This window comes from Rhipicephalus microplus, chromosome 6, assembly GCF_043290135.1.
Source record: "Rhipicephalus microplus isolate Deutch F79 chromosome 6, USDA_Rmic, whole genome shotgun sequence".
NCBI lineage: Eukaryota > Metazoa > Arthropoda > Arachnida > Ixodida > Ixodidae > Rhipicephalus > Rhipicephalus microplus.
Genome location: NC_134705.1, coordinates 70,934,938 through 71,006,527, shown reverse-complemented (window position 1 = coordinate 71,006,527; position 71,590 = coordinate 70,934,938). Strand labels below are relative to the sequence as shown.

At 55.0% G+C, this 71,590-nt stretch overlaps 1 non-coding gene and 3 pseudogenes across 1 annotated transcript; all 4 read left to right on the top strand.

Moving 5' to 3' along the window:
* The first annotated feature begins 25,628 nt into the window (after positions 1–25,628).
* LOC119168811 (U2 spliceosomal RNA) lies at positions 25,629–25,822 on the top strand. Its single transcript, XR_005109494.2, has one exon. It is a non-coding gene; the product is annotated as a U2 spliceosomal RNA (small nuclear RNA).
* Positions 25,823–34,908: 9,086 nt separating this feature from the next.
* Positions 34,909–35,083, top strand: LOC142766516 (U2 spliceosomal RNA; annotated as a pseudogene).
* Positions 35,084–42,603: 7,520 nt separating this feature from the next.
* Positions 42,604–42,783, top strand: LOC119184261 (U2 spliceosomal RNA; annotated as a pseudogene).
* Positions 42,784–55,942: 13,159 nt separating this feature from the next.
* LOC142766529 (U2 spliceosomal RNA) lies at positions 55,943–56,110 on the top strand (annotated as a pseudogene).
* Positions 56,111–71,590: the final 15,480 nt, after the last annotated feature.

The window sequence follows — 71,590 nt, the reverse complement described above, 5'->3', positions numbered from 1 at the left end:
TCACCCTCTGCTGTCCCGCTCACCTGGCTGGGCCCCTTCCACTCTTTAGTGCAGCACTCTTCTCGCCCCCCTTCGCCCGCGCTCCACCAACACCGACTAAATTTAGTCGGTGTTGGCTCCACTGATGCCCAACTCTCCTATTTATCCCGCCTTTCATCGTTCCTTCTCCCCCCAAGAGAGGCACCGCGCTCCGACTGACGGAACATGGCTACGCTGCGGTTCGCCACGCTAAATATTCGCGGCTTTCGCGATAGGGGCAAACAGGCAGCCGTATTGTCGTTTGCCCGTTCCAAAGGCATTGATCTCCTCTTTCTCCAGGAGACAAACTTTCGCTCCCCGCTCGACGTAATTAGTTTTAAGCGCAACAGCCAAGCCGGTTTTTTCTCTCTAACATGTGCGAGGGCTTGTGGCGTCGGGGTCGTATTTGTGACGGGCAGGTTCCGACAGAAGTCCCATTGTGTCTTCGGTGCAAACGGGCGTACACTTGTGCTCGACGTCTTCGTTGACGGGTCGAAGGTGCGCTTCGTTAACGTTTACGCACCGGTGACGAGGTCTGACACCAAAAATTATTTTAAAGATGCATGGCTACCTAGTAAAGTCCGTTCCCCACGTGGTTCTCGGGGACTTCAATTGCGTCGTGGACTCTAAAAGAGACGTCCGGGGCCCGGGTCAAGGCGGCTCAACTTACCACGCCAAAGAGCTGGTCAAGATCCTCCGAGAGAGAGAGCGATTGACTTTATTTAAACATATCCTGAGGAGGCTGAGAAAGGGCCATTCCGACCCTTATTTCAGCCTGGAGGCTTCGCCCAGGATGGCGCTGGCAGCCAAGGCTTGTAGCGATGTCCCGGGCCCTCTGGACCGCCTGTAGTTGCAGCTTGTATTGATTGCTCTTGAGAGCTTCCTGCCAAGCCTCTTGGGTATTCAGTTGTGCTGCGCTATGGGTAGGGCACAGCCAGAGCATGTGTTCAAAATTGCAATAGGGATGGTTGCAAAGGGAGCATGTGGGCGGTGTGTCGGGGTCGACTCTGTGTAAGGTGGATGGTGTTATGTACGTACGTGTTTGCAATCTTCTGAGAGTTAGAGCTTGTGCTTTGTTAAGTTTTGGGTGCGGTGCTGGGAAGGCACGTCTTTGTCCCCGGTAATGTGAAGTGATCTCGTGGTATGTGAATGCTTTGTCCTGGCTGCAGAAATTCTCGTACCGCTCACTCATCGAGGGGTCGTTGTCCGCGGCGCGGCGTGTGAGCTCACGCGCCAGGCGGTTGACCTCTTCGTTGGGATTGCAGTGGTCGAGTCCCGTTAACTGTCCCATGTGGGCTGGGAACCAGGATACGTAGATTTGAGCTTTCTCTTCCTTAACAAGGGTTTCTTTGCTCTCGTACTCTCTTATTGCGTTGACGGTGAGTTTTCCTGTGCTTCTAGCTACTAGGCCAGCCGCGAACGTTCGTGCCGCCGTGTTAGAGTCTGTGTATATTGTGGAGTAGGCTTGGCAGCTTTGCAAGGCTAGCGCGATCGCCATTTTCTCTGCTTCGTCGACATGGCTTGTTTGGACGGTTGCCGCGTTTATGAGGTTTCCGTCTATATCAACGACCGCTATGGCAAACGCCTCCCTGCCATAGTAGCGGGCGGCATCTACGAATAGCGCGTGCGTGTTGTGTTTTCTTGCCTTGTTTATGAGCGCCCTCGCTCTGTCCTTCCTTCGCCCTTTGTTGAACGTAGGGTGAACGTTGCGGGGGATTGGCTCAACTCTAATGTGTTTCCTCACGTCATTACCAAGTTGTGTTCTTTTCTCTGGTTGAAAAAATTGGGCAAATGCCTGCGTCTCGTAGGATGAGATGGCCTGCCTGCGTCAACGACAGGCGTGTGATCTGTGCCACTCTCTCAGCCTCGAAAATTTCTTCGGCTGTGTTGTGCAAACCAAGTTGCTCGAGTTTCTCGTTGCTCGTGCTATTGGGCAAGCCGAGTGCCGTTTTCAGTCCCTTGCGGAGCATGGAGTCGACTTTTTTGATTTCAGCCTTCGTAAGTTTCAGAAACGGGAACGCGTATGCAACGTGACTTACGAGAAAGGCGTGATACGCCTTCATGATGTTGTCTTCTAGGAGGCCTGCTCGCTTGTTGGCGATTCTAGCAATGCCTCTTGAAAAATTGTTCGTGCTTTTTCCAAGGCGCTTCAGTGCTTCTTTGTTGTGGCCCTCCTTGGCGCTTAACGTTAGCCCTAGTACTTTGACCGTATATACTTGCGGTATCGTTTGGTTATTCTCAGCTTTGAGCACTACTTGCGGCTCCTCTTCGCCTGAATTCCATCGAGGGTGAAAGAGCGTTAGAGTAGATTTAGTGGGGGACAGTGCGAGTCCAGTTGGCTTAAGAAATTCTTCAGTTGTAGTCAGTGCTTGTTGAAGGATTCCTTCCAAGGCACCATATGAGTGGGCACATGGGACCCATATGGTAATATCATCCGCGTATATGGCATGGTGCACAGATGGGATTTGAGCGAGCTTCTCCGACAACTTGTGCATCGCCACATTAGAGATCAATGGCGAGAGCACTGACCCTTGTGGGGTACCGATATTTCCGAGTCGTTCGGGTTCGCCGCATTGCTCTCCTATGCGTATGGTGGCGGTTCGGTTCGCCAGAAAGCCTTTAATGTAGTTGTAGAATTTCTCGCCTAGGTTCATGTGTGATATTTCACCCAGTATGTGTTCATGTTTCACGGTGTCAAAGACCTTGGCGAGGTCCAGGGCTAATATGGCTTTGGGCGTGTGGAGGAGGCCGTAACATATGTGTTCTTTTGACATCAACATGGCGTCCTGTGTGGACAGTGCTCTGCGGAAGCCAATAATGTTGTGTCGAAAGAGCCCATTGCTCTCAATGTGGTCTGTGATACGGTTGAGTATTGCATACTCAGCTACTTTTCCAACGCAAGATGTGAGTGATATGGGCCTTAAGTTATCGATGCTCAGTGGTTTTCCAGGTTTCGGGATGAGCGAAACCTTGGCACTACGCCATTCTTTAGGCACGGTACCCGTTTCCCATGCCTCATTTATCTTCTTAGTAATGATTACGATTGCTTTATCGTCTAGATTCCGTAGCAGTTTATTGTCGATTCCATCTGGCCCTGGCGCCGATCTGCCATTGAGTTGTTGTAGAGCGTACCGTATTTCAGCTTCGCTGAATGGTTCGTCTAGCTTTTCTTGCGGTCGACCTTCATATGAGGAATTTTTGTTTTCCCAGGCTACTGATTTGCTTTCCAGTGGGAGATATTTTTGGCCTAGCGTTTTGAGGAGAGCTTGGGATCCACCACTATCCTGGGCGTGCTTGTGCACCAATCGTTCAATTTGCAGCTGGGTGCCACCTCTGGTGGGTTTGTCGCTGTCCGCCATAAGGTGTTTGAGCAGCCCCCATTTGCTTCCCTTCCTCATTTTGCCATCTGCTTCGTCACATGTGTTGTTCCACTGCTGGGCGCAGATTGTCTTGGCGTGAGATTCGATTTCGCGGCCAAGGTCCGCGATTTTCGTGCGTAAGTGTCTGTTGAGCTTGTTTTTACGCCACGCTTCTTTTAGGTCATGCCTTTTCTGCAGCAAACTGGCCAGGTGAGAGTCCATTGTCTGGATGGGTTCATCAGTTTCGACTCCTTTGGTGGCCTCATTCGCTGCCATTTTTAATTCATATAAGAGAGCTTCATATGATAGTTCTGTATTGCCCTTCTGCTCCCGTATTTTACGGAACTGGTCCCAGTCTGTGATTTTGAATTTTCTTGGCGCTTTCGCCTCGTTCTCAATGGTAATTTTTAGGATGCAGTGGTCACTACCTAGGTCTTCGGCGAGGTTATCCCAGGTAGCTCTGACGTTCTTGGTGAAGGTTAAGTCAGGCATTGTGTCCCGCTGTACCGAATTACCTCTTCTTGAAGGGAGGGCAAGGTTGTTTATCAGCTGCAGGTCCAGTGCATTCGCGCTTTCTGCTAGCTTGGTGCCTTTGCCTTCGCTTTTTATGTATCCCCATTCGGTACTCCTGGCGTTAAAATCGCCCGCTACTATGAGCGGATTGTCACCCGCCATTTTTACCGCCGAGGTAAGCAGTCTGTTGAAATCTCTTTTCTTATCTGATGGAGAACTGTAAACATTGAGCACGAAGATGCTTCTTTTAACAGCCCTGTGTGGTAAGATTTCCACCAGGACTGTTTCCAGGCCTTTTTTGTATACGGGGGCGTCCCTTTCGGCGAACATTATGTCCTTCCAGATGAAGGTAGCCACTCCTCGCGTCTTGTTCTGCTCGGGGTGCAGGGTCGGCCTGGCTACCCTGTACCCCTGTATGCCAATGTTTTTAGCAGTTTTGCTTTCTCCACATTCCTGTAGCAATATTATATGCGGCTTTTTTTACAGGCTAGCAATAGTTGTGTTAGTACTGCTTTGCGTTTCTGGAGTGAGTTACAGTTCCACTGCCAGATCTTAATCTCGTTACGGTCAGCAGCCATTTTGGCTTGGTAGCTTGTGTGCGTCGCGGCTCGTTATTTCCGCGAGATTGCGTGCATTGACTGGTCGGACTTTAGCTCTAGAAGGTATGCTCGGCACGCTTGCCGTAACCGCTGGTTTGTCCGCGCTTAGGCTCTGAGGAGCACCTGCCCCAGGTGGGTTGGCTGCCATCTTCTCCAGGCTCACGAGCCTCTGGTCAGCTTTGTCAGTGTAAGTATTAAAGGTTTCCATAAACTTGGCAAGCGTGTTCGCCAACGTATCAATTTTGTCGTTCAGCTTAGTTGTCACGGACTCGACATTTTTCAGTAGGGCTTCTTTTTCTATCGAGACCATCTCGATCTCCTCCGTCGTGTCGCTGTCGCTGTCTACGGCTTTGCGTTTGTGTGTGTTGTGGATCGTTTGTTGAGAGCGTGTTGTCGGCGGTGCCGGTGAGCTCGACAGATTAATTCCGTGGCAGCTCTCTATTCTAGCTATTGAGGCCCGGCTTCTTGAGGGCCCTGTTTTCTTGTTCAAGCGCTACAATAGGAGAATCGGGAGCATGCTCTGGCTGTGCCTTACCTTTCGGCTGGCTACTTGTGCTTCGTGATTCACCTGCAACCCTGCTGACCCAGGAGCCATTGTTCGGCTGCTGCTACTGCTGCATGGCTGTTGGCCTCGTTCGCGATCGGGATCTGGAGCACTCCCGAGATGACAGGCGGTTGTCGGATCCCGACAGGGTCGAGGGGCGCCCTCCGGAACGAGAACGGCCTCTGGATCGAAAACGCCTTCTGGATCGGGAACGCCCTCTGGATCGGGATCTCCCCCTGGATGGAGAACGGTGATGGACGCTCGAGGCGTTCTCCCGTCCCGGCACCTGGTTGTGGCAGGGTTCCTTAAACGTAACAGATGGTGCGTCTTGACGTTGTTGTGCTTGCCACTCTTGCTTTCTGCGTCTTCTTCTCCTTCTCACTATGTATGGAATGTGGAAGCGTCTTTTGCATTCACGATCTCCGGTGGGGTGATTGCCATCGCAAAGCTTGCATTTCGGCTCGCAGTGGTGCACGCCGTCTTCTTGTAGCGTTTCACCGCAGTTGTGACATTTCTTGCTCGTTGCGTTTGTGTGCCGGCAAACATCGGCGCGGTGGCCGACTCCTCCGCACGTTCTGCAAACATCGACTTGTCGCTTGTAGAGCGAGCAGGGAACCATGGCGGTTCCGCATATCACTGTGCTCGGAACGCGCAACCCGTCAAAGAGGATTGCGACGACTTTGGTCTTTTTAATGCGTCTTGCCTCGATGGCAGTGGGATTTCGGTCGTGCACAATAAGGCGTTTGAGCGTTGCGTCGTCAAGGGAAAGGTCAACGTTCTTGATGACGCCCTTGCATGTATTATCGGGTGCGGCCACGTATGCGGCAACTTCGAACGAGCCTTGGTTTGGGTGCAGTTTCTGCACGCTCACGTATGATGTGGCATTATTTTGATACGGCGTAGAAATAACAATGATGTTTTGCATATTGTTGGGGCAGATCGTGTCCTCCCGTGCTTGTTCGTCGGTGATCTGGGCGGCCATAATGACGGCTCTCGCCAGCAGAACGAGGTCGACTCGGGCTACGTCCAATCCACCTCTGGGTCTCATAATTACCCTGATCTGGTCTTTGAGTAGGCGGGGTAGCCTGGAAGCGGATACCACACGGCGTAGTGCCGATTGACTTTTTTTAAAGCCCCTGCGGTGCTTCGGCTGGTTGCTGTGCTCGACCGTCCCAGCGGCCAGCTCCTCGTTCGGCGGAGTCGTCTGTCTTCGGCGTCCCATGGCGGTGGCCCATCCTGGTCCGTCGAAGATCTCCGCGCTAACTTCCATTCCCTCCACGGTTACGGTGGAAGGCATTTTCAGTGCCTGGTTGTCGGCTGCGACGTACGGAGGTTGATCCAGTAGCTGCCGCGTCTGGCCGAGCCCTTGGCTACGTGTAATGGCCGTACTCCTCGCTAACCCTAGGTGTGGTTAGGGTTAGCGGGGACGCTCGCCGCGTCGCAACATTAAAGTCCAAAAATATGTATAAGAGTTCACTCACCGCCAAAAATGGCGTCTCCACTGAAACCACAGAGCTTGCTTGTTCGAATAAGCACAAAGCCAAGTGATCTTGAAGCATAGAAACGACCGAAAACATTTAGAAAAGTGGGAGCCAACGTTTTCACGTCCGCGCTCCTCGACGCCACCTAGCGATCTCTCGAGATCCTCCAACACCTGCGGCTCACGGACGCCTGGGTACACGTACATGGAAACGAGTTCGCCCCCACCCGAACCTCGCGGACAACGGCCAGCACGCTTGACCGAGCCTACGTCCCCGAGCGCCTCGTCGGTTCTATTGCGGCGTGCGAAGTCCTCGCCCTCCCCGACGGGCTGGCGGACAGAACCGACCACCTCCCGTTGGTTACAACGGTGAGGGGGACGCCCGGCCCTCATCCAAGAAACGAAGCTTGGCGCCTCGACCCGGCGCTCATAAAAGACCGCACGAGCGCCCTCAGAATATCCGCTTTCCTGGAGGAGACGATTGAGGCCTCCCCCTGTACCAGCCCCGCCGAATGGGACGACTTGAAGGCGAGATGGAGAGCGTTCCTGCAAGAAGAAGGCAGCGTGAGGAAGAAGCGCATCACAAAAGAGATGAACGAGCTACTCCGCCGGATGCGGATTGTACAGAGCGCAGACCACCTCACGACTTGTACACGCGACTATCTCCACTCGCTTCAAGTTCAGCACGATCGCCTCTTCCGGGATATCGCGCGCAACGCACGTGAATCCCGAGTCGCTGCGGGGGACGCGCCAGACCTGGACATGAATGAGGTGCGAAGTACCGGTTCCCTTCGAATCTCAGAGGTGCAAAGGCCTGACGGCCGTCTGATCACTGACCCCACCGAGATCGAAGCGGAGTTCCATAACTACTTCGAGGCCTTTTTTCATGAGCCGGACCCTTGTGGCCCACTCCCGGAGGCAGCTCTCATGGCCAGTCTGTGTTCGCGCCTGCCCCGACTCGCCGAAGATGAGGGCACAGTTCTGTGCGGTGCAGCAACGGAAGAGGAACTTCGCGCTGCCATCCGAGCCATGCCGCCTAACTCGGCTCCAGGCACTGATGGCCTGACAGCCGGCTTTTACGCGACTTTCTTTGAAGTTTTGCGAGCCCCGCTGCTGGCCATGGTCAACCTGGTCCTCCAGAAGCACGTGAAACCGGATTCATTCAGCGAAGGGCGCATCACCCTCATTCTCAAGGACGGCGCATCCCCGCGCGAACTGTCGTCATGGCGCCCGATCTCTCTACTCAATGTAGACTATAAGATCGTGGCGTCCATATTGAGCACCAGGCTGAGGACCTTCTTGCCGGACTTGATAGCTCCCCACCAAGCCTGCGCCGTGCCTGGCCGGTCAATGTTTGCCAACCTCACCGCCACCAGAGATGTTTTAGAATACGCGACCCAGAAAAGAGTCACGGGTGCCTTCCTGTCCCTCGACCAAGCCAAGGCGTTCGACAGGGTGAGGCACATGTACCTCTTTGAAGTGCTTTGTCAGTTCGGGCTCCCGCAGGAGTTTGTGGCTGCCATCGAGCTTCTGTACACCAACCTGCGTAGTTGCGTCGCGGTGAACGGCACGACCACTGCTTTCTCCTGGTACACGAGAGGCATTAGGCAAGGGTGCCCCTTAGGCCCAACCCTGTTTGTCCTCTCGATAGAGCCTCTGCTCACAACTCTGGCTAGCGACGAACGCATTCAAGGCCTGCCAATGACTGGTACCGAGGAGATTAGAGTCCTGGCGTTTGCCGACGACATATCCGTGTTCCTCAAGGACGCACGAAGTCTCGACCGCTTCCGCAGCGTATTTGAACTATACGCTAAGGTGTCGGGAGCCCAACTGAACGAGAGAAAGAGTCGAGCACTGCTCTTCGGACCGTTCCCTACTGTAGCAATAGGCGACATAGAACCGGTCTGCACGGTTAAGGTCCTCGGCGTCTACTTTAACCGAGAAGGCGTTGACGTTTCCGCATGGACAAGGGTCATCGACAGGGCTGCACAGCTCACCGAGCGCGCTGCACTGCTCAACTTGACCCTGCGTGAAAATCAGACTAGTGTTCTTGCCTTGGCCTCCTACGGGAGCAGGGTGACGGCGATGCCGGCGCGGGTGGCCACACGACTCGGCACGTTAGCCAACGACCTACTATGGGGCAGGACACCACCTCCTGTCAAACGAACCCTCCTCCAGTTGGAAGTTAAAGAGGGGGGGCTGGGCCTCCCGCACGCACTCACCTTGAGCAAACTGCTCGCCTTGAAAACGGCTCGCAAGGTGGTGCAAGCAGAAAACTATGTTGGGAGAGGCTTGCTGCACTATTGGAGCGGCCCGTCGAACAGTTGGCTTGATGCCGGTCGACACACTGGCCCGCATGCTGAATCGCCCTCGCCCTTTTACAGGGTAGCAGCGGCCACGGCACGCATGCTGCGCAAAGAAGCGCCGAATTGTGATCCCGACGCGGAGCAGCCGGCCCGCATAGTGGAGGCACTCACGGCGAGCCAGCTCAGCGACGAGGACAAGCAACGAGCAGAGCAAGCTAAGCGCGACCTCTCCCTGCTTCATAGCCTGCTACCCTGCGATATCCAGGATTTTCTCTGGAAGAGGGCGTGGGAGGTCCTCCCTACTAGGTGCCGCCTGAAGAAACTAGGCATTGTGCCCGACGACGGCTGCCCAAATTGCAGGGAACCAGAAACGCAGAAGCACGCCTTGCTGGACTGTTCAGCTGCGCGGCCAGTCTGGCACATGGTAGCGCACACCTTTGGGATCCGCCCCCCACCAGGTCACAGACGCAACAAGGGCGCGTTTGCGCGGCTTGTGACCGCATGTACCCTTTTTGTTGTGTGGCAGCGCCGCTCCCTCGCGGAAGCGCGACGACGGCCAGTTCAGGCAGCACCACCGGCCGTTACGCGTATCGGAAGGCTGGTGTGGGAGCTCCTAACTCGGGAACTCGAGGCCAGCGGAGAGGAGATGTTCCTCCGCCGCTGGCACACAAAATTTTTCTTCATGAGAGAGGGCAAGTTGGCTGCCCCAATTTTGCACTATTAACCCCTTTCGGTTCCCGAGGAGTGCCCAACTCAGGAGCAATCGCATGTTTAGTCCCAAACGAAGGTGACCCCCCCCCCTGCCCCGCTCTCCAGATACACCTCTGTAGCACCGGTTTACAAATAGACACTTGCTTGACACTTTGTTGTTGCCGCTGGCCCCGCCCGTCGACACCAAGGCGTTACTGGTTATTGTACATATGTATATAGCATTTCGTTCACAACTGTGTGTGTGTGTTTTTTCCTGATTAGTTTAACTCTATCTTTGTAACAAGCTCCTTTGTATTTGCTTGTGTAAATGTACACTTGTATGTTTTCAATGCGCCCCGTTTGAGAACATACAACATACAATGTGCCCCGTTTTTTTTAACATTTCGGACGAAGTTAAATACACTTCTCTTTGTGTAGTGTTTGTGCTCATTTTCTTTATTAGTTTGCCTTTATGGTTGCAAATATGTATATAGATAACGCGCTCTTTTGTATCTACTTGTATAAATTCATGATGATGATGATGTGTGGTGTTTTATGGCGCAAGGGCCAATTGATGGCCAAAGAGCGCCATTTCAATGAGTATAGAGATGCGGACAATGATATGTTGCGTGGCTGTATAGGGGCCTTAAAATTCCTCGCGATAATGCGGGTAAAAACATAAGTATTAAAGACATGACAGTGGCGTGATATGCATATTAAAAACGGTGATAAAGGTTTTGATAATAAAAACCTGTAAAAATATTTGGCACTAGCACACTTGCCTCATCAGTGCCCTTTTGTCCAAGGGCTGCGAGGCAAGTGCTTTTAAATGTAATCACAGCAGCAGCGACCTCTCTTGAGAGGTCACGCTACGCAATGCCTGGGTATAATACATGGTAAAACTAACATCTCTTAAAAAAGCTAACAATGATTTATGGGTGAAAAGTGGTTCCCTACCGACAAACATTGCAGGGTGTAAAGGTATATGTTGTCGGTAGGGTAATGGGAAGTGTTGTCTTCTTAGAGTGTCTAACTGTTTACATTGGATTAAAACATGAAGAACTGTTAAAGCCTCACCACATTTATCACACAATGGTGGATCACCACCGGATAAAAGATGTGTGTCTGTCGTGTATGTGTGCCCTATCCTGAGTCTTGTTAGTGTTACCTCTGTTAGACGTGATTTTGATACTGGTGGCCAATGGCCAAGGTGTGGCTTGATAACGTGTAGTTTGTTTTGTGTGTGTGTATCCCACTTGCTCTGCCAGTAGTCCCTGAGGTTTAGTTTGAGAGACGGCTTAAGATCAAGGGCCGGGATTGATATGGATGTAATGGCGGTGCTCTCATGGACGGATGCAGCGAGCTGATCCGCCCTCACGTTGCCTTGGATCTCACGGTGCCCTGGCACCCAGCACACTACAACATGTTGTTTGTGCGTGTAAAGTGTGCGCAAAATGGAGTAAAGTGAGACAAGGACTGGGTTTTTTTGTTTTTTAAGACTGTGCAGAGCCGTTACCACACTGAGGGAGTCTGTATAAATTACTGCTTTTTGTATTTGTAATTGTTTGATGTGTTTAGCTGCCACCAGTATCGCGTAAGCTTCCGCTGTGAAGATACTTGTGCGTGGATGTAGAGGGCCAGCATCCGAAAAAGATGGGCCGACAGCAGCGTAGGACACAGAGGAGTTAGTCTTGGAGGCATCTGTGAAGAACTCAGGACATGTGTATTTGTGTTGAAGTTCCAGAAAGTATGTTCGGATATGGGCAATAGGTGCATGTTTTGTAACCTCTAGGAAAGACACATCGCAGTCTATATTCTGCCACTGCCACGGTGGCGGGTATGCTACAGGGGCCATTAAACTGTGTTCAAGTGACACTTCAGTTTCTTCAGCTAGACACTTCAGGCGAATTGAGAAGGGCTGCCTCATCGAAGGCCTGTTTTGAAACAGAGTTCAGCTCGACAAATCATTAATTGTAGAGTATGAGGGGTGCTTCTTGTCTGCTTTCACCTTAAGGAAATAAACAAAGGACATGTAAGTTCTCTGCAGATGAAGCGACCACTCATTTAACTCAACATAAAGGCTTTCTACGGGGCTGGTGCGAAAAGCACCCGTAGAAAGGCGGATGCCCAAATGGTGCACGGGGTCAAGCATCTTCAAGGCACTTTGAGTGGCAGACTGATAGACAACGGCCCCATAATCTAAGCGGGTACGAATAAGGCTTCTATAGAGGTTCATGAGGCATTGCCTATCACTACCCCACGTAGTACGTGACAACACTTTTATAACATTCATGGCTTTTAAACATTTTGTTTTTAAATACTTGATGTGCGGTACGAAGGTCAACTTGTTGTCCAAGATTAAGCCTAAGAATTTATGCTCGGCTTTGACGGACAGACGTTGCCCGTTCAGCCGAATGTCAGGTTCCGAGTGCATGCCTCTTTTTCGAGAGAACAAGACACACGTGCTTTTTTGTGGGTTAAGTCGAAATCCGTTTTCATCTGCCCTTTTAGAGGCCTTATTTAAACCCATCTGAACCTGCCGCTCACACATGGCTAAGTTGCATGACTTGAAGCCAAGCTGAACGTCGTCGACATATGTACAATAGAACATCATGCGGGGAATCGACAAGTGCAAAGAATTCATTTTGATGATAAAAAGTGTGCAACTAAGCACACCACCTTGTGGCACGCCTGTTTCCTGGACAAATGTTTCGGAGAGCAGACTGCCTAGACGGACACGGAATGTCCGGTTTGACAGGTAACTTTCGATTATATGAAACATTCTTCCGCGCACACCAAGGTGGGACAGGACTCTTAGAATTCCGAAACGCCATGTTGTATCATACGCCTTTTCGATATCGAGGAACACAGAGAGAAAATATTGTTTATGGACGAAGGCGTCTCTTATCTGTGCCTCGATACGAACGAGGTGGTCTGTGGTGGATCTACTTTCTCGAAACCCGCACTGAAATGGGTCGAGCAAATTGTTTGTTTCAAGAATATGTAGAAGTCGGCAGTTTATCATTTTTTGGAATACTTTGCGCAAGCAGCTTGTAAGTGCAACAGGCCTATAACTTGAAGCTAAAGAAGGGTCCTTGCCCTCTTTCAAAATGGGAATAATAATAGCCTTTTTCCAGGAGGTAGGGATAGTGCCAGAAAACCAGATAGCATTGTATAAACAAAGTAAGGTTTTTCGTGTTTCGGCTGGTAGGTTTTTTAACATTTCATACACCACACGGTCAGAACCTGGGGCAGAAGTACTGCAGCAGTTTAGAGATGTTCGGAGCTCAGCTAGACTGAAAGCTTGGTTATATGCCTCGTATCTAGTGGATTTATGTTCTAGTTTCTGCTTTTCTATTCTTGTTCTGTATTTTGGGAAAGTGTCAGTATAGTGGGACGAGCTGGATACCCGTTCAAAGTGTGCACCGAGGAAGTTTGCCTGATCTTCCAAGGTATCACCCTGAGTGTTTACGAGTGGAAGTGTGTGTACTTGTTTTCCTGCTATCCTACCGACCATGTTCCAGACTTTAGCCTCCTGTGTGTATGAAGTGATCCCTGAAAAAAACTTCTGCCAGCTTTCTCTTCTGGCCTGCCGACGCGTTCTCCTGCCTTGAGACTTTATTTTCTTAAAGCTCTCAAAATTTTCCGCTGTCGGCGAGTTGCGCAGCAACCTCCATGCCCTGTTCTGTTCCTTTCGCGCATTACGACACTCTGTGTTCCACCATGGGACGTGTCGCTTGCCGGGCTGTCCAGATGTTTGTGGGATGCATTTGGCTGCTGTGTTAATAAGGAGAGCTGTGAAGTACTGCACAGCTTCATCTATGCTTAGCGTACATACGTCAGTCCAAGATAAGTGAGCTTTGTTATGAAACTGTTCCCAGTCGGCTTTGTGTATAAGCCATTTGGGAACTCGTGGAGGATATTCGTATGATGTTTGTGTACTCAAAACGACAGGAAAATGGTCGCTTCCGTAGGGATTATTTAGAACTTTCCATTGGAGTAATGGTATAAGTGATGGAGATGCGATGCTGAGATCTATGGAAGAGTAGGTTTTGTTGGCAAGGTTATAATATGTTGCATCTTTCCTATTCAACAGACAGGCGCCGGAGGAAAAAAGGAACTGTTCAATGAGACGACCTCGTGCGTCGCAGCGAGAATCACCTCATAGACTGCTATGAGCATTCAGGTCACCAAGGACCAGATAAGGTTCGGGTAGTTGGTCTGTTAAGGACTCGAATTCTCGTTTTCCAAGACGGTGGTGTGGGGGTATGTACAGAGAGCAGATGGTGACGAGCTTGTTGAAAAGAACTGCTCGAACAGCCACTGCCTCTAGTGTTGTTTGCAGTGGTAAATGTGTGCATGCTACTTTTTGATTAACAATAATGGCTACACCGCCGGATGATGCCGCAGCATCATCTCTGTCCTTTCGGAAGAGAACATACCGACGCAAAAAATTCGTGTTTTTAGATTTTAAATGAGTTTCCTGTACACACAGCACTTTCGGCGAATGTTTGCAAAAGAGCTCTTGAACATCATCGAGGTTTCTGAGGAGTCCTCTGACGTTCCAATGTATTATTTGTGTTGCCATATTGGAGGTAACGTAGTGCTGTGTGTAAGGAACAATGGGTGTGTCTGCTTCTTAAGCCAAGCGTTAAGACTCAAAGAACAGGGCCGTCGCCGGGCCCCGTTATTGGCTTTTTATTTCGTTTGGCGCGCTCCAGGGAGCTACGCCGATCTTTCTGCACCAGGGGTGCCGTGGTGTCCATTGCCTCTTCAGAGGCACTGCATGCCCGCATTTGCGAGCTGATGTTTTGGACTTGGGACCTCGCCTGGTGAGACGAGGCCTTCATATCGGCCGACCCTCGGGTCTCCTTCACCTCGGGGGGCGAAACCTTCGGTCCTCTTGGGCTAGAGGTCGAAGGAACCTCCTTTGGTGCTGGGATACCCTGGCCGCTGCAAGAGCTTGCAGCGGCCTTGGTTGTCGCCGTGGGGACGAGTGGCAGGGCAGCCTTGGCTGTTCCCGCCGTGGGTGGGGGCATTGGCGACCGCCTGTGCCTGGCATGGGCAGTTGCCGCAGGCCGTTGTAGTGCTGCCCCCTGTTGCACTACATCGGAAAACGATGGTTTGTTTGTGAAAAGCCCAGATACTTGTTGACGGGCTTCTCAGAAAGTAATGTTTTGTGTGATTTTGATTGTAACAATTTCTTTTTCCTTTTTCCATGTTGGACAGGTTCGGGAGTATGCGGGATGGGCACCATCGCAGTTTGCGCAGTGGGCCCCATCCTCCACCTTACACTCGTCTGTAGCGTGTCCTGTGGTGGCACACTTTCCGCAGGTGAGTTGGCCGCGGCAACTCTGAGAGCCGTGACCAAAACGGTGGCATTTGAAGCAACGCCGTGGGTTGGGAATGTAAGGTCTCACATTCAACTTCAAGTATCCTGTTTCGAGATGTTCAGGCAGGGTGCTGGTGCAAAATGTCACAATTATGTGTTTTGTTGGGATTTCCTTCTTATCACGCCTAATTTTGATTCTTTGTACTTGTGTCACCTGCTGGTCCTTCCAGCCCTCGAGGAGCTCACCTTCAGTCAGGTCAAGCAAGTCTTGATCAGATACAACGCCTCGGGAAGTGTTGAGTGAGCGGTGTGGTGTAATTGAGATAGGTATGTTTCCAAACGATTCTAGTTTTGAGAGGTTTTTGTACTGGCTCTGACTTTTTACCTCGAGGAGGAGATCCCCACTGGCCATTCTTGTAGCCTGGTAACCTGGTCCAAGTGTAGTGGTGAGGCATTTGGAAACAACGAAAGGCGAAATAGTTCTGGCGTTCTTTTCAGCGGTTTCACAATGGATTACATGGTAGCGGGGAAAGGTTTCTTTCGGTTTGCTGAAATACTTGCAAAAGTCTTCGGTGCGCCCTTTCTTCGGGAGAGGACGATCATGCAATGGAGGGAGAGAAGAAAAAGCCATAAACTAAATGTGAGTTCGGCAGCCATGCCAGCCGCCCACCATGGAGCCCGACACGGGGACGTGACAAGTCCTAATATATGAGGCATGTCAACGTCAGCTGTACACAGCCGCTATAACCAAATGTATTGTGCCCAAGACAGAGCACATACACAAGGTTAACCCTTGCCGCCAGGAAAAATCGGAAGTAAATGGAAGAGAGAAGAAGACAGGATAGATTTAAAGACGAGAAAAGACTAAGATGTAGAGAGAGAGAGAAATAGGAAAAGGCGACTACCGATTTCCCCTGGGTGGGTCAGCCCAGGGGTGCCGTCTACGTGAAGCCGGGGCCAAAGGGGTGTGTTGCCTCTGCCGGGGGGCCTTAAAGGTCCAATCACCCAGCGTCAGCTCAACCCCCAGGATCCCCTTTTCCCCGGACACGGCAAAGCCACGCACGGCTAGGCGTGGGAGGGAGTAGAAACTCCCCCGTTAGCTCGGGTCTGTGGTGTCGCTACACACCAAACGCCTGCTTTAACAGGCGCCCCTGCAGGGTTGTATAAATTCAATGTGCCCCGGTTTGTTTATTTTGTAAAAAGCATATGCATGTCCTGTCATGTTTGTTTGAAGTTAAATAAACTTCTCTTTGTGTAGTATACGTGGATCTCCCACTTTCGATCTTTACAGCCAAAAGACGAGAACAGTCCCTCCCGGGGAGCCGGCCACCCTGGAAAATCCCCCTTCCCCTGGTCGCACGGAGCTACGCTGTCCCTGGGTCCACCTGGTTCCTCGGCCCTGCTGTACCATCCAAGGAGTCTCCGGCCATCTACCGACACGGCAGGCCCACCAGCAGGAGCAGACGTCCTCCGGGAGTGGTAAGAGTCCACGAGCCTTTTCTTGCCTGCCACTCCCAGCCCGGTCCTCAATGCCTGCTGACGACATCCATGGGCCCCGGTCCTCGTGACCACCTCGCCGTCGTCGCCCGAGCCTACCGGCCCGGACATCAAGCCAAGAGGACGTGGACACCAACCGACGAGGCGTTTCAGTCCAGCCAGCGGGAGAAGACGCCCTCCGGGAGTGGTGAGAGTCTACTAGCCTTTTCTTGCCTGCCGCTCCCGGTCCAGTCGCCAATGCCTGCTGGTGACAACAACGGACCCTGGTTATCGTGACCACTTCGCCGCCGTCGTCGTCGTCGCCCCGGCATTCCTGCGCGGACGTCCGTCCACGGGTCCCGCCAACTGGAGAAGTCCCTGCCTGGCCATGCCTACCCCCCGCCGGCCACCTGCTGTGCCCATCGAGTCGCTCGTTCCGGGTTCCGGTAGCCGTCGGCGGCGTCCCGCTCCCCCTTCGGGGTTGAGCACCCCGGCGCCACCGCCGGCCCAGCGGCCTCGTCCTGGCACCCCCGTGTCTACTGGCGTTTCAGCGGCAGCATCGGGCCCTCCTCGCTCCCGACCGCCCGTCATTCACCAGGGCATCATGACGGTGTACCTGCCGGTGCCCGGGATGCTGCGTTGTCCTTATCCCTGTTGCGCGGGCTGCCAAGCCCGTACATCAGTTTCGCTCAGACTGTCCGCGTGGCGGTCCCACATGGAGCAGAAACACGGGGTTCGGCCAACGAGGCGTCTCTACTGGTGCGTCGCCTGTGATGCCCGGTTGAATTCGCTGTCCGCCCGCCACGACTGCCCGGGTCCTGCCTAGAACGAGCCTTACCACCCCTGCCGGTATTGCCCGAAGTACTTCAACTGCGAGCGCTCCTTGGCCCGGCACACCATGGCACGGCATGCGCAAGAGGAGTCCACCCCATTTGTACCTCTTCACAACCCCCGGCAGCCTACGGCGACTCCCTCCAGTTCCTCTGGCACAGAGACCACACCATCCCCCGGACCAGCTTCTTCCGGTACAACTTGCCGAGCACCACCAGCACTACAGACCCGAGCAACCGTTTCCCGGTCTCGAAGACGTCGTGGAGGCAAGTCTTCCACATCGACCCCATCTTCGAGCACCGGGTCGGAATCCAGCAATACGGCCACCGGTTCTCCGTCGGCGTCAAGCTCCGAGGCGTCTACCATGCCGGGCCACTCTTCAGCCACTTCCGGCTCCGGCTCTTCTACGCCTCGGCAGTCGCCTCCGGTTCCCGGAACGCCACCGTCCGTACCACCAGATCCGGGTCCCCCGTCCACGACTGGCGAGGTCTCTTCCACGCCCGGCTCGTCTTCTCGTCGTCACACCGGTCCTGGCTCCACGTCGTCTGCTTCGAGGGCTTCCTCGCGGATGTCCACGGAGCTTGCCGACGTCCCCGGTACCAACGACTAGGACGACGCATTGGCCAACGAGCCGGTGGACGAACAGAGTGTCCCAGCTGCCGACACCGTCGTCGACCACCGCCCTCTGTCGACCAATTCCCGCTCCTCCTCATCCCCTTCTCTTTCCGAGCGGTTGGAAGACACTGGCGCGGAAGATGCCGACGACGACGCACGACACTCCCGTGGAACCACCGACGATTGAAATACCACCGGACCACACCGTGCTGCTTGCGGAGCAGGTCCGCATCTTGCGAGCCACGCTCCGCTCAGCCCCGACGCCAGACTCATGGGTCACGTGTGAGCAGGCGTGGTCTCGGGCTGTTGCTCTGGCTGCGGAGGCTGTCCGCCTCCCTCCGTCAACACCGGGACGCCCTGCTCGAGACGTCAATCCCAACAACGCGACGCAGATCCAGCGTCTATACCGCAGGAACCGCCGACGTGCCGTGCGCTTGATCATGGAGGGTGCCACACGGTCCTTCACCATCCCCATACGAGACATCCAGGACCATTGGGCCTCCACTTGGTCACCTCGCACGGCAGACACCTCAGCACTGTTCCAGCGACCCGCGGCTCCTGTTCCGGTCGACACGGCGTAGTTCTCGGCAGACGAGGTTCTTCTCCGGCTCCGGAAGTCGGAGAACACGGCTCCAGGTCCCGACAGACTGACTTACCAACACTGGAGGTCCGTCGACCCGGAGGCCCGCTTCCTGTCTCCCCTATTCAACGCCTGCCTTCACCATCGTCGCACTCCAGACTCATGGCGAACGTCGCGTACGGTACGGATATACAAGAAAGGTGATCCCTCTTTTCCGGGACACTGGCGACCGATTGCACTTGGCTGTACTGCCTCCAAGCTATACGCCAAGTGCCTTGCGTCGCGCCTGCAAGCCTGGATCATGGATCACCAGGTCTTGTCGAAGTGCCAAAAAGGTTTCCTCCCATATGATGGCGTTTTTGAACTCAACTACATCTTCCAGCACCGCATTGACACAGCCAGAGCCGGTGGCACGGAGTTTTGCACAGCCCTTCTAGACTTCGCAAACGCCTACGGGTCCGTGCCTCACCAAACCCTCTTGGACGCCCTCCGTGGTTCCGGTGCCGGAGAGACGTTCACCGCCCTCATCGAGGACCTTTACCAAGACAACCAGACTGTCATCGTTGCTGCAAAGGGGACAACAGATCCAGTCGTCATCTACTCGGGTCTACGCGAGGGCTGCCCGCTCAGCGGGTTGCTCTTCAACTTGGTCATAGACCCCGTGGTTCGAGGCGTCCAAGGCACAGGCGACGACCACAATATCCTCGCCTATGCCGACGACCTGACGCCCCTGGCCGACAGTCCTGCTCTTCTCCAACAACGCATCGACATGGTCGAGGCGCTAGCAACACCGCTTGGGCTATCTCTCAACCCGAGCAAGTGTACGACCCTGCACCTCAGCGGCGTTACCCCCCGTCGGAATGCGGCCAGCCGTCTTCCGGGTCTCCGGCGTCCCGGTCGCAGCTTTGAGCGACTCCGAGCCGCTCCGCTACCTCGGATGCCCGGTGGGTTTCCGCCTTCCACAGCGAGCGGGGACCAATGTCATTGACGACGCCATTCGCAACGCCACGGCTATTTTTCGTCCCTTCTAGCCCCCTGGCAGCGTATTGACGCCCTCAAGACATTTGTGTTCACAGCCCTCAACTTCTCCATGAGGTGCGGCGCCCTGTCCAAAACAGACTGGCACCGGTTGGACCTTGCCATCAGGCCCATGGTCAAGCGTACATTGTACCTACCGGTGAACGCCTCGACAAACTACGTCCACGGGAGCGCCTCCGGAGGAGCTATAGCGATACCGGTGGCAGCGGAGTTATACGACATCTGTCGTATTGACTCCGCTTTTAAGCTCCTGACGACATCAGACCAGTCGCTACGGGAACTCGCCCTGTCCGACGCTTACGAGATCGCCTCCACCCGCCTCGGATGGTAGGTTACCCGTTTCGAGTTGGAGGCGTACCTCTCTGGCGACCGACAGGTCATCCACTCCAGGCCGGCAACCCAGCTGCACAGCTTGTGGACCGAGGCCCGTAAGGCGTCCCGAAGCCTACAAGTCTTGTGGTTCCTGCGGCCGGACCACGTTACCATCACCTGCGGCGACGCAACGCTTCCTTCAACCCAAAGGAACCGGGTCATGCGGACGCTACGAGATGTACTGGCCCACGTCCGGGACAACGCCCTCCATTACCAGCCGAACCAGGGGAAGATGATGGCCTGCGTCTCGGCGGATCGTGCGAGCTCCCATTTCATCACCACGGGAGCATTCACGCACTTCGCCGACTGGCGATTCATCCACCGGGCGCGCCTCAACCTGCTACCCCTGAATGACGCCGTCATGTGGGGCCCACCTGAACGAGACCAGCTTTGCCGGGTATGCGGCTACACGAGGGAGACGCTACCGCACGTGCTATGCCACTGCATGACGCACAGCACCATGTCTCAGGCGCGGCACAACGCGGTGGTCTCGCGCCTTCGCACGGCCGCTGCCCGCGACTACACCGTGGCGTACGAGAACCGGCCGGTCGGCGACACTGGACTGCGTCCTGATCTTGTCTTTGTTCGTGGGGAGGAGGCCCTGGTGATCGACGTGGCTTGCCCGTTCGAGAATACACCGGAGGCCTTTACCAACACGCGAAACGACAAGGTCACACGCTACAACCCGTCGCCGACTATCTGCGTCCCCGCTACCAGAGAGTAACGGTGGCCGCCGTCATCGTCGGGGCTCTCGGCGCTTGGGACCCAACGACCGCGTCCTCCTGCGTCTGTGCTCCCGCAGCTACCTGCGTCTCATGATGAAACTCTGCGTGAGCGAGGTGGTGGCAGCGTCCCGCGCCATCTACCACGCGCACGTGGGACATGGACGCAGACAGATGATCGCTGACCAAGGCAAGACCTGCCCTACTACGTCGCTACATCGCCTGCCGCCTACTAGGTGCCCTGGCTAACCCGCTGATGTCCCGGCGGTTCCTGTGATGCCCAATGTCCTGGTGTCCTTGGTGCGACCACCCGTGCCCGGCTTCCATCTGGCAATCCCGGTGCCATGTACGGGAATACAACCAAGCCGTCCGGCAAATTCAAGAAATTCTAAGCATCGTCTTTACCATAATAAAATTCCTCTGTTCTTATCAGCTTAATTAAGCTGACCCACTTTGATCCGCTGGCCAACGGTCGAGAGGCGTTCCCTCCCGGGGACTCGGCCACCCCGGGAAGGCGACGTTCCTGGCTGCGCCTGCCCTTTCGGAGGGGCGCTTGCTGCTGCTGCTGACCGGTGGCGCTTCCAGTTCCTGGACCTTGGACGTGCAGACCTGCTGACCCTGGAAGCCTTGGACGTCCTGGCTGGCCCTGGCAACCCCCGGATGCTGGACGGCGGTCGGTGAGAGTCAACGAATCGTTTCTTTGCTTGGCTCTTCGCCTGCGGCCTGCTGCATGCCCGGCCCGGTCGTCACCACCTGCTGACGACGTCATCGGGCCACGGTCACCGTCGTGACCGCATCGCCGTCGTCGCCCGCCGCCCGACCCACCTGGTCCTGCCCGGCCCTGCTGCTGCCGTCCAGTCCTGCTGCCCGCCGGACCCGCCGCCATGGATCCTGGCCGCCCGAGTTCCGCGAGGGGTCGTCGTGCCAGGCGGCGCCACGCTGCTGCTCCTTCTGGCTCCCCAGCACCACCCCCTCCTCAGCGACCTCGGCGCGGGACTCCGGGTTCTTCCGCGGCGGGCCCATCATCGCCGGCGTCGACTGCCTCGTCCTCGTCAGGACCGGCTGGTTCCGAAGCACCGGCGTCTTCACGCCCTTCCGCCCCGGTGCAACCACGCCAGCCGATCCTGGACGGCGACGCCCTGTGGGTTTATCTCCCAGCTCCGGCGGAGCTGCAGTGCCCGGTCGACAGCTGCAGCATGAGGTACAGCGGGGCCGTTCGGACGTCTCGGGCGCAGTCGGTGCGCCGCCACGTGGAATTCGAACATGGCGTTCGTGTGAACGAGCGAATCTGCGTGTGCTCGGTGTGCGACTCGCCGCTCACGTCCCGGCCCTCGTACCACCACTGCCTGGCAAGGGCCACGCTCGTGCCATCGACGGAGACGCCTCGCCGTCGCTGTGGCGTGTGCGACGCCACGTTTAGGACCAAGCGCGGCCTGGCCAACCACCTGCGAAGTCACGTTGACCAGGCTGGGCCGTCCGCCGCCGCTCGCGAGCGCGCGCCTGCCCGGCGTGTGCGCCACGTCAGCACATCGTCTGACACGTCATCGTCTGCATCGGGTTCTTCGTCGCCGCCAGCAGCACCCCGGGCTTCGCGACGCCTCAGGGGCTTATCGCCCTCTGACGCCACACCTCCGGTGCAGCCCTCGTCGTCTCCGGCCGCCAGGTCGGGGGCCTCTTCGCCCGCGTCGATCGGCGAACCGTCTGCCTTCGTGTACCTGTCGTCCAGCGGTTCGCCGACGTCCGTGGGCTTGGCCTCCGTCCCCGGTTCGCTGGCACCATCTCCTGCCGCAAGCCCGGCCCCCTCCGAGCAGCCCTCTCGCGACGCCGGAGGCACGTCCTCACCTATGCCGCACATCGTGGTCCCGACGCCCGCCAGCGTTTCCGTGGACTCGCCCGTTCTCGGGTCACCACGGTCGCCGGATCCTGCGTCGCCAAGACCCTCGTCGTCCGCCAGGCAAGCCCTGGTGCCGTACGACTTCGGGCCCTCGTCGTCGTCCAATGGCGCGTCTCCCGCCCCGCGCGGCTCGTCGGCAGCTTCACCCGTTGGCGATGACGCGTTTCTACTCGACGACGACGACGACAACACGATCTCCTACGACGTCGCGGTGTCTTCGCCGCCGCGCGATGCCGGGTCGTCCCCGGTCGTTCTGCCCGGGTCCCCGGTGTCTCCGGCCTCCTCCCCGTCGCCACCCGCGTCCGTAGGCGAGGCCGCGGTGGATCCCGACGAAGTACCGGAGCATCCCGAGACCGATTCTACAACGCTCCAGATGCCACCGGACCACACGCGCCTCCTCGAGGACCAGGCACGCCTGCTCCGCTCCTTGCTGCGGGACCCGCCCACCGACGAGTCATGGGCCTAATGCGAGGAAGCATGGACGCGGGCCGTCGCCTTGGCTGTCGAGGCGGTGCGTCTTCCACCGGTGCGTCCTGGTCGCCAACGCTGCCAACCCGACCCATCGAACGCGGTCGACATACAGCAGCTGTACCGCCGCAACCGTCGACGCGCGGTTCGGCTGATCCTGGAGGGACCGCCACAGACGTGTGCCATTCCGCTGCAAGACTTACAAGATCACTGGGGGCACACGTGGTCGGCCCGTCAAGCCGACTCTACCCTGCTTCTCGGACGCGATCAGGCACCGGCGGGCGTCGACACGTCGAACTTTTCGACCGACGGGGTGTACGGGCGTCTGCGCAAGTCAGAGAGCACGGCTCCCGGGGCAGACCGTCTAACCTATCACCACTGGCGAACGGTCGACCCGGAAGCACGGCTCCTGACGGCGTTGTTCAACGCCTGCCTCCACCACCGCCGAACGCCGGTCTCCTCGAGGACGACGCGGAGCGTCCTCATCTTCAAGAGGGGGGATCCGCAAGTCCCGTCGAACTGGCGGCCCATAGCCCTCGGCTGCACGGCAGCGAAGCTATACGCTAAGTGCCTTGCAGCCCGGCTCCAGGCCTGGATGATCGAACACGCCTTATTGTCGAAGTGCCAGAAGGACTTCCTTCCGCATGACCGCGAGTTCGAACTTTATAATCTACAGCGCAGGCTCGACATCGCCCGATCGGGAGGCCCCGACCTGTGTGCGGCGCTGTTGGATTTCCAAAACGCGTTCGGCTAAGTCCCGCACCAGGCTTTGCTCGACGCCCTGCAAGGTGCTGGCGCCGGCTCCGTGTTTACGGAGTTGATCGGCGACCTCTACAGGGACAACAGCACCTGTATCCTGGCGGCCGAGGGAACAACCGAGCCGATCCCGGTCCTGGCAGGGCTACGTCAGGGTTGCCCACTGAGTGGAATCTTATTCATCTTAGTGATCGACCCAGTCGTGCGCGCAGTGCAGGGTGGTGGTTCTGACCACAAGATCCTCGCCTACGCGGACGACCTGACTCCCCTGGCCTCGACCCGAGCGCAGACTTCAGCAGCGCATCGACTGGATCGAGACCCTCGCCGCATCCCTGGGCCTGTCCTTGAACCCATCCAAGTGCGGGTCCTTCCACATGGTCGGATCGACACCTGTGGGGATGCGCCAGACGGAGTTCCGAGTCTCGAGCGTCCCCATCTCGGTGCTGCGCGACTTCGAGCCGCAGCGGTACCTGGGATGTCCGATTGGCTTTCGGATCCCCTCTGGCTCCGGTTCCGTCGTCGAGACCGCTCTCGCCCAAGCCCGGGCGATCATGTCATCAATGTTGGCGCCGTGGCAGCGTCTGGATGCCCTCCGGACCTTCGTCTACCCGGCGCTCAACTTCGCGATGCGATGCGGCGACTTGTCTACGACGGACTGGCGCCGATTAGACGACGCCATTCGGCCGTTGGTAAAGCGGACGCTTTACTTTCCCACCAACGCGGCGACAAACTACCTCTACGGATCCGCCTCCGGTGGTGCCGTCGGGATCCCCGTTGCGGCGGTTGGGGACCTCTGCCGCATCGACTCCGCCTTCAAGCTTCTGACGTCCCCCGACACCGAGCTGCGGCAGATGGCCTTGGACGACGCCTACGCAACCGCCACTGCCCGCCTCGGCTGGGAGGTCACCCACTTTGAGCTGGAGTCTTACCTCGGGGGGTCGCTTGAAGACGGGTTCCGGGTCCCGGCCACCCAGCTGCGATCCGTCTGGACCAATGCCCGAAAAGCGTCACCCCGCTACAACGTCGCCTGGACCGTGGATCCTGGCGGCGTGCGGCTCACCTGCGGTGCCGCTACGATTACCCCACAGCACCGGTGCCACGTAATGCGCACACTAGGAGAGGTACTGGCCACCGAACGGTACCAGGCCCTGCTTAACCTCCCCAATTAGGGGAAGGTGCTGGCCTGCGTGGCGGCTGATCGCGCCAGCTCCCATTTCATGCGGACGGGCGCCTTCACCTCCTTTGCAGACTGGTGGTTTGTGCATAGGGCCCGCCTCAATCTCCTGCCCCTCAACGGCGCTCGCATGTGGGGCGCACCAGACAGGGACCAGCGGTGCCGCGTCTGCGGGTACCTGAGGGAGACGCTGCCGCATGTGGTATGCCACTGCATGCCTCGCAGTGCGCTTTACCGGGCCCGCCAAAACGCCATCGTCGACCGCGTCCGGACTGCCGTCTCCCGCGAGTTCACGGTGGCCTTTGAAAACCAGGCCGTCGGAGACACGGGCCTGCGTCTTGATCTCGTCCTGGTGAATGGCGAAGAGGCTATCGTCATCGACGTCACGTGCCCGTTCGAGAACACGCCGGACGCCTTTGAGAACGCCCGTAACGCCAAGCTGGCTCACTACGAGCCGGTGGCGGCGTTTCTCCGGGGCAGTATCAGCGGGTCACCGTCCACGCCGTCATCGTGGGTGCCCTCGGCGCATGGGACTCTGCGAAAGATCATGTACTACGTCGCATTTGTTCGCGCCCTACTCGCGCCTGTTTAAGAAGCTTTGTGTAAGTGAGGTGATCGCTGCATCTCGCAAAATTTACCAAGAACACTTACGTGAAAGCCACTAACTGCCTCGCGTCCACATGTGACTGTGAATGCAAAGCTAACGAGGGTGTGCGTGTTTGCCCTTAAGCAATTCCTGTCTTGCCAGGCGATGTTTTCCATTGTTACGCGACGCGCGCCTTTTTCGCCCGCGTTGTGCCACGTCAACGTCGTTAACCTCGTCGCGAGAACTCTTTGGCGCAAGTCATGTCTAAAAGTCGGACTCATTCACTTATGGCCCCATGAAATATGAATAAAAATACATCTGTTCTTATCAGATTATTATCGGATACGGTCCTATTTGGATTCAAGATATTAAACTTATTTTTGCAATGCGGCGGAGTGCTTGAAGCTTGCTTCACCTCCGCCACGAGTTGGCCCGGTATTGCACTACCTCCGGGATCGGCCCACTCACCCCTGCGGGGGTGAGTTCGACAATAATTTCAATGACAGAAAGAGTGTTCGAATTTACCAAGGATATCGGGGTAAACGGCGTGGGTGCGGCGAGTGTCCGAAACGTTGACGTCACGCCGCCCCGGCTGACGCGGTATCCGCGCCGGCTCGGTATTCGCGTGCGGGGAGTGCGCTAGCTGCGTTCATTCACTTACGATTTCTCTGGGAAAATAAATGTTTGTGTGGAAATGTCATAATAGGAGGGCCCCTTCTTCTTGTTTTTTTTTGGTTATGTTCACACGTACATACTCAGTTTTTTTAAACATTCCTACTCACATTATTAAATCTGTTGAGTAATTTATTATTACTGTTTCAGAGGAAAGCTAGAAGTGTGTATGTGTGCTAAGCTATTTCCGCTTTTCAAATTCACCCATTTCGGAACGAATATAAAATGGCCTCTAGAAAACAAGCGTTGGTGTTTCTGTTTACAGTTGCAGTGACAAGCGAAGGCATTTTTATTTCACATCTTCACGCGACGTCTTAACCTGAAGACGCGTGCTCTCGCCACGTCTACGCATCTACACTATTGCCCATCACAAATTAAAATCGCAAAGTACGCCACAGGACGCACCCCGTACACACCTGCTGTACAGTGGAGCGGCAAAGCCCCGATGTGCTTTTCTTATGTTCACTGACCTGGGTCCCAGCTTCTGCCACCGGTGGCTGTAATTCGTTGCCACGCGGTCAACTACAACGCTGGCGCCCTCAGCCATCACCTTGATGACGATATAATGATATGCAGGGTTAGACGTCCCAAAACCACCATATGATTACGTGAGACGCCGTAATAAAGGACTCCGGAAATTTCGACCACCCGGGGTTCTTTAACGTGCATTCTAATCTGAGCATAGAGAAATGCAGCCGGGATTCGATCCCACCACCTGCAGGTCAGCAGCCGAGTACCTTACAGCCACTAGACCACCACGGCGGCCATCGCCTTGTTGATCACACACTACGTTTATGAACACCATCTCATACCAGCTCATCCATCGTTGGCTCTCGTTAATTACAACAGACATCCTCGCACGCTCACCTGAATGGAATCGCCAGTTGCTGGAAGTTCCAAGAAAATTGCGCAGTAGACGTACCACGTCTAGTGCGCTTCAGGCGTACCACGTCTAAGAAACCACGCACGTACCTGAAGCGCCGTGGAACCCAGGACGCGTCAGATCAAGCCCCGGGCGCTCTTTGCTGTGCTTTGCCTCTGTACCCACTCATCACTCCTCACAGCTTCACTAAGCCGAATACGTAGAAGTCGAAGAAGCAGAACAACAACAAACCGGCCAATCACCCACAGTGGGTGTGAGCCACAAGTGAAGGTCAACAAAAACAAGCAACACCAGCGAGCGCAGTGACGAAGCTATCGTAATGGGGCGAAATAATCCACGAATATGGCTGCAAGTTGACGCACGGTCGCATTTGTGCAACCACCCGTCTACCGAAGACCCGAAGACCGTCTGTCACGAGTCTTCTCGCACCTTACTCAGCAGAATTCGACGAAAAGCGCAGGCGAGTACTTCTCCACTGATTTCCGCGACCACTTGACGACCGCCTTCTTCAGCCTCAGGTCCGTCGTCCGGCACGATCGACGGAGCGCCGCGCCAGCGCCTCGTACACGCCACCATAGCAATCATACCCCTCGGAATCAGCAAAACTTGGACAAGCGTTTTCGACCACGACAGGCAGAGCCTGCCGGCCCGTTGAACACTTGAACGACATCGCAGCAGCATGTCGCACACTCACGTTCCGTCACCCTCTGCCACATGACCCTTCATTTTCCGGCTTCACAACGCACGCCGTAGACGTTTCGCACGTATTCCCGGGTCTGCCTTTCACGGAAGGACCTTCGTCGGCTTCGGTGCGGTGTTCCGCCACGTCGGAACTTGCAAGGCATACGTTGAGCGCACTGAAGCAGCCAAATGCACCACCTTTTTGCCGATGATTGTGGGCGTCGTTGCAGAGGCGTTTCTCGGGCAGCCAGCGCAGAAGCCATGTTGGATGGGTGACGTAGTCACATTTTGCACAGTCATTTTTTTCCTTTTTTTCTTCCAAGCTTTGGTGCTCTAGTTGGACATGTGCACTGTGCATCAGTTTTTAAGACAAGTGCTGTAGCATCCCTCGCGACATGCCTGATAATGTTCGCCGGCAAGCATTTGGTTGGTGTGACGTCATGGGCGCATTCGAGAGTACGCGTGCAAGCAAGCACGCGTGGCTTCAACCTCTGGGAAAAAGAAGGTTTCAGTTTTAACATGTTTGTAAGCGAAAGAAGAAACTTCAAGCGGACTAGAAATAAAAGCAATGCCGTGAAGCCAGTGCTGCCACTGTCGGTGCACAATGCTGGTTGTGCATGGGTGGACGTCAAAATTCCTTTGCTACTGTTTGCCTGGCTTTTGGCCAGAACTAAGTACGAGGTGTGAAAGAATGGATTTTAATTAAGTGCTAATGAATTGCATCGCTTCTCGGCCTTTTGGCTAGGATCAAGGAGTTCGAGTGGCTGTCGTTTCAAGCCTTCCTGCGAGACCTGGGGTCACGTCACGTTGGCTTCGGCCCCCGGTTCCTGTGAAGTTCGAGTCAGCGGTCGTTCCTGTGGCAGCGTCGCCCCGCGCGCGCGCCTGCCGTCTCGGGTTCCCGGCTCCTGCCTGGTGCCTGCTCGCCCCATGCCTGGTGGTGCAAGGTCCCCGGTCCACGCCTACCGTCCCGGAGCCCTCCTGCGGTCCACCGGTCTCTACCTAGTACTGCGCGGCCCCCGCCTCGGCTGAGCCGCGTTCTACCAGTGTGCAGCTCGCCTGCACGTAACGAGTCGCCCTCAAGCCTCGCCAGACCCGGTGGCTTGCGGCGTCTACCTACCAGTATGGCCACGCCAGTTGAACTCCCGGTGACGGAGAATTGTTCCATGTTTTCAGCGCCCGAAGGCGACGTTTCTGTGGATGATTTAATAGACGCTATAGAAGAAACAGCCGGAGATGATAGTGTTTTGATGTTACAACACATGGGGGGAGCAAAATTTCTTGTGTGCACCCGCAACGCTGGTCAGGCGACGAAGCTATTGGTTGCAGAAGGCTTTAAGGTGAACGGAATGAACGTGCCGGTAGAGGCAGTCGGGCCGCCGGTTACGTATGTGAACGTCTACCGCTACCCCGGTTTTCTGTCGGATGAGACCCTCAGTAATGCCTTAGTCCAGTTTGGTAAGGCGAAGGGCATTTCGTTCGCCACCTTAGCCACTCGCCAGACCAAGTTGAACGGGGTGCGTCTCGTGAAAATTGAGATGCGTCGCCCTGTCCCCAACTTCATAACGATTGCGGGGCACAAAGTAATGTGCGAATATAGAGGCATGCGTCGGGTATGCGCGCGCTGCGGCGAGGTCGGGCACATGGCGACCGCGTGCACGGCCGCGTTTTGCAAGCGTTGTGGCGTCTTCGGCCACGACACGGAGGGCTGCACAGCCGAGTGCACGCGTTGCGGGCGCCGTCACGGGACGCGCGAGTGTTTCCACAGGCGTTTCTACGCGACCGCTGCCCGCGGTTCATCAGTGCTGCCAGTCACCAACGCAGCACCTAGCCAGCCATGCGGCACGCCTTCGCCGAGGTCGGTTGATACCTGGTCGCGTCTTCAGGTCCTTACGCCTAAGACCGCGCCCCGCACGACCGCAAAGGGACCCCTCTCTTGGCGTCGCGACGGGGAATCGGACTCGAGCTCAGGCAGCAGCGCGGAGTCATATGTGTCAAGGAAGAGACGCGCGGAGCGTCTGCCTCCGTTGCTTCGGCGTCGGCGTCCTCTGGCGCAGACACAACTGATACCGAGACGGGCCCGACGCGATCGGTGTCCTTTTCGACACCCGCAAGCCTATCGGGCGCCGAGGACTGGCCGCCTTTGGCTACCTTAGAAGACGCGTCCCCGGCGCCTCCTGAACAAGAGGAGACAAACCACCCCGTCTCCAACGCGCCGGCCAACGTGCTGACCCCTGTCACGGCACAGGATTTGGGAGGGCTTCCGCAAGCCCCGGCCCCGGATGACAGGCCCATCGTGAGCCGCGGGCAATACGCCCTGCCTGAAGTCGCCGACCACGCGTCGTCAGACCCTTCCCCCGAGCAGGTTGTGCCCCACAGGGGCCAGCGACCGGACCCGTCCGTGGTTCACCCGGCGTCTGGCCGCGAGCGGAGGTCTCGCTCGCGCTCGCGTCGTCGCCGCGGAGACGGGGCTGGTCGAGATTCGGGTGCGCGTGCCTCAAGTCGCGATACGGGCCGCGAGCCGAGGTCCCGCTCGCGTTGGCGCCAAGGAGAGAGCCGCAGCGCGACTCCCGTGAGGGTTCCCCCACTCGTGAGGCGAGGCAGCGGCGGATTGGGCTTGAAGTTGGCAGCAGCGATAGCGACGCCCCGCCGAAGGCGAAGACCCCGAGGTTGGGTAAGATCGCCGTGACCAAGGAGGACCCCCCCGTGGATGGCGGTGAAGCAGGCGAGTAGGCTGCTGGCGTCTTGGTGCCGTGCAGCGCCGGAGCGGGGGGGGGGGGGGGGGGTTGCTTGCGCGCCTCGGACGCGCCGCGACTTTGCGCCTGGAGTGAGCAGACGCTGTTCGCGTCCTCTATGCCTCTATGCCGGGCGTGGTTTTTTTCCATTTCACTGGTTCCACCTGGCTTCCCTCTGTGTTTTGCGGCCACGCAGCTCGCGTCGTCTGCTTCTGCTTTGTTTGTTACATTCCTTCTGGCTCCGTTTATTCTGTTTTTTGCTGCGACGCAGCTCACACGGATGGTGTTGTCTGCTCTTCGTCTTTAGCCAAACCTGCCGCCTTCAAGTTCCCTGTATGCGCTGCTCCGCGCCCTCGCCGGCTGCGCAGCTCCCAGCTACATTTTGTGACTCCCAGCGCCCCAAGACTAAACCTGCAAGCAGCGATAGTGACGCACCAGCACAAGCAAAACAAAATAAAACTTGGGAAGCCCCCTCCAGAGGGAAACAAGCTCACGCCCGGCGGCATACATAAAAATGACGTCACGAGCCCATTCCACTTTGCCTTGCGCGGCCGTGCCCGGCGCCTCGCCACCCTCCTCCCCTGCGAGGGGTTTGTTGACACTCCTCCGGCCACGCTCGCTTCCGTCTTGCTCCGTCCCCTCTCACACGTGGTTTTAAATGATGCATCCTGAGGCGCGCTGGCTTTCGCGTCACCCGTTCGACCCGGACTGCCTTCCGCGCGCGCCTAGCGCGCCCAAGCCTTTCATGAAGTAAATCGGCGCCCTTTCTGCTATCAGCGGCGCTCGCTTTGCTTCCCTCTCCGCTCCCCTCCTTCGTTCACCGGAGCCTCGACTTTGTTTGTGTATGTTTACGTTCGCCGCCTGGAATGTTCGCGGCTTTCGCGACGAGTCTAAACAGAGGGATGTACTAATGTACGCACAGGCACAAGCCATAGATATCCTTTTTGTGCAAGAAACAAACTTCAGGACCCCATTAGACGTGGCCATATTCCGTCGGAAATTCCAGGTAGATGCCTTCTTTTCGTTAACCAGCTCCAAATCTTGCGGAGTTGGCGTTATCTTCATTTCTAACAGTTTCAGGAAGAAATCCTTTTGCACTTTTGGAACGAATGGGCGCATGCTGATGCTGGACGTTTTTGTGAACGGCAAAAAGATCCGATTCGTCAATAATTATGCCCCCGTCACGAGGTCCGTCACGAACGCTTTTTTGCGGAGATACACCAGCTCGTGTTAGAACCACTTCCGCACGTACTGCTCGGCGACTTTAATTCCGTCGTCAACGTACAGCGAGTCTTGAGGGGTCCCGGCCAGAGGGGGTCACATACCACGCAAGGGAATTGGTAAACGTCCTAAGACACATCAACCTAACGGACGTTTGGGTACATATGCACAATGATCGGTTCGTTCCAACCAGGACATCACGCACCACGCAAAGCCGAATTGATCACATCTATCTCCCGGACTACTTGGTTCCTTCAGTAGTTAGATGCGAAGTGTTGACCCCCCCCTCCCCCATAGACCTCGCAAAAAGATCGGAGCATGCTCTGCTAGTGGCGGTGTTGAGAGGAACACCCGGACAACGCCTGGGAGACCTAGGCTGGCGGATAGATCCCAACCTTCTGCATGACGACGTTTGCGTCGCCCGAATCGAAGACCGCCTGCGGGAGTCAGTAGAATCCGCTGTCCCCTTAAACCCACAAAGTTGGGACCTGCTGAAGAGCTCGTGGAAGGACATCTTGCAGGAGGAGGGCAGAGACAGGAAAAAGGGGCTGACACAGCAGATGAATGAAATCCCCCGCAGGATACAAATTATGCGGAGGGCAGAGCTCCTGACATCATGCACAAGGGATCATCTCGCCGCTTTGGAAGAGACACACGCTAAACTGCTTAACGCAGGACAAGCCGGCGGGCACAGCCAACAGGTCAAGAGAACCCCTTCTACGACGACATAAGAGAAGTGCACGGAAATGGTGGTATGCAACTGGCAGAGGTGAAACGCCCAGACGGTTCAATGGCTACCGACCCGCAAGAAATAGCAGGCATCTTCCAAAACAACTTTTCAAGCCGCTTTCAAGAAAGAGAACCACGAGAAGACGGTCCCCCACTACATCTGGTTAAAGCTCTCTGCCAGAATCTCCGGCACCCGGAAGAGGAGGAGCTCGAGAGTCTATGCCGTGAAGCAACGAAGAAAGAATTGAGCAGCGCTACACGGAACATGCCCCCGAATTCAGCCCCGGGACCGGATGGGCTCACGGCGGGTTTTTACGCCACGTTCTTCGACTCCTTGGGCGACGCCCTTCTGGAAACAGTGAATGCCTTTTCCACTGAAAAGAAGAAACCCGCCTCCTTTGGTGCCGGCCGCATAGTACTGTTGTACAAGGAGGGCTCACCACTAGAAGACCCAGCATCGTGGCGCCCGATAACCCTGCTTAATGTCAATTATAAGATCACTGCTGCCATCTTGAACAACAGATTGAAGCCACTCTTGTCGACGTTAATCTCCCCTTGCCAGGCGTGGGCTGTTCCCGGCCGCTCCATGTATGCGAACCTAACGGTCACGAGAGATGCCTTCGAGTACATGACCCAGAAGAAGCTTTCCGGTGTATTTCTTTCCCTAGACCAAGCGAAAGCATTTGACAAGGTCAGACATGCGTACTTATTCCAGGTTATGCAGGAGTTCGGCTTACCAACGACTTCCATCGACCTCATCAAGCTTCTATGCTCGGACATGACGTGCAACGTGGTTGTGAACGGTGTGGTCACGCCTTCTTTTAGCTACACTCGTGGTATAAGACAGGGCTGCCCGCTGGGTCCTACCCTGTTCATCCTCTCGATCGAACCGCTCCTGACTAGCCTGACCACAGCCTCTAATATCCGAGGCTTCCCATTGACCGGAAACGACGAGCTCAAGGTGCTGGCGTACGCCGACGATGTGTCTCTTTTTTTAAGAGACGAGCGCGGCTTACGCGAGTTCCGGAGCGCCTTCCACCGTTACGCCCAGGCCTCTGTCGCCGAGTTGAACTCAGAGAAAAGCAAAGCGCTTATTTTTGGCTCCTTCCCTAAAGAGGCACTCGGGAATATTGGGACGGTAGACACGGTGAAGGTCCTGGAATATATTTCAGCTGTAACGGCGTGACAGAGAAGACTTGGCAGCAAGCGCTGGAGCGTGCTCAACGGGTAGCTACCCGCGCCGAAAGCCTTGAGCTCATCCTGAGGGAGAAGGCGCAAGTAGTCAAGTTGAGCGTATGCGCTTTCGCAAACCACGTTAGCCGGGTGGCGGTGATCCCAACCCGAATAGCGAGCCAACTGAATAAGATCATCGGGCACCTATTGTGGGACGGGAAACCTGCCCCGATTAGGCGCAACCTGCTCTATCTACCGACGAGCGAAGGGGGTTTCGCCTTACCACACGTCACGGTAACGAGCAAAATTCTAGCCCTAAAGACAACACGAACCCTGCACCAAGCTGGCGAATTCATCGGCAGGAACCTCCTGCGATACTGGGCGAGTACGAACGCAGAGTTTCTCGACGCCGGGAGACATACGGGACCACTCGCGGAAACACCGTCGCAGTTCTACAAAACAGCGGCAATAACAATGCGCATGCTACAGAAGGAAGCCTCTGAGTGCGACATTGACAAAGATCCGCCCGTCAGTATTGCGGAGGCTCTAGTAATAAACCAGCTCTCGGAAGAAGAGAGAATGAAAGTCGGCGCATGGAAAAAGAAAACGCTACAAAGAGGCCGCCTTTGCGCAAGAGAAGTGCAGGACTTCGTGTGGAAGTTGAATTGGGACGTTCTCCCAACACGGCAGCGATTAAAGAACTTCGGAGTGGTACCATCAGACCAGTGCCCCAACTGTCGGGCTACTGAAACATCGAAGCACGCGTTATACGAGTGCCCCGCAGCTATACCCGTCTGGCGGCTAGCGGCGCGAGACTTCAAGATCCGACCCCCCCTTCCCCCAGCACTGGCCCGGAACAAGGGTGCATTCGCACGATTGGTTATCGTATGCACCCTGTTCATAATATGGAAGCGGCGTTGCCTGGCTGAGGCTCGGAAAACGCCGATGCGTGCAGCATTCCCCGCAATATCACGAATCCGCAGACTTCTGCGTAACTCGCTAGCGGAAGAGCTAGAGGCGAACGGCGAGGAAGCATTTCTTCGCCGCTGGCATACAAGATTCCTTTTTGTTAAGGAGGGGAAGATCCACCTCCCAATCACCCCATATTAGCCCCCCCCCCTCTTGGATAAACACGCAAGGACAAATAGCCTGTGAAGTGACATAAGCAGATGTAATAACACCGCTTATTGTAATCCTTTCGTGTGGCTTGTATAAGAATGCGCCTGCACACTTGTGTGAAGTGTATACAGCATCAATTCCTCTTCGCGATTCAGTGTTGAGCGCCTTCTTATGCTCACCCTTTCCTTGTAACATTGTATAAGGATGTTATAGGGCAAGTGCATGGTTCACGTAGATGATAGAACGAGATAGCGTGCATCGCGCCCCCAGGAACACGAAGCAACAAGAGCAACAAGAAGATCATTGTTGGTGAAGACAGATGTAATAATTCCAAAAGCTGTACAAATAAATTCTCTTTGTTGTAGTATCTGTTCTTATCAGCTTAATATCTGATACAGATCCTATTTGGATCCCAGATATTAAACTTAGTTTTGCAATGCGGCGGAGTGCTTGAAGCTTGCTTCACCTCCGCCACGGGTTGGCCCGGTATATCACTACCTCCGCGATCGCACCACTCACCCCTGCGGGGGTGAGTTCGACAATAAATTCAATGACAGAAAGAGTGTTCGAATTTACCAAGGATATCGGGGTAAACGGCGTAGGTGCGGCGAGTGTACGAAACGTTGACGTCATGCCACCCCGGCTGACGCGGTATTCGCGCCGGCTCGGTATTCGCGTGCGGGGAGTGCGCTAGCTGCGTTCATTCACTTACGATTTCTCTGGGAAAATAAATATTTGTGTGGAAATGTCCTAATTGGAGGACCCCTTCTTCTTGTTTTTTTTGGGGGTTATGTTCACACGTACATACTCAGCTTTTTTTTAAACATCCCTACTCACAATATAAAACTGTTGAGTAATTTATTATTACTGTTTCAGAGGAAAGCTAGAAGTGTGTATGTATGTGCTATGCTATTTCCGCTTTTCAAATTCACCCATTTCGGAACGAAAAATAAAACAGCCTCTAGAAAATGGGTGTTGGTGTTTCTGTTTACAGTTGCAGTGACAAGCGAAGGCATTTTTATTTCACATCTTCACGCGACGTCTCAACCTGAAGACGCGTGCTCTCGCCACGTCTACGCATCAATACTATTCCCCATCACAAATTAAAATCGCAAAGTACGCCACAGGACCCACCCCGCACACACCTGCTGTACGGTGGAGCGGCAAAGCCCCGATGTGCTTTTCTATGTCCACTGACCTGGGTCCCAGCTTCTGCCACCGGTGGCTGCACTTCGTTGCCACGCGGTCAGCTACGTCGCTGGCGCCCTCAGCCATCACCTTGATGACGATATGATGATATGTGGGGTTAGACGTCCCAATACTACCATATGATTACGTGAGACGCCGTAATAAAGGACTCCGGAAATTTCGACCACCTGGGGTTCTTTAACGTGCACCCTAATCTGAGCACAGGGAAATGCAGCCGGGATTCGAACCCAACACCTGCGGGTCAGCAAGCGAGTACCTTATAGCCACTAGACCACCACGGCGGGCATCGCCTTGTTGATCACACACTACATTTCTGAACACCATCTTATACCAGCTCATCCACCGTTGGCTCTCGTTAATTACAACAAACATTCTCGCACGCTCACCTGAATGGAATCGCCAGTTGCTGGAAGTTCCAAGAAAAATGCGCACTGGGCGTACGGACGCACCACGCACGTACCTAAAGCGCCGTGAAACCCAGGACGCGTGAGATCACGCCCCGGGCGCGCTTTGCTGTGCTTTGCCTCGGTACCCACTCATTACTCCTCACAGCTTCACTAAGCCGAATATGTAGAAGTCGAAGAAGCAGAACAACAAACCAGCGTTTCCCCCACAGTGGGTGTGAGCCACAAGTGAAGGTCAACAAAAACAAGCAACACAAGCGAGCGCACTGACGAAGCTATCGTAATGAAACGAAATAATCCACGAATACGGCTGAACGTTGATGCACGGTCGCATTTGTGCAACCACCCGTCTCCCGAAGACCCGAAGACCGTCTGTCACGAGTCTTCCCGCACCTTACTCAGCGGAATTCGACGAAAAGCGCAGTCGAGTACTTCTCCACTGATTTCCGCGACCACTTGGCGACCGCCTTTTGCCGCCTCATGTCCGGAACTATCGACGGAGCGCCGCACCTGCGCCTTGTACACGCCACCATAGCACTCCTACCCCTCGGAATCAGCAAAACTTCGAAGTTTATGACCACGACCAACAGAGCCTGCCGGCCCGTTGAACGCTTGAATGACATCGCAGCGGCATGTCACACACTCCCGTTCCGTCACCCTCTGCCCCATGACCCTTCTATCACCGGCTTCACAAGGCACGCGGTAGACGTTTCGCACGCATTCCTGGAACTGCCTTTCACGGCAGGACCATCGTCGACTTCGGTGCGGTGTTCCGCCACGTCGGAACTTGCAAGGCATACGTTGAGCGCGCTGAAGCAGCCAAAGGCACCAACTTTGTGCCGATGATTGTGGGCGTCGTTGCAGAGGCGTTGTTAGGCAGCCAGCGTAGAAGCCATTTTGGATGGGTGACGTAGTCACATTCTGCACAGTCATTTGTTTTCTTTTTTCCTTCCAGGCTTTCGTGCTCGAGTTGGAAGTGTACACTATGCATCAATTTTTAAAACAAGTGCTGTAGCATACCTCGCGACATGCCTGATAGTGTTCGCCGGCAAGCATTTGGTCTGACGTCATGGGCGCATTCGAGAATACGCGTGCAAGCAAGCACGCGTGGCTTCGACCTCTGGTAAAAAGGTTTCAGTTTTAACATGTTTGTAAGCGAAACAAGAAACTTCAAGCGGACTAAGGATAAAAGCAATGCCGTGAAGCCAGCGATGCCGCTGTCAGTACACAATGCTGGTTGTGCATGGGTGGACGTCGGAATCGCTTCGCTACTATTTGCCCGGCTTTTGGCCAGTACTAAGTACGAGGTGTGAAAGAATGGTTTTTAATTACGTGCTAATGAATTCATCGCTTCTCGGTCTTTTGGAGAAGTTCAAATCGTTGAATTAGCCGTTTCCTTTGAGTCCTCGCGCGATTCCCGGGGTAACGTCACGTTGACGTCGGCCCCTGGGGGTTCAAGTGCCCAGAAGTAGTCTTCGTGGCATCACCGCACCGTACGTGCAGTTGCCGCCCCTGGGTCTTGGGCTTCGCTGCCCGGAGCCCATCTACTCTATGCCAGGAAGAGGAGCGAGGCCCCTGGTCAACGCCTGCCGTCCCGGAGCCCCCCTGCGGCCCACCTGGTACTACCAAGTCCTGAGCGGCGCTCGCCCCGGCTGAGCCGCGTCCTACCAGAAAGCAGCTAGACTGCACGACACCAGTCTTGTAACCAGTCACGCTCTCCTGGCGGCCAGTGGCAACACCCACCAGAATGGCGTCAACATCAGACCTCCCAGTGAGGGAGAATCGCTTTATGTTTACAGCGCCAGAGGGAGATGTTTCGATCGATGACCTGATTGACGCGGTTGAATTAACGGCGGAGGAGGACAGTGTTTTAGTGCTCCAACATTTGGTGGGCGCGAAATGTTTGGTATGCACCCGCAACCCTAGCCAAGCCACGAAATTAATGGTAGCCGAGGGCTTTCAAGTCAACGGGGTAAACGTAGCAGTAGAAGCGGTAGGGCCACCGGTTACCTTTGTTAACGCCTACAGATACCCGGCCTACTTACCAGACGAGATACTCAGCAACGCGCTCAGCCAGTACGGCAAAGTGATAGGCATCACTTTTGCTACCATACCACGCGCTAAACAAAACTAAACGCGGTTCGAGTCATTAGGATAGAAATGAGCCGCCCGGTGCCAAATTTTCTGACAATCGCAGGGCACCGCGTAATGTCTGAATATCGCGGGATGCGCCGACTGTGCGCACGGTGCAGCGAAGTCGGGCACATGGCCTCCGCGTGCTCGGCACCGTATCAGCCTAGGCGATGGCTTCGCTCCGCTTCCCAACGTGGAATATGCGCGGGTTCCGCGACAAGGCGAAGCAAAAACGGGTAGTGGCCTTCGCTAAAGACGAACACATCGACCTCCTGTTTCTGCAAGAGACCAACTTTCGGTCCCCCCTTGACGTGGCCCACTTCCAAAGTGACTGCCGGTCGAACGTTTTTTCTCTTTGACGGCCGCCTGGCCCTGTGGCGTCGGTGTTGTTTTCGTCACGGGCACATTCCGCCATAAATCTCATTGTGTTTTCGGAGCCAACGGGCGCACATTGATCCTGGACATCCTCATAGACGGGCGAAGGTTCCGCTTCGTGAATGTTTACGCACCCGCTACGACAACTGACACCAACATGTACTTCCGGGCACTCCACGACAACCTGGCGGAACCTGTCCCATACGTCATCTTGGGAGACTTCAACTGCGTTGTTGAATCGACTCGACGTCCGGGGCCAGGGGCGCGGAGGCTCTACATACCACGCCAAAGAGCTGGTAAGGATTCTCCGCCACTTGCGTCTCACGGACGCCTGGGTGTACTTGCAAGACGCCGAGTTTGGCCCGACACGAACTTCGCGAACCACCGCCAGCCGTTTAGATCGGGCTTATATTCCCGACTTGCTACTGCTGGGGGTGACATCGTGCGACGTACTTCGGGTACCAGCCGACTTAAACAACCCGTCCGATCACGCCCCTCTGGCCACAACCGTGAGAGGAACGCCCGGACCCAGACCGGACGACGCGTCCTGGCGCCTCGACCCTGCGCTGCTAAATGACCCCGAGTCTACCCGGGCGATCCACCTCTTGATCGAGGAGTCGATAAAAGCCACCCCCCGCATCACTCCGGAAACCTGGGACGTCCTCAAGGGAACCTGGAAAGCGCTCCCCCAAGAGGAGGGAAGGCAAAGGAAAAGGTGCAACAATGCCAGAATGAACGAAATTCTGCGCAGAATGCGCATTGTTCAGAGCGCCGATAGCTTTACCTCCTGCACCCGGGATTACCTCGACGTTTTAAAAACGCAGTACGACCGGCTGCTTAGAGCGTCCACCAGAGACCGTAGGAACACACAGGCAGGGTCAGAAGAGCCGAAAGAGGTCAGCCTTAAAGACGTCTGCGGCAATGGATCCACCAAGATCACTGAGGCAAAACACCCCGACGGCTCCTTCACGGAGGACCCGGCCGAGATTGTCGCGACATCCTGCGACTATTTCAGGCTGGCCTTTCGTGAGCCGGACCCCGACGTGACCTACCCGACACCTTCCTCATGAAGGAGCTTTGCAAGAGCATACAACGTCTCGAAGAAGATGAATGCCCGACCTTGTGCAGCCCCGTGACAAAGTCAGAGCTGAAAGCCGCCGTCGCGTCTATGCCACGGCAGTCATCCCCGGGGATGGACGGCCTCACCACGGGCTTTTATGCCACTTTCTTTGACACTTTGGCTGTACCATTGCTGGCGTTGGTGAACTCTGTGCTCGAGGGACACGCGAAACCTGCTTCCTTTGGCGCGGGCCCAGTAGCCCTCATCTTGAAAGACGGCGGCCCGCCAAGTGATCCTGCATCATAGCGCCCAGTCACGTTACTGAACAGTGACTATAAAACTGTGGCCGCCATTCTCTACAACCGGTTGAAGATTTTCCTGCCCGATGTCATCGCCCCGCACCAAGCTTGTGCTGTCCCAGGCCGATCGATGTACTGGAACCTGAACATGACCAGACGTCTTCATGTACGCCACCAAGAAGAGAGCGTCAGGGGTTTTCCTCTCCCTTGATCAAGTGAAGGCATTTGACCGGGTACACCATACCTACCTGTTCCAGACCCTCAGTGAGTTCGGCCTCCCGGAGACCTTCTTGCGGATCATCAGGCTACTCTACTCCGACCTGCGGTGCAGAGTTGTTGTTAACGGATACATGACAGACAACATCGAGTACACAAGAGGCATAAGGCAGCGGTGCCTACTAGGCCCTACGCTCTTCGTGCTGTCAATTGAGCCCCTCCTTACGTCCCTTGCCTGCGACCCGAACATCCGAGGCCTGCCGCTTACCAGTACGGAGGAACTCAAGGTCTTGGCGTATGCGGACGACATCTCCCTTTTCATGCGAGATTCGCGCAGCCTCGAACTCTTCAGACGAACCTTCGACGCATACGCTGAAGCGTAGGGCGCCATGTTGAACATGGGAAAAAGTAAGGCTCTCCTTCTCGGCCCCTTTCTTGCAAGCGCAATCGGAGGTTTTGAGGTGGTCTCCACGGTCAAGGTGCTTGTAGTGCACTTCTCCTGCGAAGAGGTGGCGTCGACCACGTGATCACGAGTTCTAGACCGTACCCACCTACTCGCTGAGCGTGCAAAGCTCCTAGAACTCACGCTGCGAGAAAAGGCAGTCGCCGAAAAGACCAGCGTCCTCGCCCTGGCTGCCCATGCCAGCCGAGTGGCAGAGATTCCCACGAGAACGGCAAATGAACTGATTAAACTAGGCAATGCCTTCATGTGGAACTACAAGCCACCCCTTTTTAAGCGGAGCTTCCTGAAGATGGCAGTGAACGAGGGGGGCTTGAGACTGCGACACGCCCTGACCCTGAGCAAGGTACTGGCGCTGAAGACCGCCCGCATGCTCGCGCAAAACAGCAGTTACTTCGGCCGCAAGCTGCTCTTTTACTGGTGTAGCACAAGGCTTGACTGGCTGGAGGTGGACCGGGCTACAGGACCACTAGCTGAGTCACCGGCACCTTTCTACAAGGTAGCGGTGGTGACGGCGCGAATGCTCTGCAAAGAACTGCCCGCTGGCGACGTTGACGCGGACCCACCTGCGCAAATAGTCGAAGACCTCTCACGCCTCCAGCTGAGCGACGATGAAGAAAGAAGGGCCAAGCATGCAAAGCACGAGTTATCTGATCACCTCTGCGGTGCCCCACGCGAGGCGCAGGACTTTTTGTTTAAAAAAGCCTGGAAGGTGCTGCCCACGAGGCAATACTTGCACAAGTTAGGCATCAAGCTGAACTCCCGTTGCCCCAATTGCCAAAGCACCGAAACGCAAAACCATGCGCACTTCGAGTGCGTGGCGGCAAAACCAGTGTGGCGCATGGTTGCCCACTGTTTTCGAATCCGCCCTCTCCCAGGTCACAATCGGAACAAGGGCGCCTTCGCTCGGCTAGTGGTGTCCTTCACGATGCTCATCATTTGGCAGAGACGCTCGCTAGCTGAGGCACGTCGGAAACCTGTACGGGCCGCGTACCCCGCGCTTTCGCGATTCAGACGGCTGCTCTGGGCCTACTTGTCAAAAGAGCTGGAGGCCAGCGGAAAGAACTTGTTCCGCAGACGCTGGCACACAAGAATCTTTTTTGTAAAGGGCGGGAAGCTTCACGCCCCCCTTATTCACTACTAACTCCCTCCACCGCTTTGTTTTCTCCCCGGCACCCTTGGTCAAAAACCAAGCTCAAACCAAACTGTAAATATGTACATACATTATTGTATTCCTTCATGTATATATGGTAAATGTAATGTAGAATATCTGTAGAAGTATTTTTGTATATGTATACTAGTACATAAGTGTATTGTACATCTATATTTGTACGCGTTGGAAAAAAACCAAACTGTATATAGTGCATATATTTCACCGAGTGCCCTGTCCTTTACATCAACCATTTGTGTTTTTTGCTTCATTGAATTGTGCCCGGCCAAAGTATGGCCGCGTATTGTGCATCACCGTGACCTGAACGTGCCGGATTTGAAGTCAATAAACTTCTCTTTGTTGTTTGGGACCCGGTCAACGACCACGTCCTCCTGCGCCTGTGCTCCCGCAGCTACCTGCGTCTAATGAAAAAACTCTGGGTGAGCGAGGTGGTGGCAGCGTACCACGCCATCTGCAACGCGCACGTGGGACATGGACGCAGCTAGACAACCGCTGACCTAGACAAGACCTGCCCTACTACGTTGCCAAGTCGCCTACCATCTGCAAGGTGCCCTGGTTCACCCGCTGCTGTACCGACGGTTCCTGCGACGTCCACACCTTCTAGTGTCCTGGTGACCAAAGTGCTTCCACCTGTGTCCGGACTTTATCTGGCTATCCCGGTGCCATGTACGGGCTTACAAACACGTCTATGGCAGACTCAAGACATTTCATGCATTGTCTTGAACATAATAAAATTCCACTCTGTTCTTATCATCTTATTATCTGATACGGATCCTATTTGGATCCAAGACACTAAACTTATTTTTGTGATGCGGCGGAGTGCTTGAAGCTTGCTTCACCTCCGCCAAGGGTTGGCCCGGTATTGCACTACCTCCAGGATCGGCCCACTCACCCCTGCGGGGGTGAGTTCGACAATAAATTCAGTGATAGAAAGAGTGTTCGGATTTACCAAGGATATCGGGGTAAACGGCGTGGGTGCGGTGAGTGTCGGAAACGTTGGCATCACGCCGCCCCGGCTGACGCGGTATTCGCGTGCGGGGAGTACGCTAGCTGTGTTTACACTTACGATTGCTCTGGGAAAATAAATGTTTGTGCTGAACATTCACAAATGGAGGGCCCCTTCTTTTTTTGGTTATGATCACACGTACATACTCCAAGTTTTTTTAAACATCCCCACTCATATTAATAAAACTATTGAGTAATTTATTATTACTGTTTTAGAGGAAAGCTAGAAGTGTGTATATGTGCCAAGCTATTTCCGCTTTTCGAATTCACCCATTTGGGAACGAAAAATAAAACAGCCTCTAGAAAATGGGTGTTGGTGTTTCTGTTTACAGTTGCAGTGACAAGCGAAGGCATTTTTATTTCACATCTTCACGCGACGTCTTAACCTGAAGACGCGTGCTCTCGCCACATTCTCCATATCAAATTAAAATCCCAAAGAATGCCACAGGACCCACCTCGCACACACCTGCTGTACGGTGGAGCGGTAAAGCCCCGATGTGCTTTTTCTATGTCCACTGACCTGGGTCCTAGCTTCTGCCAGCGGTGGCTGTAATTCGTTGCCACGCGGTCAGCTACCTCACTGGCGCCGTCACCCATCACCTTTATGAAGATATGATGATTTGTGTGGTTTGACGTTCAAAAACCACCATATGATTATGAGAGACGCCGTAATGAAGGGCTCCGGAATTTTCGAACACCTGGGGTTCTTTAACGTGCACCCTAATCTGAGCACAGGGAAATGCAGCCGCCGCGGCCGGATTCGATCCCACCACCTGCGGATCAGCAAGCGAGTACCTTATAGCCACTAGACCACCACGGCAGGCATCGCCTTGTTGATCACACACTACATTTCTGAACACCATGTTATACCAGCTCATCCACCGTTGGCTCTCGTTAATTACAACAAACATCCTCGCACGCTCACCTGAATGTAATTGCCAGTTGCTGAAAGTTCCAAGAAAATTGCGCACTGGACGTACGGACGCACCACGCACGTACCTAAAGCGCCATGGAACCCAGGACGCGTGAGATCACGCCCCGGGCGCGCTTTGCTGTGCTTTGCCTCTGTACCCACTCATTACTCCTCACAGCTTTACTAAGCCGAATATGTAGAAGTCGAAGAAGCAGAACAACAATTCGGCGTTTCCCCCACAGTGGGTGTGAGTCACAAGTGAAGGTCAACAAAAACAAGCAACACAAGCGAGCGCACTGAGGAAGCTGTCATAATGGGGGGAAATAATCCACGAATATGGCTGAACGTTGATGAACGGTCGCATTTATGCAACCACCCGTCTCCCGAAGACCCGAAGACCGTCTGTCACGAGCCTTCTCGCACCTTACTAAGCGGAATTCGACGAAAAGCGCAGTCGAGTACTTCACTGATTTCCGCGACAACTTGGCGACCGCCTTTTGCCGCCTCATGTCCGGCACGATCGAAGGAGCACCGCACCAGCGCCTCGTACACGCCACCATAGCACTCCTACCCCTCGGAATCAGCAAAACTTCGAAGTTTTTGACCACGACCAACAGAGCCTGCCGGCCCATTGAACGCTTGAACGACATCGCAGCGGCATGTCGCACACTCACGTTCCGTCACCCTCTGCCCCATGACCCTTCATTCACTGGCTTCACAAGGCACGCGGTAGACGTTTCGCACGCATTCCCGGGACTGCCTTTCACGGCAGGACCATCGTCGACTTCGGTGCGGTGTTCCACCACGTCGGAACATGCAAGGCATACGTTGAGCGCGCTGAAGCAGCCAAAGGCACCACCTTTGTGCCGATGATTGTGGGCGTCGTTGCAGAAGCGTTGTTAGGCAGCCAGCGTAGAAGCCATTTTGGATGGGTGACGTAGTCACATTCTGCACAGTCATTTGTTTTCTTTTTTCCTTCCAGGCTTTCGTGCTCGAGTTGGAAGTGTACACTATGCATCAGTTTTTAAAACAAGTGCTGTAGCATCCCTCGCGACATGCCTGATAATGTTCGCCGGCAAGCATTTGGTCTGACGTCATGGGCGCATTCGAGAGTACGCGTGCAAGCAAGCACGCGTGGCTTCGACCTCTGGGAAAAAGAAGGTTTCAGTTTTAACATGTTTGTAAGCGAAACAAGAAACTTCAAGCGGACGAGGGATAAAAGCAATGCCGTGCACCGACAGCAGCGCTGCTGCTGTCGGTGCACAATTCTGGTTGTGCATGGGTGGACGTCGGAATTGCTTTGCTACTGTTTGCCCAGCTTTTGGCCAGAACTAAGTACGAGGTGTGAAAGAATGGATCTTAATCACGTGCTAATGATTTTCATCGCTTCTCGGCCTTTTCGCTGAGATCAAAGGTCGAGGTGCCTGTTCTGTACGAGTCACTCTGCGAGACCTGGGGTCACGTCACGCTGACATCGGCCCCCAGTCCCTCTGAAGACTGAAGAAGAAGACGCCCCGTGGCAGCGCCGCTCCGCTTTGCGCGCGCGCCTGCCGCTCCTGGGTTCCCGGCTCCCGCCTGGTGCCCCTGACGCCTTCAGCCGCTAGGACCCGGACAACACTTGCTGCCCCGGTGTCCCCCTGCCGTGTTCCCGGCGCCTACCAGTACTGAGCGGTCTTTGCCTCGGCTGAGCCGCACATTCTACTAGAGTGCAGCTCGTCTGCACGTTACCAGTTACTACAAGCCACGCCCTCCTGGGACCAGCGTCCTACAGAATGGCGACCTCAACGGAGCTCCCTGCCCGGGAGAACTGTTTCTTGTTCACCGCGCCGGAAGGCGATGTAAGCATAGATAATTTAATCGATGCCATTGAGTTGACTGCCAGTGATGACAGTGTTTATGTGCTGCAGCATATGGGCGGTGCCATGTTTTTTTGTATGCACCGAAACGCCAGCCAGGCGACGAGGTTAATGGTTGCGGAGGGTTTCCGCGTAAACGACCAGCACGTGCCGGTTGAGGCCGTCGGGCTGCCGGTCACGTTCGTAAACGTTTACAGGTACCCTGCGTACCTGTCCGACGAGACGCTTGGCAACGCCCTTGCGCAGTGCGGTAAAATAAAGGGTATCTCTTGCCCCTGTAACCACGCGTTTCAACAAACTTAGCGGCGTTAGAGTCGTGATAATAGAGATGACTCTACCAGTGCACAAATTCGTTACCATCGCGGACCACCATGTGATGTTCGAGTACCGCGGGATGCGCCGTGTGTGCGCGCGCTGCGGCGAGTCGGGCACATGGCGACCGCGTGCACGGCCGTGTTTTGCAAGCGTTGTGGCGTCTTCGGCCACGACACAGAGGGCTGCACAGACGAGTACATGCGTTGCGGGGGCCGTCACGGGACGCGTGACTGTTTTCGCAGGCGTTCCTATGCGGCCGCTGCCCGAGGTTCATCAGCGCTGCCTGTTACCACCACGACGCCTAGCCAGTCATCCGGCGCCCCTTCACCGAGGTCGGGCGAGTTCTCCACGCGTCTTCAGGTCCTCATGCCTCAGATTGCGCCCCGCACGACCGCAAAGGGACTCCCCTTTTCGCGTCCTGACGGGGATTCAGACCCGAGCTCAGGCAGCAACGCGGTGTCTTTATGTGTCAACGAGGAAGAGATGCGCGGAGCGTCTGTCTCCGTTGCTTTGGCGTCGGCGTCTTCTGGCGCAGATACAAGCGATATCGAGACGGGCCCGACGCGATCATCGTCCCTTACGTCACCCGCAAGCTCATCGGGCGACGATGACTGCCCGCGTTCGGCAACCTCAGGAGATGCGTCCCCTGCGCCTCCTGAGCAAAAGAAGACAAGTCATCCCGTCTCCAACGCGCCTGCCAACGTGCTGGCCCCTGTCACGGCACAGGATCTGGGAGGGCCTCCGCAAGCGCCGGCCTGGGATGACAGGCCCATCGTGAGCCGCAGGCACTACGCCCTGCCTGAAGACAACGACCGCGCTTCGTCAGACCCTTCCGCCGAGCGGGCTGTGCCCCACAAGGGCCGGCGGCGGGACCCACCCGTGATCTACCCGGCGTCTGGCCGCGAGCGTAATCTAGCTCGCGGTCGCATCGTCACCGCGGAGACGGGGCTGGGCGCGATTTGGGCGCGCGGGCCTCAAGTCGCGACGCGGGCCGCGAGCCGAGGTCGCTCGCGTCGTCGTCAAGCAGAAGAGCCGCAGCACGACTCCCGTGAGGGTTCCCCCGCCCGTGAGGCGAGGCAGCGACGGACCGGGCTCGAAGTCAGCAGCAGCGACAGCGACGCTCCGCCGAGGGCGAAGACCCCGAGGTTGGGTAGGAACGCCGTGACAAATGAGGACGCCCCCGCGGATGGCGCTGAAACAATCGAGTAGGCGTTGGCGTCGCGGCGCCGTGCGGTGCCGGGGGGGGGGGGGATTTGCTCGGGTGCCTCGGACGCGTCCGAGTACGTTTTTTTGATGTGTGTTGCCGCGCCTTTGCGCCTGGAGTGCACGGATGCTGGTTGCGTCCCATGCTCCCGGCGCGGTTTCTCATGTCGCGCCTCATGTTAGCTAAATCAACAAGTGTTGCCACCTCCTTTTTTTAACTAGCTACACGAATATGAAGATTATGAAGATTGCCACATGGAAGGTAAGAGGATTTAGAGAGAAGAATAAACAGAAAGAAGTCGTAGCCTTCGCCAAACTTGAAGGGGTAGACGTCCTGTTTATACAGGAAGCGAACTTCAGAACCCCTCTCGATGTCTGTAACTTCCAGAGAGAATTTCATACAGACGTGTTTTTCACGCTTTCAAACACAAGCTCCTGCAAAGTAGGTGTCATTTTTGTATCAGGGCGTTTTCGCCAGCACGCGCACTGCACTTTTGGAGCAAACGGCCGCTCGATCTTCGCCGACATATACATTGATGGAAGGAGAGTACGCTTCGTGAATGTATACGGTCCAGCCACGCGCTCAGACACAAACGGCTTTTATCGAGAACTGCACCAACTGCTGCTCGAGCCGCTCCCACACGTATTGATGGTAGACTTCAATTGCGTCGTGGATTCCTACAGGAATATTAGGGGCACTGGCCAAGGTAGATCCACGTACCACGCCAGAGAATTGATTAAAATATTGCGCCATCTCCGTCTCACCGATGCGTGGATTCGCATACACGATGACCATTTCGAGCCCACCCGCATGACGAAGACGACGGCAAGCAGGATCGACCACGTATACCTTCCGGAATTTTCGGTACACCAAATGGAAAGCTGCGTCATCTCCCAACTACCCAACCACCTGGAAAAGAAGACAGACCACTTACCAGTAATTGTAACACTCAGAGGGCAGGAAGGTCCCCACCCCAGTAATCCCAACTGGAGACTGGACCAGACCCTGCAGCTGGATGACGATAGCGTAGACAGGCTCGAAGAACGGCTCCACTTAGTGATGCACGACAAGTCGGAGGTGGGTCCTGAAGAATGAGACGAATTGAAAGCAATGTGGCAAGCCATCCTTAAGAGGAAGGGAAAGCAAGACAGAGACGTTACACGGCCGCAATCAATTACGCCCTACGAAGGATGCGGATCATCGAACGTGCGGGCAGACTGACCTCCTGCATGAATGATTACTTAGAAACCTTACGCACTAAGCACAACCAACTTCTACAGAAAAGAGCATGTCGGCCCACGAGTAAAGTTGACCCAGAGAGCAACACAAAAATACGCGATACTTACTCTATGCAGGGGAATTGTTCGATCCAGATAGCCGAAGCCACGCGCCCGGATGGTACGATAAGCAAGGATCCAAAGGAGGTCGAAGCTATCTTTCGAGATCACTTCAAAGCGCAGTTCGAGGCTGACGGCGCCTCTAATGACGACACTGACACAGAAAGTGACGCAGGCAGCCTTAAAAAGATATGCCGGGACCTAAAAAGACTGGAGGCAGAGGAAGTGGCTGATATAGGCGGTGACGTCACAATGGAAGAGCTTAAAAATGCCATCGCAGGCTTGAGCCACAACCCAGCCCCAGGCAGCGATGGCCTAACAACGGCTTTCTACGCGAAGTTTTTGGATGTGCTGGGTGATGCATTGCTCCTCATGATAAACGGAATACTGCACACAGAAACGAAGCAATCCTCTTTTGCTGAAGGGCGGATTGTTCTCGTACTCAAAGACGGAGCCCCACCGAGAGAACCTGCGTCTTGGCGCCCCATTACACTTTTAAACACTGATTACAAGATAGTCGCCACTATAATGAATAACCAGATGAAGACAGTGCTGCCCCAGATCATTTCCCCGTACCAGGCGTGCGCGGTCCCGGGCAGGTCAATCTTCGCCAACTTGACTGCTACCCGAGACGTGTTCGAGTACGTCACCAGGAAAGAGCTCAACGGCGTTTTCTTATCCCTGGATCAAGCTAAAGCCTTTGATAGAGTGTGTCACAAGTACCTGCAGGACATCATGAGGGAGTTTAACTTCCCACCGGCGTTTGTGCAGCTCGTTACCGTCCTGTACAGCAGCTTGACCTGCAAGGTGGTGATCAATGGCACCTTAACCACAGGGTTCAGGTACGGAAGAGGCATAAGGCAAGGCTGCCCACTGGGACCGACCCTCTTCGTAATGGCACTCGAGCCACTGCTCAACATATGCCAGAGTGAAAGAAGCGGCGCTAAACGAGGATAAGTGCAAGGCACTCCTCTTTGCCTCTTTTCCTGCGGATTCCATCGGAAGCATCGAGGTTGTGTCGGCAGTGAAAGTGCTCGGAGTGCACTTCTCGGGAGAGGGGGTGGCCCCGCAAACATGACAGAAAGCCATCGAGAGGGCGAACCGGGTAGTAACGCACCTCAAGCAGCAGGACCTCACGCAGCGCGAAAAGGCGATGACGGCAAGGACCACTGTGTATGCGTTTGCCAGCTACGTGGGAAGAGTGGCGGTCATCCCGAACAAGACAGCCACGAAGTTGAGCAGCATAGTTAATGCCTTTCTATGGGAAGGCAAACCCGCTCCTGTCAGGAGAACACTTTTACAACTTCCCGTAACAAGTGGAGGCCAGGGTCTGCCCCACGTCGCAACATCGTACAAAATCCTGGCCCTCAAGACGGTAAGAGCCCTATACGAGGCAACGGAGTTTGTCGGAGTTGTCTCCTGAGATACTGGTGCAGCTTCAAAACACACATCTTTGACACGGGCAGACTACCAGGGCCGCTTGCCGAAATGCCCTCTGCGTTCTACAAGGCAACGGCAAACGTCAAGAAGATGATCACCAAGGAAGCCCCCAATTGTCACGTGGGCAAGGACGAACCGGCTCGCATCGTGGAGGCGATTGCAGTCAGCCAATTGTCTGACGAAGAGAAAACCAAAGCTGAAGCTGTGAAGGCGAAGAAGAAGACACAGGCCAGACACCTTCTTAAGGAACTCCGAGACTTCGAGTGGAGAAGGATCTGGGGAGTGTCGCCTACAAGACAGCGCTTACAAGTTAGGCATAGTCCCCAGCACTCGATGTCCAAACTGCAACAAAGAAGAAACGCTATCGCATGCCCTATTCGAGTGCGTCGCAGTGAAACCAGTGTGGCGCCTTGCTGCCAGCAATTTCGGCATAAGAGGCCCACCAAGACACAAGCGGAACAGAGGCGCTTTCGCCAAACTGGTGGTGGCGGTGACGATGTTCGTGCTCTGGAGGAGAAGATGCCTGGCGGAGGCTAGGAGTTCCCCAGTAAGGGCAGCCTTCCCCGCTATGCGACAAATAAGGTTGCTCCTGTGACGGCACCTGTCGGAGAAGCTAGAAGCAGACGGGGAGAAATTCCTTCGGCGGTGGATTAGGCGGTTATTTCTCGTTAGAGACGGGCCGTTAGCCCTCCCCATCACAACCCACTAATCTGCCTCCCTTGTTTGGGATACCAGATACTAGTCTATGAATGGGCGCACCCAAAGGGCGCGCTGAGTGGGGTAATGCACCCTTTGAATCCTGAGGGCTGCAAGCTCACATGCCTTCACGATGGCGACCGGGCCCAGGCCGATAAGCTGCCGGGTGGAGAGGTGGAGAATGAGGCAGAGGGAGCCGAATTGCTCGCACGAATTTAATCGCGCGAACTATTTACTGTGATCGCGATATTTTTTTCATGATTGCGTTACTTACGCGAGAGTGAGATGCACCCTGATGACGACGCCAACACGAGCCGGCCGGCACAATGTAATAAAGGCTGAACGTGCCATGCAGTTTGTACATACGAAGTCGCCGTTACTGTGTAACGGGTATGCGGAAACAAACCACAATGTTACCACGCCTTACTATCCTGTATATTTTTATTTCCTGTATATTGGTTAGCGGAAAATAAACTTCCCTTTGTTGTAGCTTCTCGGCCTTTTGGCTAAGATCGAAGTGCAGGCTCTCCCACTTTTGATCTTCATAGCCAAAAGACGAGAACAGTGCCTCCCGGGGAGCCGGCCGCCCTGGAAGGTCCCCCTTCTGGTCGCACGGAGCAACGCTGTACCTCGGTCCACCTGGTTCCTCGGCCCTGCTGTACCATCGAAGGAGTCTCCAGCCATCTAGCGAAGCGGCGGGCCCACCAGCGGGAGCAGACGTCCTCCGGGAGTCGTAAGAGTCTACAAGCCTTTCTTGCCTGCCACCCCTGGCCCGGTCGTCAATGACTGCTGGCGATATCCACGGGCCCTGGTCCTCGTGACCACCTCCCCGCCGTCGTCGTCCGAGCCTACCGGCCCGTACATCAAGCCACGGGGACGTGGACATCTACCGACGAGGCGTTCCAGTCCAGCCAGCGGGAGAAGACACCCTCCGGTAGCGGTGAGAGTCTACGAGTCCTTTCTTGCCTGCCGCTCCCGGTCCGGTCGCCAATGCCCGCTGGTGACACCAACGGACCCTGGTCATCGTGACCACTTCGACGCCGTCGTCGTCGTCGCCCGGGCCTTCCTGCCCGGACGTCCGTCCACGAGGTCCTACCACCTGGAGAAGTCCCTGCCTGGCCATGCCTACCTCCCGCCGGCCACCTGCCATGTCCATCGAGCCGCTCGTCCCGGTTTCCGGTAGCCGTCGGCGGCGTCCCGCTCCCCCTTCGGGGTTGAGCACATCGGGGCCGCCGCCGGCCCAGCGGCCTCATCCTGGCACTCGCGCGTCTACTGGCGTTTCTGCGACAGCGTCGGGCCCTCCTCGCTCTCGAAAGCCCGTGCACCAGGGCATCATGACGGTGTACCTGCCGGTTCCCGGGATGCTGCGTTGTCCTTATCCCTGTTGCGCGGGCTGTCAAGGGCGCACATCAGTTTCGCTCCGAATGTCCGCGTGGCGGTCCCACATGGAGCGAAAACACGGGGTTCGGCTAACGAGGCGTCTCTACCGGTGCGTCGCCTGTGATGCCCGGTTGAATTCGCTGTCCGCCTGCCAAGACTGCCCGGGTCCTGCCTCGAACGAGCCCTTCCACCCTTGCCGGTACTGCCCGAGGTGCTTCAACTGCGAGCGCTCCTTCACCCGACATACCATGGCACAACATGCGCAAGAGAAATCCACCCCCTATGTACCTCTTCGCAACTCACGGCAGCCTACGGCGACTCCCTCCAGTTCTTTTGGTACAGAGACCCCACCATCTCCTGGTCCAGCTCTTTCGGGTACAACTTGCCGAGCACCACCACAACAACAGACCCGAGCAACCGTTTCCCGGTCTAGAAGACGTCGTGGAGGCAAGTCTTCCACATCGACGTCATCCTCGAGTACCGGGACGGACTCCAGCACTTCGGCTACCGGTTCTCCGTCGGCGTCAAGCTCCGAGGCGTCTACCATGCCGGGCCACTCTCCAGCTACTTCAGGCTCTGGTTCTTCCACGCCTCGGCAGTCGCCTTCGGTTCCCGGAACGCCACCGTCCGTGCCACCAGATCCTGGTCCCCCGTACACGACTGGCGAGGTTTCGTCCGCGCTTGGCTCGTCTTCTCGTCATCACACCAGTCTCGGCTCCACGTCGTCTGCTTCGAGGGCTTCCTCACGAATGTCCACGGAGCTTGCCAACGTCCCCGGTACCGAAGACTCCGACGACGCATCGGCCAACAAGCCGGTGGACGAACAGAGTGTCCCACTTGCCAGCACCGTCGTTGACCACCACATTTTGTCGACCAATTCCCCCTCCTCCTCATCCCCTTCCCTTTCCGAGTGGTTGGAAGACACTGGAGCGGATGATGCCGACAACGGCGCACACGACACTCCTGTGGAAGCGCCGACAATGGAAATGCCACCGGACCACACCATGCTGCTTGCAGAGCAGGTCTCCGTCTTGAGAGCCACGCTCCGCTCAGCCCCGACGCCAGACTCATGGGCGCCGTGTGAGCAGGCGTGGTCTCGGGCTCTTGCTCTGGCCGCGGAGGCTGTCCGCCTCCCACCGTCAACACCGAGACACCCTGCTCGAGACGTCAACCCCGACAACGCGACAGAGATCAAGCGTCTCTACCGCAGGAACGGCCGACGTGCCGTGCGCCTGATCATGGAGGGACCCACACGGTCCCGTACCATCCCTATACGAGACATCCAGGACTATTGGGCCTCCAACTGGTCACCTCGCACAGCAGACACGTCAAAGCTGTTTCAACGACCCGCGGCTCCTGTTTCGGTCAACACGGCGTTGTTCTCGGCTGACGAAGTTCTCCTCCGGCTCCGGAAGTCGGAGAACACGACTCCCGATCCCTAGAGACTGACCTACCAACACTGGAGGTCCGTCGACCCGGAGGCCCGCTTCCTGTCGTGCCCTGTTCAACGCCTGCGTTCTCCCCCGTCGCACCCCGGACTCAAGGCGAACATCGTGCACGGTTCTGATCTACAAGAAAGGTGATCCCTCTGTCCCAGGCAAACGGCGCCCCATTGCACTCGGCTGTACTGTTTCCAAGCTATACACCAAGTGCCTTGCGTCACGCCTCCAAGCCTGGATCATGGATCACCAGGTCTTGTCCAAGTGCCAGAAAGGTTTTCTCCCTTATGACGGCGCTTTCGAACTGAACTACATCTTCCAGCACCACATGGACGCAGCCAGAGCCGGTGGCACGGAGTTTTGCGCAGCCCTACTGGACTTCGCAAACGCCTACGGGTCCGTGCCTCACCAAGCCCTCTTGGACGCCCTCCGTGGTTCCGGTGCCGGAGAGACGTTCACCGCCCTCATTGAGGGCCTTTACCAAAACAACGAGACTGTCATCGTTGCTGATGAGGGCACAACAGAACCGGTCGTCATCCGCTCGGGTCTACACCAGGGCTGTCCGCTCAGCGGGTTGCTCTTTAACCTGGTTATAGACCCCGTGGTTCGAGGCGTCCAAGGAACAGGCGACAACCACTACATCCTCGCCTATGCCGACAACCTGACGCCCATGGCCGACTGTCCTGCCCTCTTCCAGCAACGCATCGACATGGTCTAGACGCTGGCAACACCACTCGGGCTATCCCTCAACCCGAGCAAGTGTACGACCCTGCACCTCAGCGGCGTTACCCCCGTCGGAATGCGGCCAACCGTCTTCCGGGTCTCAGGCGTCCCAGTCGCGGCTTTGAGCGACTCCGAGCCGCTCCACTACCTCGGACGCCCGGTGGGTTTCCGCCTTCCACATCGAGCAGGGGGAAATGTCATTGACGACGCCATTCGCAATGCCACGGCTGTTTTTTCTTCACTTCTAGCCGGCTCCCTCGCAGCATGTTGACACCCTCAAGACATTTGTGTTCCCCGCACCGAACTTCTCCATGAGGTGCGGCGTCTTGACTAAATCAGATTGGCACCGTTTGGACCTTGCCATCAGGCCCATGGTCAAGCGTGCATTATACTTACCGGTGAACGCCTCGACTCACTACGTCTACGGGAGTGCCTCCGGAGGAGATATAGCGATCCCGGTGGCAGCGGAGTTGTACGACATCTGTCGTACCGACTCCGCTTTTGAGCTCCGAACGACTCTGGACCAGTCGCTACGGTAACTCGCCCTGTCTGGCACATACGAGCTCGCCTCCACTCATCTCAGATGGGAGGCCACCCGGTTCGAGCTCGAGGCGTACCTTTCCGGCGACATGCAGGTCGTCCATTCACTGCCCGCTACCCAGCTGCGCAGCGTTTGGACCGAGGCCCGTAAGGCGTCCCGACGATTACAAGTTTCGTGGTCCCTGCGGCCGGGCCACGTCACCATCACCTGCGGCGGCGCAACGCTTCCGCCCACACAAATAAACCGGGTCATGCGGACGCTACGAGCTGTGCTGGCCCACGTCCAGGAACGCGCCCTCCACGACTAGCCAAACCAAGGGAAGGTGATGGTCTGCGTCACGGCGGATCGTGCGAGATCCCACTTCATCACCACGGGAGCATTCACGTACTTCGCCGACTGGTGGTTCATCCACCGTGCGCACCTCAACCTGCTACACCTGAATGGCGCCGTCATGTGGGGCCCACCTGACCGAGACCAGCACTGCCGGGTCCGCGGCTACCGCACGTGCTATGCCACTGTATGACGCATTGCGCCATGTCTTTGGCGCAGCACAACGCGGTGGTCTCGCGCCTTCGCACGGCCGCTGCCCGCAACTACACCGTAGCGTTCGAGAACCGGCCAGTCGGCGACACTGGACTGCGTCCTGATCTTGTCTTTGTTCACGGGGGGAAGGAGGCCTTGGTCATCGACGTGGCTTGCCCGCTCGAGAACACACCGGAGGCCTTTACCAATACGCGAAACGACAAGCTCGCACGCTATCAACCCGTTGCCGACTACTTGCGTTGCCGCTACCAGAGAGTAACGGTGGCCGCCATCATCGTCGGGGCTCTCGGCGCTTGGGACCCAGCCAACGACCACGTCCCCCTGCGCCTGTGCTCCCGCAACTACCTGTTTCTAATGAAAAAACTCTGCGTGAGCGAGGTGGTGGCAGCGTCCCGCGCCATCTACCACGCGCACGTGGGATATGGACGCAGCTAGACAATCGCTGACCTAAACAAGACCTGTCCTACTACGTGGCGACGTCGCCTTCCAGGTGTCTTGGCTAACCCGCTGCTGTTCCGGCGGTTCCTGCGATGTCCACTGTCCTGCTGTCCTTGGTGCGACCACCCGTGTCCGGCCTCCATCTGGCTATCCCGGTGCCATGTACGGGATCACAACAATGTCGTTCGGCAAACTCAAGACATTCCATGCATTGTCCGAAACATAATAAAATTCCACTCTGTTTTTATCAGCTTAATATCTGATACGGATCCTATTTGGATCCAAGACATTAAACTTATTTTTGTGATGCGGCAGATAGGTTGAAGCTTGCTTCACCTCCGCCACGGGTTGGCCCGGTATTGCACTACCTCCGGGATCGGCCCACTCACCCCTGCGGGGGTGAGTTCGACAATAAATTCAACGATAGAAAGAGTGTTCAGATTTACAAAGGATATCGGGGTAAACGGCGTGGGTGCGGCGAGTGTCCGATGATGATGATGATGTTTGATGTTTTATGGCGCAAGGGCCATTTCACGGCCAAAGAGCGCCAGTTCATCTTACTAAAAACATGGACAATGATTGTGATAAGCGGCTATATAAGGGCCATAAAATTCCTCGCGGTAAGGCGGGTAAAAACATACAAGTAATAAAATCATGACCATGTCGTGAAAGGTGTGTGCGGTGTGAATAGATGACAAAAGTTGGTGATAATAAAAGACGATGGTGGATATGTATGGCATTAGCACAAGTGCCTCACTCGTTCATACCCTTGCGTCCAAGGGCCGTGAGGCAAGTGTTTTCTTGTGTAACCACCGCAGCAAAAACCTCTCTGGAGAGGTCATGCTACGGGATGCCCGGGTATATGATGTGAAAACTATGAATTTCTTTAAAAAACGCTAACAATGATTTGTGACTAAAAAGCGGTTCCCTACCGACGAACATTGCAGGGTGCAAAGGTATATGTTGTCGGTAGGGTAATGGAAAGTGTTGTTTTCTTACAGTGTCCAATTGTTTGCACTCAATTAAAATGTGAAGGACTGTCAATACTTCACCACATCTGTCACACAATGGTGGATCGCCACCGGACAAAAGGTGTGTGTGTGTCGTGTATGTGTGTCCTATCCTGAGTCTCGTTAGTATTACCTCTGTATGACGCTATTTCGATACAGGCAGCCAATGACCAAGGTGTGGCTTAATAACGTGTAGTTTGTTTTGTGTGTGTGTATCCCACTTGCTCTGCCAGTATACTCTGAGGTTTCGTTTGAGAGACGGCTTAAGATCAACGGCCGGGATTGATATGGGTGTAGGGGCAGTGCTTTTGTGGACGGATGCAGCGAGCTGATCCGCCCTCACGTTGCCTTGAATCTCACGGTGCCCTGGCACCCAGCACACTACAACATGTTGTTTGAGTGTGTATAGTGTGCATAAAATGGAGTAAAGTGAGACAAGGACTGGCTTTTTGTGTTTTTTAAGAGTGTGCAGAGCCGTTACTACACTGAGGGAGTCTGTATAAATTACTGCTTTTTGTATTTGTAATTGCTTGATGTGTTTAGCCGCCACAAGTATCGCGTAGGCTTCCGCTGTGAAGATACTTGTGCCTGGATGTAGAGGGCCAGCATCCGAAAAGGATGGGCCGACAGCAGCGTAGGACACAGAGGAGTTAGACTTGGAGGCATCTGTAAAGAACTCAGGACGTGTGTATTTGTGTTGAAGTTCCAGGAAGTATGTTCGGATATGGGCAATAGGCGCATGTTTTGTAACTTCAAGAAAGGACACATCAAAGTCTATAGTCTGCCACTGCCACGGTGGCAGGTATGCTACAGGAGCCATTAAACTATGTTCAAGTGAGACTCCAGTTTCCTCAGCTAGACTTTTCAGGCGAACTGAGAAGGGCTGCCTCATCGAAGGCCTGTTTTGAAATAGAATGGAGCTCGACAAATCAATAATAGTGGAGTATGAGGGGTGCTTCTTATCTGCTTTCACCTTAAGGAAATAAACAAAGGACATGTAAGTTCTCTGCAGATGAAGCGACCACTCATTCGACTCAACATAAAGGCTTTCTACGGGGCTGGTGCGAAAAGCACCTGTAGAAAGGCGGATGCCCAAATGGTGCACGGGGTCCAGCATCTTCAAAGCACTTTGTGTTGCAGACTGATAAACAATGGCCCAATAATCTAAGCGGGTGCGAATGAGGCTTCGATACAGATTCATGAGACATTGCCTGTCACTACCCCACGTAGTACGTGACAACACTTTTAAAACATTCATAGCTTTTAAACATTTTGTTTTTAGATACTTGATGTGCGGTACGAAGGTCAACTTGTTGTCCAAGATTAATCCTAAGAATTTATGCTCCACATTGACAGACAGACGTTGACCGTTCAATGCAATGTCAGGTTCTGAGTGCATGCCTCTTATTCGGGAGAACAAGACACACGTGCTCTTTAGTGGGTTCAGTCGGAATCCGTTTTCCTCTGCCCATTTGGAGACTTTGTTTAAACCTAACTGAACCTGTCGCTCACACATTACCAGGTTGCAAGATCTAAAGCCAAGCTGGACGTCGTCGACATATGTACAATAAAACATATTGCGGGGGATGGACAAGTGCAAGGAATTCATCTTGATGAGAAAAAGTGTGCAGCTAAGTACACCACCTTGTGGCACGCCTGTTTCCTGGACGAATGTTTGGGAAAGAGCCGTGCCCACTCGGACACGGAATGTCCGGTTTGACAGGTAACTTTCGATTATGTGGAACATTCTTCCGCGCACGCCAAGGTGGGACAGGTCTCTTAGAATTCCGAAACGCCATGTAGTATCATAAGCCTTTTCGATGTCGAGGAATACAGAGAGAAAATATTGTTTATGGACGAAGGCGTCCCTGATCTGTGCCTCGATACGAACAAGGTGGTCTGTGGTGGATCTACTTTCTCGAAACCCGCACTGAAATGGGTCGAGCAAATTGTTTGTTTCAAGGAAATGTACAAGTCTGCAGTTTATCATTTTTTCGAAGATTTTGCACAAGCAGCTTGTGAGTGCAATAGGCCTATAACTCGAAGGTAAAGAAGGGTCCTTGCCCTCTTTCAAAATGGGAATTATAATAGCCTCTTTCCAGGAGTTAGGGATAGTGCCAGAAAACCAGATAGCATCGTACAAACAAAGTAAGGTTTTTCGTGTTTCGATCGGTAGGTTTTTTAACATTTCATAAACGACACGGTCAGAACCTGGGGCAGAAGTACTGCAGGAGTTTAGAGACATTCGCAGCTCAGCTAGACTGAACGCTTGATTATATGCCTCGTATCTAGTGCATTTGTGTTCGAGTTTCTGCTTTTCTATTCTTGTTCTGTATTTTTGGAAAGTGTCAGTATAGTGGGATGAGCTGGACACCTGTTCGAAGTGTGCACCGAGGAAGTTTGCCTGATCTTCCAAGGTGTCACCCTGAGTGTTTACGAGTGGAAGTGTGTGTACTTGTTTTCCTGCTATCCTACCGACCATGTTCCAGACTTTAGCTTCCTGTGTGTATGAATTGATCCCTGACAAAAACTTCTGCCAGCTTTCTCTTCTGGCCTGCCGACGCGTTCTCCTGCCTTGAGACTTTATTTTCTTGAAGGTGTCAAGGTTTTCGGCTGTCGGTGAGTTCCGAAGCAGCCTCCAAGCTCTGTTTTGCTGTTTGCGCGCGTTTCGGCATTCAGAGTTCCACCATGGCACACGCCGTTTTCCAGGGTGTCCATTTGTTTGTGGGATGCATTTTGTTGCAGCATCAATTAAAAACGCTGTGAAAAAGTTGACAGCAACATCAATGTTCAAAGTACATATGTCATTCCAACCTAGACGAGCGATAGTATAAAACTGTTCCCAGTCGGCTCTGTTTATTAGCCACTTGGGAACACGTGGTGGGCACTCGGTTACTGTAGTTGTGCTCAAAACTACGGGGAAGTGGTCACTTCCGTACAGATTACTACACACTTACTACACTGTACAGATTACATTTCACTGGGGTAGAGCCACAAGGGATGGAGATGCTATGCTTAGGTCTATGGAGGAGTAGGTGTTATTAGCGAGATTATAATAGGTTGGTTCTTTTCGATTCAGGAGACACGCACTCGACGAGAGAAGGAACTGTTCGATCAGTCGACCTCGCGCGTCATACCGAGAATCACCCCATAGCCTGCTATGCGCATTAAAGTCTCCAATGAGAACATAAGGCTCCGGAAGTTCATCAATTAGAGAGTGTAAATCACGTTTTTGTAGCTGATAGCTAGGAGGAATGTAAATAGTGCAGATTGTGATCAGTTTATCAAAAAGAACTGCTCGAACAGCCACTGCCTCAAGGGATGTTTGGAGTTGTATGTGTGTGCATGCAATTCCTTGATTCACTATGATGGCAACACCTCTGGATGATGTCATGGCATCAACACGGTCCTTTCGGAAAATAACGTATTTACGAAGAAAATTTGTGTGTTTTGAATTAAGGTGTGTTTCTTGTACACACAGCACTTTTGGTGAGCGTTCGTGTAAGAGTTCTTGGATGTCGTCAAGGTTTCTGAGAAGGCCCCTGACGTTCCATTGTATAATTTGAGTGTTCATGGTGAATGTAAAATAATGCTGTGTGTACGAAAAGCGAGTGGCTGTTTAGACGGGGAGTTTGAGTTCACTTAACAGGGCCGTCACCAGGCCCTGTTATTTGCTTTTTTTGTTTTCTTGGCGCGCTCCAAGGAGCCACGCCGCTCTTTCGGCACCAAGGGTGCCGACGTATCCATTGCCTCCTCGGAGGCACTGGATGCCCGCACGTGCGGGCTGTTAGTTCGGATTTTGGGCCTCGCCTGGTGAGGGGAGGCCTTGAGGCCCGAAGACTCTGGAGTCTCCGGTCTCTGTTCGGGAGTAGGCGGTGTAGCCTGGGCTACAGCCGCCTTGGGGGCAGGTGCCACAGCCGACGGCTCGCTCTGCGCGGGCCGAAGGGGTGGCGAGGGCTGGTGCGGCGGTGCCCCCTGACGCGCCGCATCAGCGTATGTAGGTCCATAGAATGGAGCGACTCTTCACCGTGCTTCCTTAAACGTAATGTTCTCCTTCACCTCCAATGTAATGATTTCTTTTTCTTTTTTCCAGTATTTGCAGGAGCGTGAATATGCGGCATGGTTTCCTTCGCAGTTTACACAGTGTGGCGGTTGTTTGCAGTTCTCAGACACGTGGCCTAGGACTCCACATTGTGCACAAGTCTGGCGACCACGACAGGTTTTAGAGCCATGGCCATACTTCTGGCATTGAAAGCAACGACGAGGGTTTGGTATATACGGCCTGATAGATGTCTTTGTGTACCCTGTTTGAATAGAATCTGGTAGTTTACTGGATGCAAACGTGAGTATCAAGTGTTTCGTTGGTATTTCCTTATTATCTCTTCTGATGATAATTCTCTGTACATTATTGACATTTTGGCTCTTCCACCCTTCCAAAAGTTCAGTCTCGGTGAGCTCAAGTAAGTCTGCATCAGATACCACTCCGCGAGTGATGTTCATGGATCGGTGTGGTGTTACGGTGATCGGTACGTCACCAAACGTTGAGAGGCTGTTTAGCTTTACAAATTGTGCTTTGTCCCGAATTTCTAGAAGAAGGTCTCCGCTCGCCATTTTGGTTACTTTGTATCCAGCCCCGAGAGTTTCCGTAAGACACCTGGCAACTACGAAAGGAGATACGGTCCTGGCTTGCTTTCCGGTTTTTTCGCAGTGAATGACGTGGAAGTGGGGAAAAGTTTCTATTGGCTGGTTGAAGAGACTTATGTCGTCGGTGCGTACCCGCTTTAGGCCGGTACGATCAGGTAGTAGAGGGAATGCGCCATGCATGCCGGTCTTATGTTTGTTCAGCAGCGTTGGCGGCCACCCACCACGGAGCCCAACAAGGGGACGCTGCAAGTTTACAGGTGCTGAAAGCTTGCAGACGTCAGCCGTACAACACTGCCGTAACCCAATGCGCCTAGACCAAGGTAGGCTATTTGCACAGGGTTAACCCTTCCCGCCAGGAAAATTGGAAGTAAACAGAAGAGAGTAGAAGACAGGACAGATAGATAGTGAGAGATAAAGATGAAGATATAGGCAGAGAGAGATAGGAAAAGGCGACTGCCCATTTCCCCTGGGTGGGTCAGCCCAGGGGTGCCGTCTACGTGAAGCCGGGGCCAAAGAGGTGTGTTGCCTCTGCCAGGGGGCCTTAAAGGTCCAATCACCCAGCGTCAGCTCAACCCCCAGGATCCCCTTTTCCCCGGACACGGCAAAGCCACGCACGGCTAGGCGTGGGAGGGAGTCAAAACTCCCCTGTTAGCTCGGGTCCGTGGAGTCGCTACACACCAAACGCCTACTTGCGCAGGCGCCCCTGCGGGGTATACTCGGCAACAGCTTTTCTTGACAGCACTGTGGAAGCTATATAGCCGAACCGCCTGCATGCGCGCGCGGCAGCAAATAGTACCTACTTTATTTTCTGATTCTAATAGCTACTTGGCCCGAATAAACAAAACTTTCTTCATTATAACGATAGAACAAGTATGGGACGCTGTTCATGGAAAAGAAGTTATCGTGCGCCCTAGTTTTTTTTTCTTTTTTATTCCTTCGACGGCACCACGTTTTGCGCACGCCGGCTGCGTCTGCTGCTTGGGACGCGCCCTCTTTTATACATCACGCATCGAACTTTCCAGCCTTATCACTGGTGGCCGCGCAAGCTCTGAAATAAGCTTCACTGTTCGCGTCTTGCGCGCAATCTTAACAACGATCTACAACAATTGTGAGCCTTCTCGAACACTAAGGCGCAGTCTGCGCCGATCACTGCTGACAGTCTTTGAGGGCGTAAACCGAATACAGCAAAACTGAAACAACACAGGCCTGTGGCCGGATCGTGCCGCAACGGGCCTTCCATTTCGCCTGTACCAGGGCTCAATACCGTAAACGTTAACATTCGCTCACGTGTGGCGCGCACCCGTATATACTGGGCTGAACACGGAACCCAAACTTCACTGTTATAAAGGCTGAATAATGCTGAGAAAACGTTCTGAACGGAAAATTTTATATGTACCAGTATATAAACAGCATAGTAACTAGCTGCATGTATGCACTCTCATCAAAGTTTAACTCTGACGTTCCCATTTTGCATGCATACATTTTGCTAAACACACTAGCGCAGCGAGCACGCGAAAACCGAAACTAGAACCGAAATCGGCTGCAAGCTGCTGGACTACCTGCGTAGAAACACAAATGTGCGGAGGCCCCGCCTCCGTAGACTTCGCTCCAATGTCAAGAAAAGCTGTCGCCGAGTATAGCTGTGTTTACACTTACGATTGCTCTGGGAAAATAAATGTTTGTGTGGAAATTTCATAATTGGAGGGCCCCTTTTTTTGGTTATGTTCACACGTACATACCCCAAGTTTTTTTTAAACATCCCTACTCATATTAATAAAACTATTGAGTAATTTATTACTGTTTCAGAGGAAAGCTAGAAGTGTGTATGTGCCAAGCTATTTCCGCTTTTCGAATTCACCCATTTGGGAACGAAAAATTAAACAGCCTCTAGAAAATGGGTGTTGGTGTTTCTGTTTACAGTTGCAGTGACAAGCGAAGCATTTTTATTTCACATCTTCACGCGACTTCTTAACCTGAAGACGCGTGCTCTCGCCACGACTACGTATCAACACTATTCCCCATCACAAATTAAAATCGCTAAGAACGCCACAGGACACACCCCGCACACACCTGCTGTGCAGTGGAGCGGCAAAGTCCCGATGTTCTTTTCCTATGTCCACTGACCTGGGTCCCAGCTTCTGCCAGCGGTGGCTGTAATTCGTTGCCACGCGGTCAGCTACCTCGCTGGCGCCCTCACCCATCACCTTGATGACGATATGATGATATGTGGGGTTTGACGTCCCAAAACTAACATATGATTATGAGAGACGCCGTAATGGAGGGCTCCGGAAATTTCGACCCTCTGGGGTTCTTTAAGGTGAGCCCTAATCTGAGCACAGGGAAATGCAGGCGCCGCGGCCAGGATCGATCCCACCACCTGCGGCTCAGCAGCCGAGTTCCCTATAGCCACTAAACCACCACGGCGGGCATCGCCTTGTTGATCACACACTACATTTCTGAACACAATCTCATACCAGCTCATCCACCGCTGGTTCTCGTTAATTACAACAAACATCCTCGCACGCTCACCTGAATGGAATTGTCAGTTGCTAGAAGTTCCACGAAAATTGCGCACTAGACGTACGGACGCACCACGCACGTACCTGAAGCGCCGTGGTACCCAGGACGCGTGAGATCACGCCCTGGGCGCGCTCTGCTGTGCTTTGGCTCTGTACCCACTCATCACTCCTCACAGCTTCACTAAGCCGAATATGTAGAAGTCGAAGAAGCAGAACAACAAACCGGCCAATCCCCCATAGTGGGTGTGAGCCACAAGTGAAGGTCAACGAAAACAAGCAACACCAGCGAGCGCAGTGATGAAGCTATCGTAATGGGGCGAAATAATCCACGAATATGGCTGAACATTGACGCACGGTCGCATTTGTGCAACCACCCGTCTCCCGAAGACCCGAAGACCGTCTGTCGCGAGTCTTCTCGCACCTTACTCAACGGAATTCGACTAAAAGCGCAGGCGAGTACTTCACGGATTTCTGCGACCCCTTGACGACCACCTTCTGCCACCTCATGTCCGGCACGATCGACGGAACACCGCGCCAGCGCCTCGTACACGCCACCATAGCACTCCTACCCCTCGGAATCAGCAAAACTTGGACGTTTTCGACCACGACAGGCAGAGCCTGCCGGCCCGTTGAACGCTTGAGCGACATCGCAGCGGCATGTCGCACACTCATGTTCCGTCACCCTCTGCCACATGACCCTTCATTCACCGGCTTGACAACGCACGTGGTAGACGTTTCGCACGCATTCCCGGGTCTGCCTTTCAGGGCAGGACCTTCGTCGACTTCGGTGCGGTGTTCCGCCACGTCGGAACTTGCAAGGCATACGTTGAGCGTGCTGAAGCAGCCAAAGGCACCACCTTTTTGCCGATGATTGTGGGCGTTGTTGCAGAGGTGTTGCTTGGGCAGCCAGCGTAGAAGCCAAGTTGGATGGGTGACGTAGTCACATTTTGCACAGTCATTTTTTTTCTTTTTTCCTTCCAAGCTTTGGTGGTAGAGTTGGACATGTACACTATGCATCAGTTTTTAAAACAAGTGCTGTAGCATCCCTCGCGACATGCCTGATAATGTTCGCCGGCAAGCATTTGGTGTGACGTCATGGGCGCATTCGAGAGTACGCGTGCAAGCAAGCACGCGTGGCTTCGACCTCTGGGAAAAAGAAGGTCTCAGTTTTAACATGTTTGTAAGTGAAACAAGAAACTTCAAGCGGACTAGGGATAAAAGCAATGCCGTGAAGCCAGCACTGCCACTGTCGGTGCACAATTATGGTTGTGCATGGGTGGACGTCGGAATTGCTTTGGTACTGTTTGCCTGGCTTTTGGCCAGAACTAAGTACGAGGTGTGAAAGAATAAATTTTGATTACGTGCTAATGAATTGCATCGCTTCTCGGCCTTTTGGCTAAGATCAAAGTGTCCGAGCAAGCCGTTTTTTCTCGCGCGAGTCACTCAGCCGGACCTGGGGTCACGTCGCGCCGACGTCGACCCCCGGGCCTTCCAGTGCGAAAAGAAAGTCCAGCGTCTACCCCGGAGAGCTGTCGGCCCAGCCTGCAGCACCCGGATTCCTGTCCCGGGCTTTCCTGCTCGGTGACCCCCCCCATGCCCGATGACGTGCGGACCCCGGACCCCACCTGCTGCCCTGGTGCCTTCCGCCTCGCCGTCTACCATCAACTACCAGACCTCGGACACAGCGCCTGCTGAGCCCGCCTACCAGTACGCAGCATAGCTGCGTTCCTACCAGTCACAGCCACGCCCCCCCTTCTCCTAGCTTGGAGGAGCAACAGGCAACGCTTACCAGCATGACATCCGCGCAAACTAACCTCCCGGTGAGGGAAAATTGTTTTTTCTTTAACGCGCCAGACGGCGATCTTTGTATAGATGATTTAATCGATGCAGTAGAGCGCACTGCCGGAGATGATAGCGTGCACGTACTCCAGCATATGGGTGGATCGCGCTTCCTGGTGTGTACTCGCACCGCGGCTCAAGCAACCAAATTGACGGTAGCCGAGGGTTTTGTCGTTAGCAATGTGAAAGTGGCAGTGGAGGCTGTGGGGCCACCGGTAACTTTCGTTAACGTGTTTCGCTACCCCGCATTTCTCCCCGATGAACCCCTGATAAACGCACTTGCGCAGTTTGGGAAGGTGAAGAGCGTGGCCTTTGCGACAGCCACAAACCGCCCAAACAAGCTGAATGGCATACGAGTTGTGCGCATGGAAATGAACAAACCGGTGCCCAACTTCACAACCGTCGCGGGGCACCGCGTAATGTTCGAGTACCGGGGAATGCGGCGCGTTTGCGCGCGGTGTAGCGAGGTGGGCCACATGGCCTCCGCTTGCTCGACGCCTTATTGCAAACGGTGTGGCACCTTTGGCCATGATACGGAGGGATGCGAGGCCGAGTGCCTGCGATGTGGGGGCCAACACGGCACACGCGAATGTTTTCGCAAACGGTCTTATGTCGCAGCCGCCCGTGGCCTCCCGACTGCTCTTACAACCGCCGCCAACAAACAAGACCGCGCGAGCGTCCTCACCCCCCTGGTCAGCCGTACCGACAAGCCGAACTTGCAAGTCTTGCGTTCGAGCCCCCCCACTCGTACCCCCCCTAGCGTTCCACCAGTTAGGGAGACGGATACCACGAACACGAGTGACAGTACGCACGCCGAGTCCACGTCCACGTCGCTTCCCGCGGGTCAGCCAGCGAAAGCGGGAGGAGCAGACAGCCCTCACACACACCGCGTCTCCGACGGCGGAAGCGGCACCGAGTCCAGCTCCCCGGACTCGTCACGTGATTCATGGGTGGTGGTCTTATCGGAGCCTGATGACCAAGAAACCGCAAAGGCCAAGGCGACTAATAATAGAGAGGAGCAAGCGCCGCGCAGACTGGACGACGAATCTTTCCCGCCGCTGCCCAGCAGGCACACACGCCCAAACTGCTCAGAAGACATCCCGATCACGAGTTGCGGCCGCTACATACTCCCGGGCGACGCTGCACACGACGATTCGACAACCCTCACCGGCCTCTTCCACCAGTTACCAATAGCGAGCAGCTCAGGAGACGCCCCCCCTTCCTCTCCCGCAAACACGCTCCCGCCTGAACTCGAACAGCGGCGGCACCGTTCACGCTCGCGCCGAAGGTCGGCGACCGGTACAGAAGACAGGAGGAAGGAGAAAGGGGGGAGAGCCGAGAGCGCCGAGCACGCCCTACGCCGCTCAAAGCCCCCTGAAACAAGCAGCGACAGTGATGCAACATTAGCCCGCAACCAGCCAAAGAAGTCGCGAAAGGGCTCTATAGGCGACGGCCCCCCCTCCGCCCCCGCGGATGACACCGGGGAGCGAAGAAAATAAGTGGCCATCCATCTGCCTAGGCGACGCGCCGCTCTCCCCCCCCCCCTCCCCTCTTACTAAGATTAGCCACGCCGAGACACCCTCGCCACCGACACCGGAATCAAGCCATGCTGCAATGCTCCTCTTATCGCAGGCACACACGCGCTTTCGCACTCTTTCGCTATCGCGGCAGCGCGTGACGTCACGCTTGTTTACATTTGACGCTTGCGTGCTGTTAAACAGGCGATCACCGCACCGACGAAAAACACGCGAGCCCGTTCTGCTCAACAGCCTAGGCGTTTGTCCCCCTAACAATGCCTCCCTAGTTTTTTTTGCCTGCTCTCAGCTGGCTCTTTACCTTCACTCAGCTGTGCGCGCAGCCATCGGAGATGCCGTCGCTTAAGTTTGCCACCTGGAACGTCCGTGGGTTCCGAGACAGGGACAAACAACGCCAGGTCTTATCCTTTGCCCAAGGTCAGGACATAGACATACTTTTCGTCCAAGAGACCAACTTCAGGTCTCCCTTAGACGTGGTTAATTTCCGGCGTTCGTGCCACACTGATGCCTTTTTCTCCTTGACGACTGCCAGGTCCTGTGGTGTCGGGGTCATTTTCGTTTCGGGTCGCTACCGGCAGGGCTCCCACTGTATTTTTTCAGCAAATGGCCGCTCGATCATGCTAGACATATACGTGGACGGAAGGAGAGTCCGTTTTACGAACGTATACGCCCCAGTGACGCGCGCGGATACAAATTCATTTTTTAAGGAACTCCATGAATGCCTAACCGATCCTCTGCCACACGTGATTCTTGGTGACTTCAACTGCGTGGTTGACTCGACGAGAGACATCCGGGGTCCAGGCCGAGGGGGATCAACCTACCACGCCAAAGAACTGGTGAAGATCCTTCGGCACCTGCGGCTCACGGATGTATGGGTCCATCTCCACGATGACACCTTCGTTCCCACCCGGTCATCAAGAACCACGGCAAGCAGGATCGACCGGGCTTACGTCCCGGACTTCCTCCTCCCCTCCATTATGTCGTGCGAAGTCCTAGCCCTGCCGGACTTCCTGCAAGGGCAAACTGACCATGCCCCAGTCCTCACAACGGTCAAGGGAACGCCCGGTCTTCCTACCGGCAGCACGCGCTGGCGACTCGACTCGGCGCTGTTGGCTGACAAAACTTGCGCCCCGATTCTTCAGGTCCTCATCGCAAACTCGCTGAAAGAAGCCCCCCAGGTCACCCCTGAAGTCTGGGACCACCTGAAGAATGTGTGGAAAGGGCTCCTGCAAAGAGAGGGCAGGAAACGAAAAAAAAGAATAACCAGAGAAATGAATGAGCTTCTGCGGAGGAAGAGAATAATCGAAGGTGCCGACACCCTAACTGCCTGCACAAAAGACTACCTTGGGGCCTTGGAGGTCCAGTACGGCAGACTCCTACAAGAGTTGACGCGGAGGCCAAAGGCGACGCAGAGTACCGCGGCAGACACAACGGAAGTCGATCTGTGGGAGGTGAACGGGAATGGCTGCTCAAAGATCACTGAGGCCAGGCGTCCTGACGGGACGATCACAGAAGACCAGGCCGAGATTGCAGCCATCTTCCGGGACCACTTCAGGTCGGCCTTCCAGCAGACTGAGCCCTGTGAACCTGGGCTACCAAGAGCAACAAGCGATCTCTGCAGGAATCTCCGGCGCTTGGACGAGGCTGACTACACGACTTTGTGTGGCGAAGCAACGATTGAGGAGCTTCGTTGCGCCTTAGGCACCATGCCCCCAACTTCTGCCCCAGGAACAGACGGCCTCACGGCTGCTTTCTATGTTGCTTTTCTTGAGACTCTTGGTAATCACCTCCTTGAGGTTGTAAACCTGGTTCTCAAGCAACGGGTGAAGCCGGACTCTTTCCGCCACGGACGGATCGTCCTGATCTTGAAAGACGGAGCCCCCCCATGTGACCCGGCGTCTTGGCGTCCGATTACCCTTCTTAATGTTGACTATAAAATCGTGGCAACCATAGTCAACAATCGGCTCAAACTCTTCCTCCCAGACATGGTAGCCCCGCACCAGACCTGCGCTGTGCCAGGCAGATCTATGTTTGCGAATCTTTCGCTCACAAGAGACGCATTCGAGTTCGCCGCAGCAAAGAAAATTAAGGGAGCCTTCTTGTCGCTGGACCAGGCGAAGGCCTTCGACAGGGTGCGGCATGCATACCTGTTCGAAATGCTCCGTCATTTCGGCCTCCCAGCGGACTTCGTCTCTATACTAGAACTCCTGTATAAAGATCTGAGAGGCAGCGTCGTAGTCAACGGGTCCGAGTCGGCTGGATTCCAATACACGCGCGGAATAAGACAGGGGTGCCCGTTGGGCCCGACGCTCTTCATCCTGTCACTGGAACCCCTACTTACAAACCTCGCATGTGACCCGCAGTTTAGAGGCCTACCCCTGACGGGCTCTGACGAACTAAAGGTGTTAGCATACGCTGACGACGTCTCCCTGTTCGTCCGGAACCCAAGCAGTATGGAGCACTTCCGTCGGATCTTCAGCACCTATGCAGGAATATCGGGCGCCTTGCTGAACGAAGCCAAGAGTAAGGCCCTCCTGTTCGGTGGCTTCCCCGCCGAGGCAATCGGAGAAATCAGCATCGTATCTACGGTGAAAGTGCTGGGCATTTACTACACATGCGAGGGAGTGGCGGTGACAACGTGGACGCGAGTCCTAGACAGGGCTCGCCACTTCATCGAAAGAGCGAGCCGGCACAGTCTGTCCATTCATGAGAAGGCTCTCGCCGCGAAAACGTGTGTTTGCGCACTAGCCCTCTACACGAGCCGGGTTGCTGTCATGCCTGTGAAAGTGGCAACCCAGATCAACAAGATGCTAAACGCATTCCTTTGGAACCACAAACCTCCACCGGTGCGGCGAAGCCTCCTACAGATGGCTGTGACAGAGGGGGGGCTTGGGCTACCGCACGCCCTCACCCTAAGCAAAATCCTCGCTGTGAAGACGGCGCGCTCCCTCTTCCAAGCGGGCGATTACCTCGGGAGAGGCCTGCTCCTATACTGGAGTGGCGCAACAAATAGTTGGTTGGGCGCAAGCAGACACTCCGGGCCACACGCAGAAATACCCTCGCATTTCTACAGGACAGCATCAGCGACGATGCGCATGCTTACCAAAGAGACGCCAGACTGCGACGTTGACGCCGACCCGCCCACCCGAATCGCGGAAGCCCTCAACCGCGCCCAACTATCCGACGAGGAGAAAACGGTGGCCAGAAACGCTCTTCGAGCCCTGCCAACAACCTTCCACGGCCAGCCAAAGGCGACCCATGACTTTGCGTGGCAGAAGGCGTATAACGTGCTGCCAACGCGGCAGCGCCTGCACAAACTCGGCATCGTCCCGAACGCGCGTTGCCCGAATTGCCGCGAAACGGAAACGCAGAAACACGCCCTAGTTGATTGCACGGCCGCCAAGCCTGTGTGGCGCATCATCGCACGATGTTTCCGCATCCGCCCTCCCCCCTATCTCAGGCGAAACAAAGGCGCCTTCGCTAAACTGGTCGTGGCATGCACGCTCTTCGCGATTTGGAAGCGTCGCTCCCTCGCGGAAGCGCGCCGCTCGCCAGTGAGGGCGGCATTTCCGGTAGTAGCGAACATTCGCTTGATGGTGTGGGCATTCCTGTCCGAAGCGCTAGAAGCTGGCGGGGAGGAAAAGTTTTTGCGCCGCTGGCACACCAAGTTTTTCTTTTTGAGAAACGGAAAGCTCGTTTCCCCGATCATCCCCTACTGACACCCCCCCCCCTCCCACCTTTTTTTTTTTAGTTCCGGACCGCCGTCCGAGGCCCCCCTCCCCACCACCTCCCACCCTTTTCTTCAAATGAGCGATACATAGGGTATCACGCAGGAGCCTAACTGCTCCCTCGATAAACGAACAAGCTTTATCCTGTTTTGAGCAGATGCGCACACGACCGCGCTGCAATGTGCTTGCCCTGCGCAGCGCCGCTGCGCGGCGCAGAGCGCTCACTGCGTAGCATTGTATAAATTTAATAAATGTTGCATGTATTTATTTTATGTAGGCCGGGTGCATAGTGTACACACTTGCATGTTAATTTGCGAGTCGGGCGTGGGAGAGCCTGTTAAAATGACTGCATATGTATTGTTTTCCCGTTCAGGCGCGCCTATTCACATACGTGTTGTTCCTGTAACGCGGCGCTCCAATGATCGCGCCAAACTATTGTGACCAGCCGAAGTGCCGGCTGAGTATTATGTATAAGTCAGTGACCTGAGTATACATGTTTGGAGTTAAATAAACTTCTCCTTGTTGTAGGAGACGGGTGGTTCCGAACGCCGCATGCAGGCATTCCAGGAGGCTCGGAGGGTCAAGGATGAGAAGT